Here is a 60,948-nt window from a genome sequence, read left to right as displayed (position 1 = left end):
CTTGGTGATCTATATGGCTTATATTAGAGAGCAGCACGGTATGTTTAGCTTGTCCTCTTTCTGAAAACGAACCTTGGAAATTAGGCGAATACATCAACCCACCACTAAACAAACAGTCATTTGACTGAGTCAAATACACAAGCAATCCCGGGTTAAGCCAATCCTAACTCATTCTTTCCAGAAAAAAACATGATCAAAGTCAAAACAAAAAAAGCATAGTGTCTCAGAACATAGTGATAATGAATCAAAAAGGGTCAATATTGTATTGCATATATATTTCTGAAAAAAATTAGCCTTGAGAAATATCTATGTAGCCCTATGTACAGCGGCGGACATATTATATATATACCTGGTATTTACACAATGCAGCCACTAGAGGGCTGCGCAGCATACATCATCAAACAGGAGGGCCTGGGTGTAGAGGAGCGCACCACCACCGCAACCAGGCCCTCAGACATTCTAGAAAATCCACTTCCCTGTCAGAAACGAAAGGGGTGTGATATCTGTGGAGGTCTGAAGCAGCTTCCCAAGCTCTCCGCCCACCGAGCTCACGGTATACTGAGGAGGAACAATTCATGGAATTGTTTTTAAAGGTGAAATGACGTAGAAAACAAAAAAAAAAGCATCCATTGCAATTACAACAGTATATATGCCAATTCCAAGTATGGTATGCAGCTATATATTAACAAGACAGGCCACTTGCTTTGGCCTTGATTTACTATTCCAGTTAGATTTGGCAAATTAGCCCTTTAAAATCTGTGATCATATAGATACTGTATATCAATACATAGGCTTGAGTAAAAGGTGGTATAACAGTGCTTAGGATACATGTGGTAGTAATTAACTATTTACAGGGAAAACAAAACAATTAAACAAAAAGAGAAGAATGAAAAAACAATTTCAAAAAGAGAGTAACAAGCCGTAATGCAGGCTTTGTTTGATTGACAGTTAGCAGTGTAAAAGTAGCTAACACATTTAGTGGCTAATTCTCACCTCAAAACCAGGCACCCCAAAGTCCTCATCAAAACCTCACTAAATTACAGACTATGTTCTGTACTCTGCAGTAAACCTAAATAACGACAGTTTCCTTCATAGGCTGCGAGGCTGCGTCACACAACTTGCTAGCATATCGAGCGGCTGCATGCGTGACACGAGCCATGGAGCAGCAGGGTTATTTTTAGGTGCTGGAAGCTTTTTGAGAAAGTAGTTGACCATACCTTTGGTGAAAAGGTGAAAGGCGTGTGTTTGAATTGTATACACAGTCATATACATACGCTGCCTTGTAGAGAAGCAGATGGAAAAAAAAAATAAAAAGGATTTTTTTTGAAACATCAAAAATTCAAAGTAATGTGCAGGCACTGCTTTTTGCACCGATAAACTGAAATGTCATCCGTACTGTATCTAAACTGTTCTGTGTAAAAGTTACTGTTTCACATAGGTGATGTAAATATAAAACAACCCCAGTAAAACCAAGAGGTAGCTCAACTGAATGGCTAAATGAATAACTGAGAATGCTTGTTGTGTTGGTGTGTGCACGACGTACACACACACCATGTCCAGACATTTGAAGCAGCTGTTTGTTGATTTAAATACAGACAAAACACTGTATATAGGCAGAAGTTGTATGTATAGTTTGTATTTGTATTATATGAAGTTTCCTTGTTTACTGTATCTCTTAACACCTGCTTGCTCTCCATATAACCTTGGCCTTTATGCCAATATAGACTTCTTCTCTTAGACAAGACACACACGAAACCACATACCCAACACACACACGCAGACACACACAGACACACACCACTTTCTTCATACTCCACACCTCCATTTAGTCTATCCAGCACATCCTCAGTTCTCTCCCTACATTTTAACCCCCAACGTGGGTCTGGTCTCCAGATTCCTCTCCACCACTGAGGCTCAGAGGCGGCCTCTAGGAGACCTCACTGCCGAACACCTCCAGCACCAGCGGGGTGAGCTGCATGCTGTGCTCCGGCTGGAAGGAGAGCGAGCGGTACTGTTTGGAGTGCTCCTCGTTGAGGCTGCGCAGGTCGGCCAGCTTCTGGATCATCTTGGCGTAAATCAGCCGTCCTCCTGGGTGGTGAAGCTGGATGTAGGCCTGCAGGGTCTCGGACAGTCTGTCTTGGAGGGCTTCGATGCGTGCGTGATCCTGCACACCTGGGCGGTCTGCAGGAGAGGAGAGGAGAGTATTAAGATATTTGTGGTTGTTACACAAGCTAAAAAGCAACAGAAACTAACTAGTAAAATTACAACTTTATTTATTCTGAAAAAATATTTATCCCACAAAACAATCTTAGAAGTCCATTAAGTAAATTAATATAAAATTGCGTGATCTTTGAGTTTGTATTTCTACCGTTCTGGTCAGGTGGCTTTCTAATTTTGGACCAGGGAGAGCACATCTATGCATTGTTAATGAGGTGCCTCATATACACAAAGGAATGCAAATATCCACTTAGTTACACATGCTTGCGTGCTTGCATAACTATACATGTATAATGCATGCACTGTATCTTCTACATACCATACACGCAAATCTGTGTTCAGATAAAGGCTAACGCTTATGAGAGAAACTCTTCAAGTAGCTCAGACCTGCTCCTCAGTGTGATTTATGTTGAGTGACAGATAGCAATACTTTAAATGATCTCAAAATGTTTAAGTTGATCATTTGCCACAATAAAAGCCATAATGAACATATTCTCTATTTAGAAAAAAGAGACATGTTCTGCCCTCCACACCGTCAGACCTACGGTACCTGGAGAAAGCAAGCAGATGGCCATCAGCAGCACATGTTCCTCCTCGTGCAGGTTGAGCTTCTTCAAGCCCACCTGGAACTTCACCAGCGGCTCCAGCAGCTCCAGAGTGTGGCCCGCTACAGAGGACGCATCACATCATTAGTGTCTGTGTAGCACATCGAACATACTACATCACTGAAGGAAAAGGTCCTCCGGGGGAACGTTACCATCCCTCTTACTCATTAATATTTCATTTTGCCTGTTGGAATCATCTCTGGAGAGGACTTTTTTCTTGCATGCTGTGCGTTGTCAGGTTTCTTTTCACTGAGAACTACTGGCTGAGAATTTATTTAATCTGCAAATTCATCATCATCATCATCAGTGTCTGCCCCAGACGGGTGTTGTTTTTATATAGATGCGTAGATGACAAACCATATTGATCAAAAGTTTTCATTGATTATCATGACTGTACCTCCATTTCCTCATTTTATGGCTGTGTATTGAACCTCAGTTGTGCCTGCAGCATGGAATATGTTAGCACCAAATGCTTTGTCAGATTAATTAATCTTTGTACATAATAAATGAATTGTAATTGAATAATTACTTACTTTTACACTGTATTTTATGTAGGTAATGGATTGTACAACTGCTTGTGCTGCGACAATATTAAACCCTGACGCATGGTTTGGTTTTTAAAAAGTTGGGTTTAAAAGAAATATTGAAAAGTAAATATTTGAGTGGTATAGGGACATTTCTAATGATACACAACTATAACTGCCATGTCATATACAAATCTTACTAATGAACTACCACTGTGAAACAAGGGACAGCGTGAAATTGAGTGAAATGTTTTCTTATCCATCTTGAACTAAAACTTCTGTACCATTACCGCATGAGAAAACACATCTGTATTCCAGTCATGTTCACGTCAACTATTCAGTGATATTTTAAGAAGAGCACAACAGAGCTGCTTCTCCTGCTCCAGACAGTGGTTGTTTTGTGTGGTGAGCAGGTCAGGAGTGACATTCTTAGGTTGATCCCAGAGAGAGGGGTCTTGTTTGAAAGGCAAATGAAAGCCATGCCCACAGGGGCTTCTGCGGATATGTTGGACTGGTTTTGCAGAAAAAAACATGCATTAGCATCCTTTTCCTATGGGTGTGTACGCGGGCCACTGCCAGTAACCTTATCTGTACTGCAACACTAATGATCCGGTCACCTTAACGGCAGGCTGCTTTTTCTTCGAGCTCTGAGCAGACGTGTTAATGTGTAACATGCGCGTCTTTTCTTCAGCTATCAGCTGAGAAAAATGAGGTGACAAGCATGCGTACACATAGTCCTAAACATTAGCTTGTCTTCACAGCAGTCAAACTGGACTCCTGGCAGCGTTTAGACTGACCTTTGGTGACATCACTGATCTGGTATTTAAAGTCAGGACCACCACAGCTCCAGGACATGTCTTCCAGGTTGAAGCTCTGATTTGAGCGCAGCATGATCACCTCAATGGCGCTGGACTTGAGCAGCGCAATCTGATCCTCTGCAGTCAGCTCCCTGCAGGGAAAGATGTCACCTGCTAAGTTAGTGAACCACAAACAGTAAACTATTAAACTAATAGTCTTCAAATAACCCTTAACCATGTAGTGTTGATTATGTTTCATTTTAGAGGAATCCGATACAGCAACAGGTAAACAAGTTAAGATTCATATCAATGGATTTAGCTTATCAATGGTTTACCGAGTCTGGGGTCAAGGCCAGTCAAAGTCTTCAAAGTTTACCGGATATGTGCTGTGCAGGAAGAACAAAACATTATTTTCTGATTCCTTCCTCCTGCTGTGATCAGTCCCAAGTGTATGGAAAATTCATTTGATAAACACAAGTCAAATTGATGCCGTGTTAAGCCTCATCACTGTCACAGTAAAACCCTGCATCTAGTAATGTTATGAAGTGCCTTTAAAATTAAACTACTGAACTAGCAGCAGACATGAGCTTAAGTTTGCAGATCTTTAGGGGAGGTCTGGGGAGGTTTTCAGGGCTTAGGGAGCAGATCATAAGTGGACAAACATTCCAAAGGTAATCCGACCACGTCCATCACTCGCTGCCAGTGGGAAGGACAACTTTCAGGAAATACAGGCCCCGACTCGTTTTAGCCTTGACTTTGGGGTGACCCCCCTAGACACTGAGCGTTTGTCCCTGTCAACACACTACCAGAAAAACATGCTGAAAGAGGCAAGAGTCGCCATGTGTGGAAGGAGGGGAAGAAACAATGAAAAGGCTTTGGCCAGCCTTGTGTCTTCCACAGATTCTATTCTATTCGATTCTTCTTTTCTATTTACTTTGTTTTCAAGGTTAAGATATTGTATTCTCCTTCATATCTCTTTAAGAATCTGTCTTCTACCATTCAAACTTTTCAACAAAAGTCTTTCCTCTAATAGGTCCATCACGTGCTCTTAAAAAATGTTGTGTGATGATCAGATAGACAACCTGAGGGTGCACATACAAGACAGGTGACTGCTCAGTACTAGAGGAGTGGCTTCCTCTAGGGTGAGGCAATCACCTTCTAACATACTTAAAGGGCTGAACTTTACACAAACAAAATGACAGTGGAAAACATACAACTTCGTCTAGTGAAGGAACAGCACAACATTTTCCACAATGGGTCAGCTATCTGTCATATTCAGTCTATCAGTAATCTATGGCCTTTAGACATCAGCCATCACTGTGGCACAGTATCGACTAATCGGGCAGAAAAACAAGTAGGTGTACAAAGTCTTCAGCGCACATTTAGGTAAAGAGTCACTCAGAGACATGTAAATAAAAAATACATGAGGAGGACTTCTGGAAATTGTACTGTCTCCTCTATCTCACAGTGGTATGCAAAAATAGAATGGGCCAAGACCGCAATGGCAACATGTCATTGTTAAAAGTAATTATTTCTGCTAACGAACATGTTTTCTTGCCATCTTATGTTTGGTCATTGTGAATTGTTTGGATGCCTATAGGCATAGGAGTCAAATTCTCCAGACAAGGAATGTTTGTTCTCTCGCTACCATCAATTGTTAACAACTAATACGGAGTGACAGAGTCAAAACTATGACAGACAGATGGAAAGATGAGCTCCACACATACATACCTGAACCCAGGGATCATCTTGGCAAAGCCAATAACCTTCTGGATGCTATAGGAGACCAGGTCAGCCAGGTGGGGCAGCATGGAGAAGCTGGAGCCCTCCTCCTCGCTGGAGTCCGGGCTGCTGCCCTGCTCGTGGTACATCATCAGCAGGTTGTTGAAGTTCATTTTGGTGTCTACTGACTCTGCAGTGAGCAAGACGAAGACAGCAGAGCAGAGAGGAGGCAAGAAGAGAAAAGAGAAGAAGAAAGTAGACAAGAAGGAAAGGTGGTCATACACAAAGCACAACAATGTCACACTATTCCCCCATGAATAGACACGCTCTGAGCTGAAAGAACCGAGAGAGATCATGGAATAGAGAGGGCTTGTTGATGGAAAGGATCATGCAAAAATACACCAATGTCAGGTCAGTAGGAGGGAGATGAAAGCTTAGATGACAGCTACGACAACACATGAAGCATGCAGCGCTAGCTGGGGTTGTTTTGAGTCATTTGTCTCTGCTGAGTGTTGGCGGTAAGCCACGTGACCGTGTCCCTTGCTGTGTTCACTCCATTAGTGACGGATGCATTAATGAACTGATGTTTACTAGGAGTAGTCGGGTGTGTGGGGGGGCAGGTTATTCACAGAATTTCCACTGGATTCTCAGTAAAGCAGCATAACAGATTATATAAGACAACATGCAAACAGCTGAACTGGAGAGAAAGCCGTCTTATGTCAAGTATTAACTCTTTTGATATTATTTTTCTAAAAACATGTCTGTGAGATAGTTTCACTTTCTAACAAGTCAGCTATAATTTTAATATAATCTTATTCTTCCTTTTTTCAATATAAGATTTGTTTCTAGATGAGTCTTCCAAAAGGCTAACTGGGGTTACAATTCAACAAGTAACTGTTCTCATTTGATTTTAAGTGAAGCCTTTAAATGTGTGCCTCTTACCTGGAGAGTGACTGAAGGAGTCAGAGGAGGCATCAGACAGCGAGTGGAGGGAGGCAGCTCTACTGGCGCTACGCGTCACCGGGCCTTCGCGCACCGGAGGCTAGACAGGAGAAAAGGGCACACATGAAGACCCCGTAGGATTCTTAAATAAGTCCAGTCACCAAAAATAAAAACCAGAATGAAATTACTGATCTGAGTCTTGGAATATTTTACATTTACGCAGTAAAAATGACTCTTCCTTCAGTATCTTCCTTAACATACATACCAATTAGTGTTCATAATAATTCAAAAATACAGAATATGCAGTCCTGTTGAATATCTGCTGAAAAATGGGATAGAATTACTGGACTTGAGTATGGCTGTGTGTGTATTTTGTGGGGAGGGAAATCTGTTACAGAATGGACAACAGCACATGTTAGATGTCTGAAAGGACAGAGGTGTTTGAGAGTAATTCAACACACAGTTTCCGAGGAGAAATGGACCATCGGCCATTTTGTGTGCGAATAATACAAAACATGTCAGCTGTTGACAGTAAAGCTGAAGCAGAAAATAATCACAATGCTGTGACTATGCTGGCTGCACTACAAATTAACATAAAGATCCCTGTGCTCATTTGAAAGTAATGTCAATATTGTTATTTCGTGGAACTATGGAAGTGACAAACTGCAAGTCTAAAGCAATATAATTGTTGAGCTGAAACTTCCATCAGTCTTGACAGTTTCGTAACAATCTCAGCTGTATTTATATTCTGTTGGAAGTCCCATGACATTTGTCTTATCTTTAAAAAGCAAATTGAAATCAATTTGGCAGCAATATGATGATTAGAATAATTGTCAATGAGAATTATTGTATTAGGACACAAACCCTGAAGCGGCAAAAGTCAGAGTAGGAGTCGTCGTATGTTTTGTGGTGCGCCTCCACCAGCGTGGCGATGACCTGACTCTGCTCGTCAGTGAGCCGGGGCCGCCGAGCCTCCCTCTCCGCTTCGCGCTGTGCCTCCTCATCCTTCCTCCGTTGTATCAGGTCCTTCTTCCTCTGCACTTCCTCATCTGTCAGAATGACTGAGGGTGCAAGTATAAAGAGACAAAGACGGAGAGTGTTAGAATTATATACACACACACATGGTCGGAAAAATAAACTTGAAACACTTGAAGCAAAAAACATGCATGGAGAATACAGTTTTTACACAAGCAGAAAACAGGTGGGGTAAAAGCAGGGCAAGAAGTGGGGAACAACGATTAGAATAAAAGAATACAGGTACACCATCAAGGTACACTGCTTTGAAAGCTTTTCAGTATGTACTTGTGTTTTACATTGTGATGACAAGCTATGTCAATGTGGCGTTGTTATTCTCTAGAGGAAGAGAATGGGAGGGGACGGGTCCATATGGAGACCCTGCTGCACTGAACAACTGAATGCATTGTCTTTGTTCTGTTCGCTCCTTGTTGTTCTAGCCACTGAATTAGCTCACCGAGAAAGAGAGAGGGGAGAGAGAGAGAGAGAGAGAGAGAGAGAGAGAGAGGGAGAGAGAGAGAGCTGGGTCTCAACAACATGCTGCTGTTTTTGCAACAGCATTGCCACTGGCTCCTGTTCGCATACAGTAAATCGTAGTGTCTGTGCCACCACTCTGGTATTCCCAGAAACACTGTGGGGAAAGAACATTCAGCTGGAAGTTGAGAGGCCTTTGCTTTAAAAGAGCCTGTGGACAATATCCGGATATCAGGAGAAAACAAGAAGAAAATGTACCTGCTATTTACAGACCAAGAAAATAAACAAGGCTGTGTGCAAAGAAGAGGCCTCGCTAGATTGTACATAACAGCAGGTGTTTAAACTTCAGATGGAGTATACTTACTGTATACAATGTGGGGAGGCTCCTCCAGTAGTTCAAATAGAACATGTAAACACTCTAATGGGGGCAAAGACCCAGAGATACTTGACCCCTGTCCAAATATTACATAATATATACAAGAGGGACAGTAGGCCCCCAAAACTGCAAACAGCAGTTGCGCTGTTACTGTCCATCAAAGAAGTAGATTTAATGTAACTTATATACAGTATGATACATTAATGTCGAATTTGTCTACATAGGATCGTGGTCTTGGGTGAGTTCAGCACATAGTTTTGATCCATATTCAACCTTTGGCCAAATTATCCAATCCTGGCAATTTTGGCAACTAATTGATAGAAATAATTTATTGTAAACTGGGTTGAACCTGCAAAACCTAAATAACCATATGTCTTCAGAGTATAAGACATATGGGTCACCTGTCATACTTACACTCTTTCATCATGCCAATGTCCACACAGCGTTTGAGCCTGCATGCCTGGCAGTGGCGCCTGTTGTCCTTGGTGATGGTGCAACTGCCGTTAAAGGGACACGTGAAGGCAGCCTTGCGCTTCATACTGCGCCTAAATAAATTGTACACATTTTACACCTTGATAAAACACACAGATATAATCACTTCATAAACACACAAAAGCAAAACGAAAAGAGCTCACTGACGTTAAGGATTTAGTTAAGGCTCTGTGTGTGTGCCTGAACATGTTTATAACTATGTTGATAATTGAGCTCTGTGCAAAGAACTGTGAAACCTTTGAAAGTGTTTTGCACAAATAACAAATATCATGGTACAACTGGACAAATATTTTTGCCCTTCAAGCCTGGGAGTGAAACAGCATAAATATGGATGAGTGCCAAGGAATCCAGGGGTAAAAGATGAGCCTTGCCAAAATGGTGACGTAGAGCATAATGATTTAGTCAGTGATGGACATGCATGTATGAACATTTATACACAGATGTGAGCAAAAAAAACACACAGATAAGCATGCTTGGTGAGAGTTCAAACAAGGGCCAGCTGAGAGACGCGGAAGGAGATTATTAAACATCCGTCTTTTTCATCCTCTCCCTTTAAATGTCAACACTGTCGAGAGGAACAGACGCAAACGGGCTGATACATCAAACACACACAAGCTCACAAAATCATGACTTGCTCTAGTTTTGTCTTCAGTTAAATTGGAAACTCATGTGTGTATCAATGAACAGGCAGCAGCCAAGGCATTAACTGTAGGAGCGAGCTCATTTGTATTCTCTACCTGCTGCTGGGCATTAGAGTGAACTCAATGTTGTCAATGGTTTTGTGTGTGTTCTTATGCAACTGTGGGTGGTAATTATATTTAATGTGTGTGCAAGCATGTGGGTGGCCAGTATATATGCAGGTTCAGACATGTGTTTGTATGTTAATGTGTTCATGTGTCAATAACTTACTCAATATACATCTTTTTGTTTTTATCAGGGTGATATGAGCTGTTGTTCTGTGACCCTATTGTGTGTGTGTGTGTGTGTGTGTGTGTGTGTGTGTGTGTGTGTGTGTGTGTGTGTGTGTGTGTGTGTGTGTGTGTGTGTGTACATATCTGTGGGCTTGTCTGCTTTACAGCGTATCTGTGACCTCGCATTTACGTACCTGAAAAAACCCTTGCAGCCCTCACAGGTCATGGCGTTGAAGTGAAAGCCGGTGGCTTTGTCACCACACACACCGCAGATCCGCGGCACATTCCTATCGAACTCATCAGGGGCCAGAGTGGACGTACTCACAACCGTGGACTCCATCACTTCACAAAGAGAGGGCAAATGGAGAAAGAAAAAGAAAAAATGAGCTCCTGGTTATACAAACTGTTCACTTGCTCAACAACTTTGCCACCAATCAGCGTGTAACAAGAAAAAAAGAGAAAAAACATGAATTAGACAGCCAACCTCTAACATCTGAAGTAAATTGAATTCAAGTTTTAGTCTGTTTGGCGTTGCACTTCACAAGATATGTGATAAGAAAATAATAAAAGTCATATAAAATGACTGTTATTTAATCATTCCCTCATTACATTTTTGATAAAGTGAAGTTTTTTCTAACAAAGCAGCTGTAAAAACCCTACACCAAGTGACACACATCTCTTTCCACCTGTCTCCATTCTAACCAAACAGTCAAGCCCCCAGTCTACCCTTTGGAGGTGAACTCAACTCCAGTGTTTTTGTCTTGGGGCGAGGAACTAGAGCCATACGAATCAAGTGGAAAAACCCTTGTTCCACTCCAAAATGCTGGATCTGGGTTACATTTGATTACATAGTGCTCCGAGTATCTGTTTCACTTAACAGCCTCGTGAGAGGGAGAAAAAAAGGCATGTCACCGCAAGGCTAGCATCCTGATAAACAAACAATCACTGTCCTTTTCACAAAGCTCCTTTCTTATTCCTTTCTTTGCCTCCACTGCAGAGTGAAAGGGAAGCAAATGATGGAAGGAGATGAAGGGCCGAGGGAGGGGAGGGTAACTAAACCCATACAAACCTCAACAAACTCACAAATCAACAGTCAATGAGGTAAGGGCCCGGCTGAATAATTTAAAATGTTTTGACAGATCACTTCATCACTCATGTCTAATTAAAAAACACTGGTCCTGCTAACAGTCTCACACACTCCTGTAAAAGCAACAACTGTATTCTCATGTCTGTTGTTTTTCTATTTAGTACAACTTTGAACAACATGCCCTTAAACCAAATTCTGATTCTGGACAATTTTATTAACAGGACATGTCGTACAAACGATCAAAGAAGAAAGGAAACAGAGGATCCAGTCATTGCCTTACTGCTGCAGGCATCATGAACAGCAGTGACTCCGGCTTCTACTGTATGTTGGCGTCATGTATCACAGCACGACACACTACCGGGAACATCTAGCACAACGACTGTTACAGTAGAGTGAAACAGTAATTATGCACACAACTGGAAGTAGCAGCAACTGACAGCAAATATTTGTGCAGGGAATTTAGCAGACAAGTCAAACTGAAACTCATGGGTCGATGTGAAAACACTTCAGACTGTTTAGCTTCATTACCAAGCTCTTGAAACAGTGAGCACTGGCCAGGTGATGTAAAGAAAACTAATTTTTCACATTACACAGGAGAAAAAACTGAGTGGGTTATATCTACATTCACAGTCCCTCTGCATAGAGACTGTAAAGGTTTCTATAAAATGTGTCACCATGCTGTTTTGTTTTGTTTTGTTTTGTTATGATGGCCAACTAGCCTCCAGTGAGGCTTGGGTGTATCCTAAACTCTCCTGTTTACACCAATTGTGATGAAAGCTACACTAATTATCAATCATTTCAAACAAATTTCATGTCATCTTCATGTGTCCGTGATGAATCCTATTTTAAAACTGTCATGAAAAGGCCTCCAGGTTATTTGCAATTCGATAGCACTTGCCATCCAGTTGATGTAATATGACTGGGCTTAGGTTTTACATTTAAAGAATTCACCCTCCATGTAGCCTAAATAATGTAAGGCTTTGGAGTTTGTATGAAAGCACCAAAAAACAGGATATTTCCAAATAGTCCCATAAATATACCGTTTTCAGCAATTGGGGTTAAACAAAGTTCCTGGGTAGAAGTGTCCTGGTTCTTTAATAAAACTGATTTCATGGCTAAATACAACTTCTATGTAAGGCCAGTCGCTCACTCTATGACATGATTGCCAATTTGTCGGTCAGAGAAGACTGTTGTGTTGTTGCAACCTGTGCTCCTAACCTCATCTGGGATTTGTGTTTTAAAATTATTACTTTGGTAGCTTTGTATCATGAGTAGTTGTAAGAGCTGGCCCATAAACACAGAAAGCGTGGTCTGGTAATGTGAGATATCCTCAGTATTAAAGTATTAAAGAGTCCTGCTGATGTTGGAAGAGGTGACACATTATCAGCACACAGAGTACTGTATATGACGCAACAGAAAAAGTGTCTATGTCTGGTTTAAATATGTAATTAGTCCTTTTGGCAGGTCTAACATAATAGCTATAAAACCTTAATTTGCTAACATGTAATGTAATGTAATGTTACACAACACTGACCAGTATAAATGGCACAGCCCTTTGAAAAACATAAAATCAGTTCTACTGCGTGTAGACAAACTAATCCCAGCAGGCATTCACAGTCATCACTCACTGGGAACCAACAGGAAAAACACCCCTTTACCTTACTATATCACCGACTGATCAGTCCTCTGTGATTGCATTCAGCCTTGACAGGCCATTACGCTAAATGCACAGTAGTATTGAGAGAGCGCTAAATAATGCATCAGGTTATTAGACCAGATCTGTACTCATTCCAGTCTCCAGCATGCAAAGCCAGGGAACAGGTTTTGAGCTGTAGGCTTCGACTGAATGTTTCGCTCTTGAATGATATACATAGTGTGTGTGTGTGTGTGTGTGTGTGTGTGTGTGTGTGTGTGTGTGTGTGTGTGTGTGTGTGTGTGTGTGTGTGGGAGGGGGGGGGCAACATTCGGCAGCATCAATCAAATCTGCCATTGCAGTCATAATGTGAAATATTACTCATGTGTTACACTGGCATAAAGCCTAAGGATAAAACAGTAACTTTGTGATTTCTGATTAGCTTACAGGGTTGAGTCCATTGCTCCATGACGGGCAACCAAGTATGGATTTTTCACCTGAAGGCTGGTTAATAGAAGCTGCTATGTATAAGTACAACATTTGATAAGAAGCATCTGAAACTATTGTGCTTGTAGATTGTAACTATTTTGCCAATTTGAGAATCACTGCCATGTGTTTTTAATAGTGCAGGTGGGGGGGGGGGGGTGCATTATGTATTGACTGTAGTAGTTTATCAACTTGGAGTCCAGACACTTTTGGAGCAAACAACTGTTGAACTCCAACCTGTTGGAACTAAAAACTTCTCAGGTGGTAAACAGATTTGTTGCTCTATGCAAACAGAAGCTATTCCGGGTCATCAGATTGACTTTTTACGCATTTTCTTCTCCAAACCAAACTTTTCAACCAACTGCTAACATGCGAACCATTCATTGGGACACGTCTCCTGTCCATTACCGCAGTCAAGCCAAATATAATATAGCAATCAAATCATTGTTCTAAAATACTGACTGAAATGTGCTAACAAGAAAGACAAATATTTCACAACTTGGTGAAGGCATGAGAAAACCTAAATGCTGGAAGTAAGACTAATTAATATATTTCAAAAGTGGCTTCAGGATCTCATCTATTTTCAGTGGTTTTACATAAAACAGAACGTTGGGCTGAGACTTCACGTTGGAAAAGAACAAACCTGGTTAATAATAAACCCACTGAAAGTAAGGAAACAAGGCAAAAGTCATTTTTGGTAATATGACCTTAAAGCTATAACTGTTTATGAGCAAGTTGCCTAAGATAAGGTTAATCAGGAGGATTAAACATGTCTCGTCTTTTAAATCACACCTTCAAAGTAAAATTAAGATAGTTTCTTTAACAATGACATTTAATAACTTTTATTAAATAAATTATTTGGTGACTTTTTGTTTTTAGATAGATGGATAGATGGATAGATAAGTCCCTGCCACTTTCCAATGGTCCAGAAACTATCTACGTGCAGTTTATAGTATTGAACATCGCTTTTATTCACACTGCAAACAAGCACTGGTTTTTACTGCTAACAATCTTAGGACATGTGATGGGAATTTCTTGAAATGTTATTAATGTTTCAACAATATGGCCAACTTTCCGACCGCTCAAGAGCCCACTCTCTCGCTCTCTTTATCTCACTCTTCTAACTCTATTTGCTTATTATTTCAATGTGATGCACTAAAAACAGAAAGTGAACCAGAAAACACAAACATAGATCTAATCCAACATCTACTCAAACATAACATGACTGCACAACACATTATTCAGACAGAACAACATGATGATCCTGTTGTTTTGGCACGTGCAAAAATTGATTCTCAAACAAAGCAGTCATTTTTTTCTAATGGGGTTAATGTTCATGCTTCCTCACATGCAGTGGGAATTAATACAGGAATATCAACAATGGACTTCTGACTTTGGTTTCTGGGATTACATTTCTAGACTACTTCTATCCTTGGATTTTTGCTCTTCATTACAGATATATTATTACTTTTTATTATCTTTTAGTAAGAATCCACTTATGTTTTACTTGTAGAGATTAGTCCAAGGCAATAGGTGGTTTCATGCTATGCTGTATATCATGACTTTAATCGTTTTTTTTAACTTTAACAGGGACTGACACATTAGGAGTTGCTATTGATTGTGACACATCTGTTTCAAAAAGCTATACGTATATAAAAAGGACAAGGAAGATAAAACATGGACAATCAGTCAGTAAAAAGTTGCATGTATACCATGTGAAGTGGAGAGCTAATTAAGGTAGCTCATGTCAGCCACATGACTAGTATCAGTAGGAATAAGCTTACAGCTGAAGGAGACAAATCTCTTGAACATGAACAACTTCTACCTGAGCGTTATGGCTGCTACATTGGGTTATGTAAAATACTTTGAATCTCTTACGTTTGCCTGGGGTGTCTATTGAATGTGCTCTCTCTCCCTCGTACATGAGTGATTTCATAGCCTTGTACTTAGTTGAACTGCTTCACACTTAGTAGTAAGTACAAAAATGCAGGTTTAACATTGAACTTTGTTTACACTGAACGCTCAACTGTTTTGCAGCAGCACCATTTCCTTAGGCTTCTCTAATCTTCTCATGATTTTATTGAGTTGGGTCACATGGTAGGCACGTTTTCCCTCTGCTTATGTGCCCATTACACCTCAATACTACACATTGAGTTCAGATGAGTTCTCATCTATTGCCCTCTGAATGGCCGTTTGCTGTTTGCAGTCAGGGAGAGGAAGTGCCGGGCCACAGGAGAGAGCAGTGACAGTCGTGTAGGAGGAGAGAGGGATGCACTATAGAAGCAGGCAGGCGAGGAGTAGGGTGGAGGGGACACTGGAGAGATGGAGTGAAAACAGTCAGGGATATATACATAGATACAGCGAGTAGGGGAGGGGTGACCTCTTTGTCACAGTGACTTTCTGTGTCACAAAGCATACCCTGCTGGCTGTTACGGATATGAGAGAGAAATAGTATGAGGAGCGGACGCACAGTAGTAGCCCAGAGAGAAGCAATCAACACAAACAGTCTGTTTTTGTGATTTAAAAAGATGGCTAAAAATACACAGTCATAAGCACTTCAATTACTGGCTAAATATAAATAAATGTCTCATCTTTGACAGCTTCTCATCTTGGGAAGTATCAGGGGGGAAAGGCAGTTTGCTATTCATGTTGGAATCACATTTATAGCATGATTTATTTCTGTTGATGCTGCTTCACTCCCATTTTCAAAATCAAGGAGCTGATGTTGGTGTTATGTGTTGTTTGTGTGCGTGTGTGTGTATGTACACTTGTCCATGTGACAAATCTGTTAGCTGTCCAACTACTTGTATGTATACTACTTGTTTGTATGAAAAAGACTGGTATTGATATATCGAATCTTAAAGGACGTCTCTTTTACCCTTAAAGACCTTTTGGTTCAAGGCATACGATGGATCGGATAACACCACACCTCCCTGCTCACCCAATGAGTAATAACACTAAAGGCCAGGACAGTTATTCTGTTTTGGGGGTTTGTAAGGGAGCATGTAATGACTAGGGCTGCAACTAATGATTTTTATAAATGGATGACTCTGATGATTACTTCCTCGGTTGAGCCTTAAAATGGCAGAAAATAGGGAAATGTTTTTTTCCTGAAGCTCAAATGTCTTGTTTTGTCCAACAAACAGTGCAAAAGCCAAAGATATTCAATTACAATGTCATAAAACAGAAAAAAGCAGCATATCCTGTGAGATGTGAGAAGCTGTGGGGATATTCATTCTATATGAATTCTATTCTATTCTAATTCAAATCATTTCAGCTCTGGTAAAAGTATTGACAATTCTTTATAGATAAAATTGAGAAAAGAATGGATCATTTAGAGTAAAATGTGTTTTGCACTGATCGGACCTTTTCCTCCACAACTAAATAACCCTTAAGTAAGAAATAATTGATGGACTCTATCGGAGCCTGGAGTTTGGGAGTCTGAGTGACACAGCGGCAGTGGCCGATGAGCAAGAGATGAGGCTTGCTGTAATTAGGCACAGTACCGCAAACTGACTATAGCTTGTCATTCTAACTGGGTGGTGAAAGCTGCAGAATAAAGACATTACCCCAAATTTGGTGGTGTAGCTGGAGGAGAGGCTAGGGAGTTTCCTCTTCTTTTGACCCAACAAACTAACTGAGGGAGAACAAGTGCTACTTAGCATGCAGTGGAGCGGTGACTCATCTTTTCCTCCTTTGATTTATTCACATCATGGCTGAAATGACACGTATGTGTCTCACAATCCAGGGACTGACGCTAGAACCGGTCCCAGGTCTGATTTAAAGACATGACACTGTCTGCAGAAGCCTTAATGCTCAACAGTTGATCAGTCATCAATTCTAAAGATAAATGGTTCAGGCTGAATTAAGATCAACACGTCTGAAAAAACACTAGTCTTGTCATATAACAGAAGAAGATATTTAATAACCTACACGACATAAAAAGTCCAGCGATTAAATATTCATTAATGAACACCTGGCAATTTTTTTGTCTGGTGGAGTTGAAGGAATATCCCACCAAATTGTGCATAATTTCCTCAGAAAATGACACAACCTGTGTCACATTTATCAGTGTAAATTGTTTATACCATCTGCATCCCAACGTCCCATACGAATACCTCTAATTTGCACCTTCTAATTAGTTGACACTAGACGTCAATCAATGAGAAATTAAGTCTCGACTACAGATGGTGTGAACCTGAGGAACAGAGAGTAGAGACTTGTTAAGTGCCAATACGACAAATTGTAACACTTCATTGCTGGTGATGTTGCACGATGAGCATAGTCCTTAGAATATAGTAATTCATGAATCTATGCATTACTGCTGCAGTTACTGTACCTACAGTGAGTCTGGGCTGCTGTGAAATATTCATACAGGGATAAGTGCCAAGGTGGACCATGGCATGAGTCCAATACCACTCATGAGGTAGCTTATTTCCTTCTGTTCTACTCGCCATTTCATTTCCAGTTGCACCATTGTCTAAATATGCGATTACCAAACAGGAAAGTGGCCATTGGTTTTCGTTGTCAGGTGCCCCGTTACTTACAGAAAAGACATAAGTGAGAACTCGGATGTGAAAAAGATTTGGACCGCGGCCCGGATGTTAGATTAACTTTCATCAAAGCCAATATCAAGTGATTATAAAACCCACCCTCCACCAACGCCCACCATCTAACAAACCTAATTAAGTGGTGCCATTAGTGTCTGGGCGTTGAAATGAAATGCGAGCGAGGACAGGGCGAGATATAACAAAGTGAAGAGGAAAGAGGTAAAGAGGAGTATCCAGACAGCATTTCAAGGAGGGATCGTTTTAACTGCACACAGACGTGCAGAAAAGAGAGGGGAAAGCGGGAAATAAAAAACCTCTGGCATCACGTCCAAAGAATGTCAGCAATGAACTTACAGACCACATCCCAACACATAAGAGTCAGAGTCGGAATCACATCCAGACCTATAACAGCACTGGAAGAAAGACGGATTGCTGTGGAACGCCTGAGTGGGAGAAGGAGGCCCTCTCCAACAGTCCAATGAGCATCCTCTGTCTACATCACATGACGCAATCCCACAAATGGTTCTGAAATTGTTCCATGCTGCCAAAAGGTTCTCTTAAAAGGGAAAAAAAAAGAAAGCGAGAGAAAGATTTAAAGGAGGAAAGAGAGGGAGAGAGAAAAGACAGGGAGAAGTTGTGGAGAGGGTTGGAGGGAGAAAACATAAGGCGATGTGTTTTACTACATACCTCGGGCTGGGTCACTACGAGTACAGAAGAGACATAAAACAAATCAGATCTGGAATGACCCGGGCTGCAGAGAGAGCTGGGATACAATGGAAATACATGGGCTTGTGATTCACACATAGAAGTACATCTGGGCCCACAACGATGGCAGAAAAGAGGGTGAAAAGGGAAAAATGTAAAGGCAGGACGAAGGTTGGGGTGAAGAAAACAAGTACCATTTAAACAACACATGATCTGAGATTTGTGATGGAAGAAGTTCAATTCAAATCTGCTGAAATTTCCTTAAGAAAAAAAAACATGGGGAGAACAGATAGACGAAAGAAAACAATGGACAAAAAGAGACAATGTGGACCTAACAACAACAAAGTAGACAAACTGAGTCTGTAATGCAGCTAAACAACTGGCTGAGCAGACTAGTCCAGTCCTGTCCCTTCCCTTCCCTTCGCTCTCTCTCTCTCTCTCTCCCACAGCCTCCACGGGTCTATCTCATGCTCTTTTCCTACAATCACAGGCAGCATGTTACAGCAGCAGTAATAGCACATGACAAGGTGACCTGTGCCCCACACAGGATGGGCTAAACTGGGGTGGAAGGGGTGGGGGGTCCCATGTCCCGTGTCCAAACCTATGGTCTCTGCACCACTCCCCCCGCCCCCCCCTGCCCAGGCCCCAGTGCTGGCCTGCAAGGGAAGAGAGAGGCAGTGACGGCAGGCTGCCCCCTTATGCTGGGCCCCTTGCTGGACTCTGGAGAGGGGAAAGAGACGAGGCAGGGAGAGGCCCACTCAAACACACACCAAAAGTCCTGTTTATGTCTATGTCGAATTTGACAGAGAATGCACATTCTCAAGCACACAGAGTCGCACACGCACAAAACCAACTGGACAGGACCGGACAGACAACAGACATGTGGGCGAGGTGGGTGCAAATGCACTTAAACCCACAAGTCAAAGTTATATAACCGCCATAAAATGCTGTCTCTTTTTCAGGAAACACGTCTCTTAAAAAATACAAAATCTGAGAAATTACTTGCATTTGTATTTCTAATAAAACAGTTAACTTTTGAAAGGTGGAAAAAAAAATACAATTATACTAAAAATGTTATCGGCAATCCAGTTATACACAGAAATTAATCTAAAAAGGTAATCTGGACATACATCCACTGACCTAGATGTCAAACAGTGACATATATTTTGCTTTCCAGGAAGATTTTTTTCTGCATGACTTTCCCTCCATATACAACAAATATTACCTGTGTAATGTGTTTGGCCTAGAAACCATCAACCACAGGAGGTAATTGAGGACCCAAAGACATTAGAGGGAACTTAACACTTCATTAGTCTCAAAGGCTACTGAACATATGTGGCAAACAGCACGCATGTACATACAAGTGGGTCTTTACAGTTAAGTACAACAGCCTCTTTCTATAGGGTTACATGTGAGAGGAAGCGACCAATTACTGTAGTCACGAAAGGGGGAAGGGGGTGGGGTATTTCACTGTACAGGAGACCAAATGGACTGTGCCATCACCAGGGCACACATGAACAACCTGCTACAGTTACAGTCGATAAAGAGACAAACTGAGCCCATCTTGTAGCTTCTCTGTAGGTCTGTGCTCAATTCTGACAAATTAATTGAAAATTGATTCAAAACCTGAAGCATACTGGGTCCTCATTTAGATGAAGTCTCCCGTTCTGTCCCAAATAATACAGGTTATCTCGTAAATTCCCACATCGTATAAATTCAGAACATATGTGACTGTTGATCTCAAGTGCGCTACGTTATTGAGAAGGGACACCTCATTCATTTCCCCCCCCTAAAAACAGGCAATGAAGCAGCTGATATAAAAACAATATCCTACCTGCTATTTTTCAGGTGTCAAACTGTTTCATAAACAGAAATGGATAGGTGTGAGAATTATAGCACTAAGCTCACTGGGAAAATAGATAGGAACATATACCCCTTGCTGTTAGCTGCATTGGGTCCCTTCAGAGTTTCTTTGAAGTGATGAGCAGCAGAAAGAGAGGAGCTGGAGGCTGTTTAAATTTCAGACGTAAGAAAGACAAGACGCTCATAGTAATTAATGATGTCATTATCAGCCAGTGGCTCAGTTCTCCATGATTATTAAGTGAGTGGTTAAGGTGAAAAGATATAAATACTTGCAGAAATATAAATAATTCTACCAAGCAACTGTGAGTGTGTTTGTGAAAGTGACAGAGTCCTACTCAGATAAACTGTTGTACATGGTCTCGTACAGGCAAATCGTAATGGTATGTTACATGACAAAAGAGCTGAATTCTGCATTGAGTAGTTGAGATCACTGCAGCTTATCACTATTTTATGTCTAGGGCTGCAACTAACGATTCTTTTCATTATCGATTAGTCTATAAAAGGTCAAAAAGTTGAGAAAAATGCTCATTGCCATTTACCAGAGCCCAAAGTGACGTCTTCAAAGTGCTTCTTTTGTCCAACCAACAGTTCAAAAGTCAAAGACTTTTTACTGTCATAAATTAAAAAGAAAAGCAGCAAATCCTCACATTTTAGAAGCTGGAAACTGCATATGTTTGACATTTCTGCTTGAAAAATGACTGACAAGATTAATTGATTATCAAAATAGTTGGCAATTAATTTTCTAATTGTTGCAGCGCTAATCGTGTGCTTGTTAAACAAATTTGAGTTGATAATACACTGTGTTATTAAAGGTGACTTAAGGGCTGGTAGTTAAAATCAATAACCTATGGGAGGATTTTCACTCTGTATTTGCCCTGTACAATACAATAATATTCTCATTTGGATGTAGAAACACACTATGCTTAAACAGACTATTAACAAATTCCTTTTTAGTTCTGCAGATTTCACTACACCGACGTTAAAGTCAGGCCTCAGGCCTTTGGTGCGAGTGTCACTGATTTAGATCACGTCTTGACAGACATTAAATTAACCAAAGTTTTAAAAAGTACTGATATTTGCAATTCAGAAAGTACAAATGTCATTGCTGCAACAAATTGATATTACAGCCTTATCAATTGTAATTTTTATAATACATTACGTACTACCTTATTCTTAGAGATTTACTTTCACATGTATGATGAGAGTGAATGTATTTCTAATAGTTGTGAAATCATGGGACTGCCAACAATAGCAAGAAATCTGTGCAAATATGGGTAACGTCAAAGCAACATTAAGTTAGGACGTAATTACATGGAAATAGACAATTTCACGGTGTATTTTTCTCAAAGACAGCAGACAATCAATACACACGTCGCCAGGTATGACTTAAAAGCAAAAGAAAAATGTCTCACCTGAGGTTTTAGCATGCCCGTGTACAATAGGTAACACTTGAAACCTTTCTTCTTCAGTTTATCCCAAAGTTGTTAATCCTGTTCAATACAAAAGCAAAATGGCATGTCGCAAGTCACTGAGTGGGCCTATACCCTAGTACCTGACCTGCAGTTGCTCTGTTTACGTAACGCTGAATTATTTTCAACAGCTATACACACACACACTCATATGGTAATCATCATACAGTAGTAAGTTAACATTAAGGTAAGTGCGGAGGCAAAACACTGATTAAACAACAGACTTGAACTGTGCTAAACCTGCTTCTTATGTGGTCTTGAGCTACAGAAATCACAAGAAACTCAAGTCTCCACTTTAGCATTCCTCCTGTGCATGCGAGTTCCATACCTCAGCTCAACTTTTCCCCATCAAGACCGAGCTGCTTTTAATCCTCTTTAGTCGCCGTCTTCATGCTCTTGCAAAGTGTGTCCCCTCCATGTTGACTGGCTGGGTTAGCTTTGAGGAGAGAGAGTGAGGACCGCGTTGTACTAAACTCAGAAATGTGAGGAGACTTGGGCAGAAAACGTCAAACTCGTACGCCCTTCCAGACGTTGGCTCACACAGCAGCGCTGGTAGTAGCTAACGTTAGCGTGGCTAGCTGGCTGCTTTAACCCTAAAACGCGGCACCAAGTTCGGCCAGCTTATTAACCGTTCTGCCACCGCGGCCAACGACCATCCACTGGAAAAACGGTTGAGGCGCAACTGGGTATCGCTGACGGGCAAACGCACGCGCTAACATGAAGAAAACTCAATTACACCTTCGGTAGTCCGACGAGAATTACCCCTCCTTCTTCAGGACCCAAATAGATGGCCATTACTTTTTGTTATGCACCGCCCCCTCTTCAGGACCTCTACGGGAAAGAGGGATTTCCCCCCAGCCCCTCCGGTAACCAATCACAGGTGGGCTCGGCTTGTCTCCTGTATTGTGGTTGGTGGCTTTTCGGTACAGCCCGGCTCTGTTTGGTCGGTGTCGGTGCCCATAACGCGCAGAGTCGCCCCCTCAAACAGGGGTGTGTCGTGACGTCAGAGGTAACGAAGAGGTAAACAACTTTGACCGCGTGAGGTTTAAAGCAACATCGTTTTGCCTCTGATCTCTGAATCAACTGACACCCGGTGCGGGGATTACCGTGCTAACATTAGGCACGGTGTGGTGTCTCAATAGGCGGAAATCGTCCCGTTGAGGTCGTGTTTCTCTCTTCCACCGGAGTGTCTTTGTTTTGCAGCTACAGACGTTGAGCCCTGCACTTGAAATTTAAATAAACCATAACACCATCATCATCGATATCGCGCAGTTGAAATAATAATGTGAGCTCTGTCTGATCCTAAATCTGCCATTTTATACATTTTGATCAATTATTTCTTTGACACTTTGCACAAATGTGTGCAGTGAGGCGTGTGTATCCGAGGGGTGTGTCTACTCTGCAGTACAGTGGTAGGCTGGGAAGCAATGTCGCTGCATGGCGATCTTGCCATACATTTGCAAAGCCTGAGAGATGGCCGAGTATGCTAAAAATAGACAGATTAAACAACTCTACCACACTGGGTAAATATTGCTGGTATTTTGCGCTCTTCACCAAGGTGAAATCTCTATTTAATTTGGACCCATTTATTTATTTAGATGGCATTTGTTCATTCACGGTTGTGTGCGCATATGGACTCCGGTACGTGGTGTTAATGGTGGTGGTGGTGTGTGTGTGTGTGTGTGTGTGTATGTATGCGTGTGTGTGTGGTGGGGCCAGTGGAGGGGGCCTGGGTGAAGGTCAGGGGTGTGTCTATAATGTAAACACAGTAAAGGCGACAGATACGAAGGGGAGAGGGAAAAAGAGAGGAAGGCCTCATCCGGTCCCATATATCCTCTTCCAATAATCGTGCTTTAGTCCTGCTGCAGCCTGAAAACAAGAGGTAGAACTGCGCAGATTGTAAAGAGAATACAGATCTCGGCTTTGCAAGTCATTGACAATTTCTAATGAAATAACAGAAGCTGCCTTTCAAGCAGTACAAATTAATTTCTGACATTTTACAGGCTTAGCCTTATGTTTTACTATTATAAAAGAATAGCTTTTGCAAGAACATATATCACTTTTAAAATACAAAGAGTTTTGCTACTATGCTATTTCTATCCCATCTCTTATCTAATCTGTTTATATTGTCTTGAAATTATCATCATTTTGGTCTTTAAGTTTGAAAATAATAGTTTAAAACCGGAGACAGCAATGCACCAAAGTGCTTAAACAGATAATGAGTCAATGTCAAAAACAGATAATAGCAACAATCAAAAAGATGTTGACTGAAACCATTGTTTATTTCACCTATCCCTCTCACAATTTACAAAATGTATGAACATAGTTTGTAGCATGTTCATCATCAACTCTGTTCTGTTTATCAGATATTTCTCTCAAGCCCTCCTTTTCTCCCCTGCATCGATCTAATGGTCAGCACAGTGCAAGAGCTGCTGTATGTTGTACACTGCTTGTTTGCTTTCTGGAACTCCTGCCAGCACCGTTTTGCCTCTAAAACAACAAAAATCACAACAAACATTATCTAAATCCTCACAATACCGCACAATAAAACTCAAGCACATATGCGTAAAGTTCAACATCAACTGCAGTCTTTGTTACGCCCAGTTTTGTATTCTGTGTTGACCTCAGAATTAGCATATCCTGAGCCCTCCAACACCGTCATAAGCTTGTTAACTGTTGATTCATGTGCAGTAACTAGTAGTGAAGTGTGTGGGTGTTAGGTTCATGCTCATGGAGAGTTGATCCTTGTCCTGTGGCTTTGGCGGTCTCCAAGTCTGGCACCAGCACTGGATCAAGCCGTTCTGCTAACGGGGATTTATTTGGCTCCACAACACCCATGTCAGACATGTATCCTGGCCCAGCCATTTTGTGTCCTCAGATGCTCCGGCCCTTCACAGTGAGCTGGCTTGCTGTCTGGAAACCAGGAGAGTGGAAATCATAAATCAGGAACACTTGACCCACTAAAACTAAGGGAATTAGTATTCGTGGCACTGGTGCAGAGACATAAATAACTTGCATAGTAACAGAGCGCATATTGGCATATGCTTTAAGAACAGACAGATTTGACTTTAGGCTTTTCTATAGTGCAAAGGGACAGTACGGGACATGTAAATATCAAGTGAACATGCATATCAGTATGCACATCCAAGTAGCAATGTGGCTGCAGATTTACAGGAGATGCATTTATTGTAAAGTGGAACATTAATCCTCCAATCAATCCTGTCAATCCTCCATCACTCAGGGACAGCTTTGGTGGTCTGACGACAATCACAGAGCCATAAGGGGGAGGCCAGCTGTGCATTACATGTATCTGCCTCCCTCCCAAGCAATCTGAACACATCCCACACATGTTTTGAGAATTACAGTGAGAACGACCCAGTATATGTCTAAGAGCACTCACTGTGGCCAGAGCTAATGTGAGCAGAGCCCTCAGGTGCACCAACCAACTTAAAGCACCTGACAGTATCTCTGGCCACATTTGGGAAAGCATGTGCTGATCAGTTGGCAGATGCTCTACTGGATACACTCAGTCTTTGCCTGCTCCAGTTTGCTATGTTCAAGTGGAAGACAGCATGTATCCATGTTGTGCCTATGAAACCCAGGATATCCTGCCTGAGGGACTACCACCCTGCTCCACTTACGGCTGTCATCATGGGATGCCACAGGCTGCTGGTCAAAACCCACATAGACTCACTTCCCCTGGGCAATCCAGACAGTCTGCATAGAGCAAATAGATCAATCGAGGATGCCATCACCTTAATCCCACATTGACCTCTCATGAAGAGCATGTATGTGAGAATACTGCTGACGACAGCACAACATTCAATATAATTCTCGTCATCCTAAGGGACCACGTCTGAGCGGTACCTGAATGTGCAACTGAATCCTCGACTTGCTGACAGGCAGACGGCTGGTGGTGAAGATTGGCACTTCCTCCACTCATTCTCAGCACTCAAGCCCATGCGAATACTCAGTACTCCCTGATCAGACATAACTGTGCACAGCACAGCCCCACTTTCATCAGTTTGAGGACGACACCACAGCCATCAGCTAAGTCACTTATCGACTTACCAAGTTTTTGTGAAAGAAGAAAGAAAATCAGATTATTTCTGGCTTTCATCAATAGCCTGATTTCTGAAACATCATCTACTAAACAGTAGGGTATTTGTTAAATGTCTTATATGCATACAAAGCAGACCCTTGAATATGGTGCCAGGACAACTAGGTGAAGGAGGCAATTGTGGATGAGGAGGTAACAAAGAAACACCCTCATTCTCCTCAGTATGCCTTTAGTGGAGGGAGTCAGCAGTTTCAAGTTCCTGTGGATCAGCAATACTGAGTACGGTAGACACGTAAATTCAGCATGGCTCCATGGAGCTTCACAACCTTCTACATGTGAGAGTATCTGTAGCAGCTGCATCACTGTGTGGTGTCCAAGCTGCAGCGGCCTGAAAAGCTGTTCAGCAGGTGATGTAAACAGCATAGCTTCTCACAGGCAATAAACGACCAACCCTCCGGGACATTTACAACGGGAGACACTTGAAGGAGGCCCACAGAATCATCCAAAACCACATTCATCCCTAACCAGTTTTTCACCTTCTGGAAAACATTACCCAAGTATTATTTCCAGAGCCAACAGGTTCCAACAACGCTGTCTTCAATGCCATCAGACCGTCACATCATGACTTTACTGCCTCCAGTGTACTATTCTGTACAACTTGTAATCTTTCTATGTTTCTATAGTGTAACATACTATTTTTATTTCATTTTATTTCATTTTGTTATATTTTATTTTATTTTGATGTTGTAGCCAACCTAGGAATGTAATATGCAATCTAATTAATTAAATTTAATCTGCAGCAGTTAAAAGTAGTGGAGATTATTAGCATCTGAAATGTAGTGGAGTAAAACTATTAAGCTTTACAAAATTGAAAATTAAAAACTTAAGTAAAGTACTTGAGTAAATCTACGGAATTGTCACCCTTTATAAGGCTTGATAATATACAATCAATAACCTAATCAGTTAAGTAATGAAGTGTATCATAACATGCTTTTCTTCTCAAAGCATCAATAATAAACTGATATAAATTGTTTTATTTTATAAAAGCAAGTAGGTGTATGAAAAGCTGTATTTACACATACATGCATAAGTTGTTTTAATGTGTGACTTACGGTTTAGTATTAGTCTTGTGTGAGCTCATGAGTTTTTACTCAAACAAACAGATATCGTTAAAGTTTAGTATTGCAGCAAATCTAGAGCATTGTTGGGATTCCTTTGTCTTCTTCAAATATTTACTTAAGAGACCAAAGGTTATTTTTCTTTTTATAATTCCTCAGAAGATAGCCAAGAGGGGGGTGGAGGCTTTTTCCTGGACTCCTACTGTTCTTAGATTTCATAAAGCACAAAAATAACAGGACTTATTGAAAACAGGTACAGTTGCTGCATGATCCAGTTCTCAAATCTAGTGATGCGGTGAGACTGGTTGTGATCTTTCATTCACAGACAGAAGAATTGGAACCTCATACCGTGGTCCTACTGTTTTCCTCCAGAGGCTTGCCGAGAGCTGCAATATGGAGCTCTGACTACTCAAGAGGCCTACCATGGTCTATTAAAGTCCCTCTAGTTCCCTCTTCTGGGAGGATGGAGGACAACGTGGCCACTCATCACCCATTACTGTACTGTACTACACATGGGCCCCTAGGCTATAACAACATGACAGTGCTAAATCTTGCAGTGTTGCATTTTTCAAAGGTGGCACAGAGGAAGTCAGCAATGAATGCCTGAGTGCCTGCCAATGAAATGTACGCTGTGCAACCGGTTGAGCTAGTCCCTAAGCAATAACACCAAAGTGGGTCCTTTATTGTTCCTCGGCAACAAAGGAAAAATAAGCAAGCTTGAAGATCTTACGCTATTATGGTATATTAAATAAGTCACTACCCCTAACTCATTATATCTCTCAACCCAGTCAACTGGACCAAGTGTTGAGAGTAGGGTTGGATTGAGAATCTGCCAAACAGCTGGGCAACACCTAGGTATCTGGTTAATTATTAGGTGGTTTGGAACACCTACAACCAATATTTTACCCATGGCCACTGAGTAGCTCCACTGGAGCTAAAAGCACCAAGTTAGAAATTGTTGAAGCCTTTTCCTTATCAGTACTTTATTCATAATTTCCTGTGACTCTTGTCATAAGCATGCAGCATAAGCATGTTTACAGTTGGAAGTTGCTTCCACGAAAACAAAAATAATCTGTTACAAAACTGTTGTTAAGATTCAGCTGCACAATATGTTAGTCTATAAGCTCATAAAAAAATAAGACTATAAATAATTTGACACCTTTTAGAAATGACCTACTCTATACGTTTATTTTGAAAACAAAGCTTTTATTTTGGGAACACGAAATCGGATAACGAGTAGCTAGCTAGCACACCACCTCATGACAGTAATTGACGTGACTGTTAGACCTTCAGTAATGTGTTTGATAACACATAGACAGGCTCGGTGAGACAAACGTGGTCGACTGTCTGCACTTGTAGATGGATGCGTATGTTAATAACAAGCTACCTCTAATTCCACACCTCGACGCTGCTGTCTCACCACACACAGCGAGTTTCGTTAGCTTATCATAGTTAGCTAGGTTAGCTTTACTTAGCTAACTAGCAATGCCAAAACACGGGATAGTTGTCAATCTGTCTAAGAGTTTAACCCCTTTAATAGCGTACTTTTTGGTAAGATATATAGCAGGAGAGTTAATGTTCCCAATCATAAACGACACAGATCAAAGAAGAGGTCAAAAGTCACTGAATCGTGGCGTTTAACTACAAATGCGGTTCTTCGGCCGAGGCTAGCGGAGCTGGTCCCATGGTGTAATGGTTAGCACTCTGGACTTTGAATCCAGCGATCCGAGTTCAAATCTCGGTGGGACCTCATCCTTTTAATCTGTCACTGTTAAGGGGTATGAATACCCTTTTGAGTGAATGGAAATGCAGTAGCACTAACCAATAAGGAAAAAGCCGAGTTAATGGTAAATAGTATTGCAGAACACAATTCCAATAATTTGTCTGAGGACGGAAGAAGGGAGCAAACTAAATCTGAAAACATGGAGGCACTTAGGAGAGAGAAGAGCATTGAGGATGAACAAAATATGTATGTAAGTATGGGGTGGAGTTGTTGCTACTATTTATTAAAATATGGGAAAAAGGAACAATCTCAATGAACTGGAGGGAAGCGATTATTATTCCAATAAGAAAACCTGGGAAAAATACTAATGAGCCGGCAAACTATAGGCCTATTTCCTGGAGATCACACATCTGTAAATTGATGGAACGGATGGTTAATGAGAGGCTAATGTAGTTCTTGGAGAAATGAGGTATGGTGGTGGATCGAGGAGAGGAAGGGACAGGCTGGACAATGAGATAAGTAAAGCTCAAGTGAATAAAGAGTGGCTTCAGGGTTTTTTATGATGTTGAAAAAGCATATGACATGTTACGGTAAAAGGGGTTGCTCTAGGATATGCAGTGGAGCATATCCTAGAGCAATATGCAGAAAATAAACAGAAGAAAGACAAGTGATGATCACACTGTCACAGAAAACAGTGTAAAAACAATCTAAGGGCAGAAAGTGGCTATTTGGTTTTATGAGAGCTGCTGGACTAATTGTATGACTTCAAAAATGCTTGTGTCACAAATCATGCTGTTTCAGGGTTATAGGGAAGTGCAAAAGCTGAGAATATGTGGGAAAGTGTTGCACTCATTTTAATCAGATCGGCCACAGTTACCAGCTCTTAGCATGTAATATCAAAAAGTAACAACTGTGATTAATCTGCAAATATAATATAAATAAAATGTCTCAAAATATATTTGACATGAAACATTTAAATGATGAAGCGCACACTTGCATTTGATTTGATTTTATTACTTAAATTTCCTGTCAAATATGACATGTACAATCCTTCTCACCACCTCAGAGGACTAAAATATATTACTTCTTTTACATAAAAATCCATTATGAAAAATAATGATTGTGCTGAAGTCATCTAAATACTGTATCCGTTTATAGAAAACACACAAATACCAAACAACAAAAATGTATTGATAAAAAAAGAAAATCAAATACCTTTACACAATAATGGAGTCTTTGGCTTAAAGTTAAACTCCCCTCTAAAACAGAAGTCACTTAATATGTGTTGCCGTGGATATTAGTTAGTTAAATGGGGACATAAACAGGACCAACACTAATCTGTGATATGGAGAGACTTTTCTGCTCTGGCTCTTTTTGTACTGACATTACCAACGTGTCAGATATTGTAGATTTTCTCACATGAGAACGTCCTTTGATTCCATGACATTTCTAACTTCACAAAGTAAGGCTTTTTATTATTCATAGCTGTAGAAAAGTTGCAAATATTCATGTTCTGTCCATGACCTTTTAAATTACATTTGATAATTCTGTTTTAAGGCTGAACTCACTTGCTCATGTAGTTAGTATCTGTATAACATTTAGTTAAATCATCTATCTGTCTGTGTTTTAAATCATAAGTAGGTTTAGCATAATACACTACTACATCTGGGGTTATCATTTACAAAACAAACAAACAAAAATACACTTATAATGATAATAATAATTGCAATTATGGTACTTTACACCTTAAACCATGACTTTCACATTGTTGAAGACCTTCTTAACCATTTCCTTCAGCTTTAAATGTTGATGAAGAGAACGTTTATTACAAATGTGTGTGTGGTACATGGATTGTCGGTCACGTAGCTTCATCAACAGCAAAAAACCCCCCACAAAACAAAACAGAAAACCCTCCCAAAACTCTTATTTCAATCTCATTTGGCAAAGGTTACTAAAGTTAGGCCAGACTTTGGCTTAACGAACTATTTCCTCTTACTGTGTGCTCTGTAAACTGACATATAAACAATACTTTGCCCTACAGAACAGTGATCTGTCAGAACTGGATTCTGTTATAAAAACAGTCATACAGCCGAGCACAGTGGTGCCACCAGTACAAATGCAAGCAAAAATGTAGTTACACACACACTTCATTAAAAAATATGTCAAAATCATATCAATATCTCCCTCAGATCCCCAATAGTCCAGAGTTTTCAAATCCTCCTGCTCTCTCATCTGTGTAGCTGTGGTCCCAGCATGACTTTGTTGATAAAGTTGACGATGGCCACAGCTGGCTGCTCGGGGTCCATCTCCGCAAACAGGTGACACACGTTCTCTGTAGCACTGCCTGTCCGCCTCGCCACAAAGCCAAACATCCTGCGGCAAAAAGGAGACATGAGAGGTCAAAAGATGGAGGAGCAAATGATATCTGACACTGACAGAAATACAAAGAAATCAGAGTAACAAATCTGATTGTGAAAAAAAATGATTGTGATTAACTGAAAGGCAAAATAGCACATTGTACTGGTCGGTAATATCACTTGCAAAGAAAAACACACAGTGACGCAAGCACTTACTTGCTTAACGTGCTATCAGAATTAGTCCACCTGAAGCACGGGTACACAGATAGAGACACAGAGACAAAACGTAGGAAAAACATGAATAACAAAGACATGGAGACTGTTTTTACAAAGACTAGGCACTCACTAGCAATCTACATTCACCCCTCAGAGTAAACAAGCAGACACGCAAGTCACAGAGCACTTATATTTATAAAATATAAGTCAATACAGAGAGTATTTGTGCATCAGCAGCAAGCACACATATAATAGTGCCTTTACTAAAAACAATCAGCAGAAACACGTACAAGCACGTATAGTTTCTATTAAAATCATACTGTCAGTGTATTTTTTTCTGTATGTCTCAGTGACCCACCTCTGGTCTTGGGGGTCCAGACTGCTGAAAGTCACACTGCTGATTGGGTAGTGTCTCCTGAAAAATAGCCTGTGAAAACACAAACAATATTATGACTCAGTTGTCTTTGGTTAAGAATAATATCTGGAAAGTTTTCTATCAAACTGGTGTACATACTGTGTCATGCAGAAAGAAAGTTAACGTAATAACAAATGCCACTTTTTAAAAAATGAGTATTTACATAATTGAAAATGCGTTAATGTTGTGAAGAAGTAAGATTGTTGTGTCTAAGGTGTACCTTCTTTTGCTGTCTGTTAGGGTGATGCCCTGAGCAGACACTTTGAAGTGGACCATTGTTGCCACAGGACGTGGACTCAGAGCCAAGGTACACTTGGTCGCCTTGGAAACTGCCTCAGGCCCCGTCAACGACTCTGTTTCCACAGAGTTCAGGTAGAGCACGTTGCAAGCTTGTTTAAGAGAGAGATGAGAAAACACCGATTAACATAAACGTGTCATGTTACTGCTCAGTGTTATGAAAACATGAGGCTTGAGCAGTCTCTGCTGGTCAAAGGGAAGAACTGCAACCACTGCACTGCACGTGGGAGGTCCTCTAAGGAAGTTCACATAACAGCAGAATCACCAAAAAACAAAACCAGCTCGTGTACTACCTGCTCCTTGTTTGAGGAGGTCAGCCGCTGTGCTGGTGTTTGTAGCACTCTGCATCTCCTGAAGTTCTCCGACCAGGTCTGGAACATCAAAGTCTTCAGTTACATAACAATACTGTCTAAATTATTGAGGATCTAGCTTGTAACTATTCTTTGAAGTGTTTAATTATTAATCGTAATAAACATATCTTATTTGAAAAGAGGGACCTTTTTCTGGGATTCGAAGGGCACATGGCAGAGAGATGGGAGTAATTGAATGCTGGTACACCAGGGCAGATAAACTTCCTGAGACAAAGAGACAAATATGTAAAACAAATATAAATATGACAGATTAGAAGGCATATAAAGAAAGAAAAAAGGGGACTGGGAAGGAAGTAAATAAAAACGCTTTCTCTTGGTTTACAGGTGAAAATGATCAGTTTCAGTATCTCGTACATAAAGGAAATATGAGAACATATTGCGACAGTTGTGTACATAACTGACCAAAGTAGGACTCGTTCTGACAGCCCTTGATCTTCACTCCCCGTGGCCCCGTCTCGATGAGGAAGTGTCTCACCAGCTGTTCCAGAGGATCCCCTGGGAGAGAGGAGAGGAGAGGAGGGTGAGAAGAGATGAAAAATAAGGCAGACTGTCTAGTTGCAGAGCATATTCTATCAGGATGAATGAACAAAAATATAGAAAATATAAGATTCTGATTACTACAGACTTGTCTAAACCATAAAGTCACTGCCTTTTCTGATCACGGCTGAGCCTCATTTGTGTTTTTCATTTCATGCATGAACAGAATGCATCAGAAATACATAAAAACGTATGGTCTATCATCAACATTTGTTGTTCTTGGATACACAGGAATGCATGAGAATAATATATTGGGCTGGCAGATACTGAACTACAGCTAAAACATACATCATTTGAACTCAAGTATGAAATGTTTATTTTTCTTCATAATAATAATATCATAATAACAGCATAAATACAAATCAACATGGTAAAGGAAATCACACATTGGTTAGATCACAAGCTACTTAATGAATATTTAAACTACTTGAAAACCTGGAATGGTTGTTTTATACACTTATTAGCTAGTATCTTCCTGGCAAACCAATCAGCAGTCAAGTAGGAAAAGCACAGGTACTTAATGATGGCTCCGTTCTATTCAGGTGTCCCAGTAAGTCATGATTGTGTGACAGTGAGCCAGCATGCACAATACCAGGACCCTGAAACTGAAGCAGCTAAATGGAATTCAGCCATCATTCATTTTATTATTTTTACACACCTGTGCTTTTCCTACTGTGACATGTCAACAAATGGCTAAGTGCCAGCTCATTGACATTAACAACGCATTCATAGCGGCTACCTTTGCTGCCAATGATGTTGGCATTAGGAGGTGGGGTGGCCACCTTGAGGGCCAGACCGTAGGCCCCCTGGAAGGAGTTACTGTCTCTGATGAGGAAAGTTCCTGGCTCCTTGTCCTTCAAAACAGCTATGGCTATGGTAGAGAAGACACATTAGAGTTGGGGTGTTGTAGTGAAAAAAGAGATGCAACAATGACTATATATAGGTTACATGTCTAAGGTCACGCTGCTGTTTCTGGTTACACTCTATTGTATCACTTAATCATTAAAGATCAAGGCGATTGGATTGTTTGGTCATGAGAAATACAATCATCTGTCTTTATAACCCTCACCTTGGTCTCTGGAGATGCCTGGTTTATACCAGTACTTGGAGCTGTCCTGGACAAACTTAGCATTGACCCTGATGTCCGCCTCCTCCCTACAGCTGTGTTGTGCAGACCCCCATCTCTGATCTCCCACAGAGGGGGAGAAAGTAACGTGGTGCGTGGGGGAAGGAGCTGAGGAGGCCCGGAGTAGAGAGTTGTGTCCGTTCAGGGACCCTGGTGTGGATGAAAGCCGTTTCTTCTCGGGAAGCGGCGGCTGGATGGCGGGGATGGTGACCGCAGTGTATCCAGTGTATGGTACATGAGGGACGTTTAGCAAGGGGTAGTAATAGGACGCTAGGGGGAAGGTTGGTGTGTGATATCCGTCGGGCACTGGCGATGGTGGTTTGGTGTCAGCTGAGCTGTCTATATCCGGAGTCAGCCCTTTTCCTGGTGCCTCTGCTGCTGATGTGGAGAGCTGGGGAGAAGACTGGAGGTCTGGGGAGCCAATTGGAGAACTTGGAGAAGTGGTGGAAGGGCTTGAACTGAGACTGGCTGAAGGGTTCATGGATACACCTCTGCTGCTGTCAGATGGGGTATCGCTAGGAAGGGCAGAGCCGTTCAGTTGCACTTGGACTGGGGTGATGATGACAGTGGCATAGCTTGAGGTCTGTAATTGGTTAGATCCCTCCGCACTTCCTGGAATTTTGGCTGCCCTGAGCTTACCATCAGAGGTCAAACTCCGCTCACTTGATGGTTGTGTGGAGTTTATGGATATGTTGGAACTTTGGGTTTGAGTTTCTCTTGGTACTGGTGTGATAGTTTTGCTGCTACTTGTGTTAGACACCAGATGTGGGCAGGTTTCTTGGCTTTTAGGAGGGCAATCAGCAGTTACACTAAGGAAAAAAGATTGACAATTATTCACAAATCTGGATAAATGTAATTTTACTTTCAGGACTAATAGATAGATAAGTTTCACCCACCTGTCTTCTGTGTGTGTGGGGCTGCTGCTACCAATGATTGTGTAGTCATTATCAGAGTCCAGTCCAGGGGTACTTGACTGGCCATTAGAGTCCGATTTACCCTCTGAACCCTGGGATATGTCATCCTCTACATCTGCCTTGGCCTTTTCTACTTTGAGAAGAAAGATAAAACTAGATGAGATGAATGTATAAGTAAGTATAATAAAAATTAGTGATGAAGTAACAAACATGTAACACTGTATCCATCATTCACCTTGGTGATGCTCAGCGTTTCTAGATCTAGAGGGGGTCTCAGGCAGCCTGCCTCTCCCAGGAGAGGGGCTACTAGCAGGCAGAGGCGAGGCTGATCCTGAGTGATACCCCGAGGCGTAACCCCGGCTCTCATGGCTCTCGGCTGGGGATGACTGATAAGGAGAGCAGGGACAGGAGTGGCGAGGCTGCGAAGGGGTGTGATACCCACTGCTGGCTCCATCCCGCACATCCATCAGAGACTGGGGGCTGGGGTAGCCCTGGTGAGGTCCGATGGCAAATCTAGGTTGCTCTGGGTTTGAACCCTGATCCAAAGTGGAGTGGCAGACGCGAAATGCCGGCATGGCTGATTTGCTCTGCCAGAACTCTGCCTCTCTCGCCACCTCCCATGGATTCTCACTTTCCCATAGTGGAGGCGCCTCTCTTGTGCGTTGGACCCCTGCTCCTTGGGACCAGTGTGGGTTTTCTGATTGGTCAGGGTGCAATGAGTGGAATGTTCTGACTGAGGCCGACTGGTGCTCTCGCCTGCCGGAGCAGTCCCGACAGAGGCAACCAGAGGATGGTGTTGGAGCGCTGAAGAACATTTCCCTATAAGGGCTGGAGGGCAGTGATTGATGGGAGAGATGAGAGGCTGGATTGTGGCTGGAATAATGGAAGATGTGACACTCTTCCCCAGTGCAGAGTCTGTTTGCGGCTGGGAGGGTGTGGCTGTGTGGGTGGGTGTGTTCGGGGCTGGAATAAGGGTAGCAAGGCCTGTGGAGACAGGGCAGGGGCGGGGGCGGAGGTGGGGGTGGTCGTTCCCATGGTAACTCTGGTAGAGGATGGGCGCTATGTCGATGGCAGAGTTCCATATGAGTTGAATGAGGAGGTGGTGATACAGATTTGGATGGTAAGGCCGGCAGAGTTTGGCTTTTTGGATGGTTTTTAATGCTGTTGCAGCGGCCGAGACAATGACCATTAGAAAGGCAGGGCCCTCGTTCCCTCTCCCATCCGACATCGCCACACTTTGTGCCTGCTCGACTGCAACAGGAGTGCTCTCGCCTCAAACCCCCAGGACTTGACGGGTCTCCGTCATCTAAAATCGCTGTCTCTCTGTCCCGTTCTTTCCCTCTTGTTTTGTCCTTTGCTCCGTTTTCCCCATCTCCTCTCCTCAGTGGACAGTCAGTGTTTTCTCTTTCTGGGCGATTTATGGACGGAGAGGTGTCTTCCAGGTGATCAGAGGGGACTGAGGAGCGGTTGGAGTCGGAGGTGTAGGTGAGAGGCTGAGGCTGGCTGGGAATTTGAGGCTTGACTGTTGGGCTGCTAGTGAGGCATCCGTTGGGTGATGCTGCTGAGGCAGTTGAGCCCGGCCCGCGACGCTTCTTCACCTGGGCATACAAACTGCCGTCCAGAGGACCCCTTGTGTGACAGATATCTGATAGAAACAAGAGTGTGATGTGATTGATTTTACCCTCTTAGTGTAAAACTGTTTTTACCTGTGTGTGTGTGTGTGTGTGTGTGTGTACATTTCTTACTTTCCATGCTGTCTTGGTGGTGCAGGTTGAAGTTCTCATAAGAATCCCATCTGACCACAGGGTCTGAGGTGTTGTAGTCCACGTTGATGGAAGTGTCGTTCTTGCGGTATTCTCGACCTTGGAAAGCAAGTAAAAAGAAAGAGGTTGGGTGCACAAAATGCTCCAAAGGATGCAGTGACAGACAGACAGTTGATTATATTCACCTTTCATTTTTTCTGGCCCACTGGAGAAGATAAACTCGACTGTAGCGTCTGGAGGGAACCTGTCATCTACAGAAAGACCAGCATGAAGGCAAAGACTAAATATATCCAGACTGTAACTACAGAGACTAATAAAAACATTCACAAGAAAGTGTGATATGTGAAGTGGAAATACCAAAGTTAATAAAGAAAGATACTTGCTTTCACTCTTACAATCGAAATAGAGCGTAACACTTCAAAGAAATGTATCTGAAATGAGTTTTCTTTTTTGCTTTCATGCATGAGTGTGGGTAATATTATTTATACATTGTATGCCTGCGTCAGCTTGTAGCACTTAGAGTAACTGTCATGAGACGGCTGCTTACTGAGCCATGTACAAGCTTTTCTGTTTCATCTAAACTGACACAGTCATTTGATGTTTGTCTCAAAATACACTCAGACACCACAATGGGCTGAAAAATAAGTGGGTCTTGAATTATGCAACCATGTAAATCATTGTAAGGAAGTGATAGAAATAAACAGCAGGAGGTTTATAATATATATGGAATATATATGTGTAGTTAAGCACTAGTATAGTCTAAACAGCCTCTCAGCAGTGATGTAGTGCTATAGTTTTCCTTATTCACATGTAGCATAAACACCCTTCCCTCTACTCTCTTCTGTAATGCCTTCTTGACGGTCCAAAAATGTAAAATCGCTGCTACTTTTTATTCCATGGATTTCCTAAGAAACTACTGAGCCTCTGTTTTTCATACCTGTGCAGGCCAGGTCCAGTTCAGTCTTTCCAAACCACAGCTGGGCTCCGTGAACAGTGCAGGTGTGGAACTGGACTCTGAACACCACCTCCCTCTCTGCTGCTCGACTCCGCCGGTGGTAGCACTTCACCTGCGGAGAAGGATGCAGGTATGAGAGCGATGTACAAATACTGAAGCTCATTTGAAATGAAATGTCTCAAAGTGTTGGCTGTGGATGTTGGGTCATTTGTGTTCAGATTGCCCTCTGAGATAAATAAAGTACCTACAGCACGTGTCTTTCTAGGTCGCTAAGGGCTTTGAATGTTTTTACTCTCTCGAAGAGACATGCAGGAGAGCGTAAGAAAACAATTAGGCATGCATGATCATAGTCTACTGAGGATTTGTAGCTTAAGTGGTTTAAAAATAATCAAGCACTTCTCAGAGTTAGAAAAGTGCATCAAAGTCAGGAGAGAAAAAAAGTGTTATTTTGCAGCAGTTCAGTGAGTGGGAATGGAAGCCTTTAAATACAGGACTTAGGTATAAAAACAACAAGGTATTGCAGTTATTCCAATGATGCACTTTATGTGTGGATATGGAAAGGATTTAAATCAAAGTAAGGTTTCCAATTAGTGACATACAGTTAACAACAAGCTATTTCTCACCATAATGTCCCCCTTTAATAATAGCGCTGGCTCCATGGTCACACACAGCTTCCTTGCCCTGGAGCTCTGGGGATCACTGGACAAACACACACACACACACACACACACACACACACACACACACACACACACACATACAAAGAGTAAAAAAACAGCCACATAAAACCAGTCAAAACATGTCTCAGTTGGGTAAAACAGTGGTAAACAACATCAACTTTAACATAAGCACAGAGCAGCCTACACCTAAACACAGACAGCGGCCTGTATAGACAACATATGTCAGCTGGACAGGGGAAGGAAAGGCGTCCGCCTGCACACACGCGTGCACACACACACACACACACACACACACACACACAGACACACACACACACACACAGTGTTACAACTGGACAACTGGCCATGTACTTACTAGACGCCCGAGGTGTAGACCAGCTGTAGAGACTGGTAGATTTTCAGGAAAGGGTAGAAACCTGCAGATACAGATGTTGTTAAATACTTTCTGTTCACCATTCAAAGCTATGAATTAGCATAACAACACCGCAAGCTATTATACAAGATTTGTTTTTTGTGTGAAACTGACCGCCTCCTGCCTGGAAGTTGGGTAGTGATGGAATGAGGATCTGGTGGAGGAACAGAGGACTGCTGTTCATTTTGATGGTGCCTGACAGCAAACCGCCAAAGTAGTAGATGTACCTGGAGAAGAGAGGTGAGGAAATGATGTGATGCCAGCAGGGAGCGACTGAGGTGATGACAGCAGCACAAGAAGTGATATATGGCAGAGGAGCACCTGCAAAGATATATATGAGAGCGTCATACCTGTTCTGAGAGGGCTGTAGGGAAGAGGAGACTTTGTCTTCACAGAACTTTCTCATTGCGAGGGTGGTGAGAGCCTGGTCCGCTCTGTGGACACAGCCAGAAGTGTAATAGATGCTTTAGTATAGATCTGTGCAAGCAAACATTAGGAAGTAATAGTGTGTCTTCTGGAGGTAATGAGGTGTATTCCTAGAGTAAATCATGGCTGTTGTTGGCGACTTGGCCAACCAATTTAATCTATTCTACAAATATTGCTTTATTGAGCTAGAGGTGAAACGATTAGTCAATTATTATTAGATTGCTAGAGAATTAACTGTCAACAAATGTAAGAATTAAATGTTTTTATATTTTTTAAGGAATAATGCCAAAAATTAATTGGTCTTAGCTTCTCAAATTGAATATTTGCAAGTGTTCTTAGTCTTTGTGATAGTAAACGTAATATCTTTGGGTTTGGAACTGCCGTTTGGACAAAACAAGCAATTTAGTGCCATTTTCACTATTTTCGGACATAATATAGTAAAGTATATAGTATAAATGATTATTCGATAATAAAAATAATCATCAGTTGCAGCCTTACAGTGATCACATTGACCAAACTATCACTGAAGGTGATCAAAGATGGTTTTTGCCTTTCATGGCAACAAAGTATAACTATGAATAAAAAAATTATTGAGACACAAATGTATAAATTCAATACGGATCATTGATCTGTACACATGTTGGTATATATTGAGTGCCTTGTGAGATTAATAATGACGCAGATTACCCAGCTGATATCTTGCTGTAGTGCATGTAGGCTGCCACGATGACCCCCGTCTTCCCTTTGTTTCCCTGTCAGAACACAGATCAAAGAGACTATGAAATAGCTTTTCCCCACTGTTTTACCTTTTTCACAGCAAAGCGCGCAGATGTGGATTCAGGCCGCACTGACCTTGCAGTGGAGAACCACCACATTGTGGGGGTCAGAGATCAGCCAGGTCTCCATGGCTTTACAAACAGCACAAATCCTGTCCAGGGGCGGGGCGTGAAGATCAGGCCAGCCGTAGTCCTGCACCTGAACCACAGAGGGGGAAAGACGTTTCAAATTTGTTCATTAACCTTGAAAATACAAAGTGATCACGCTCCTAGTTTATGTATCTCAGTTGTGTCTCTGTAACCTAAGCAGTTTGGTCTTTTAAGATGTAAATACTTGTACCTTTGGGTTAAGTCTGGTGATGTCATGCCTCTTCTCTGATAAATTCAGTAGCTAGAAAAGGCAGAGACACATAATAAGATATCCCAAATATATTTTAACATATCAACCACAAACTGAGAAGAAAATACATTTAAAGGAAACAGTGGAAAGAAGAATGTGGTAGTAAATAGTCCCTATCAATCATAGACAAGGACTTAAAGCCATAACCTTTATGGATAGTACAAATACGCAAATAAAACCTGTTTAATGTGTTTTAATAAAACTTTTAATAGCAGCCATGACCTTGATTTTACTGTCTCACAATTACACAGTCCTTTTAGGAGACAGTTTTTATGTTTTCAGTTTCATGACTAACCAAGAACTTGTCTTGGTGCTTAGATTTAAGCATGGAGGCCACTTCCTGCAGGTTTCTGCGGTACCGCTGCTCCTCCAGGTCGGGCGGGAAGAAGACAGAGATGATCCTCTCTGTGATATAGGTGAGGTCAAAGTCATAGTGTCGCTCCATCACTTGCTCCATCACTTGTTCCACACTTTTGCTCCTGGACATTGTGACAATTCATTGTTTTAGTGCAGCCAAGACAGCCATCAGGCCATAAAGACAGTCAGAATGTTATTTCTGTGTATCCATTTTACATGTCAAATATCATGTTGTGTTGACTGATGTGTGATTCAGGCTTCTTGGTACCTTGGTATAGAGCCTCTCTTCTTCTGTGGTGTAGATTTAGTGGAGCCGTGCTGAGAACCAATCAGAAAAGAGTAACTCCACTGCAATGACTGATTGCATTACATAATATGAAACTCCTGTAAACACACTCACCAGGTCTGGTGTTGAGGTGCAGGTGGGAGTCACCTGAAAGAAAATGAGCACATGGTTGGTTTTTGCAGCAGTCACATAACCATATGCACACATACACACACGTACACAAACACACTGGGAGCGAACAGCAGATGCCAAGTCGTGTTTGGTTTAATGCTCTTGGTGCTTGCCCAGCAGTGCAGATGAAGGGATGGAAGGATGAGAGGATGAGGAGGGAGGATGAAGAGCTGATGGAGAGGATGGTAAGATTCATTCTCACTTTTCTCTTCTGACATCTGCAGCAGCTGGTTTGAAGAAGAGGCTGTCAGCACAGATTTGGCTATTCCACATGATGAATTAATGACAACACACACACACACACACACACACACACACACACACACACACACACACACACACACACACACACACAGCCTGATACACACTCACAGACACATACACATAAGGACAAACTTTGACAAGCACCTACACACACGTCTACAGAAATGTTAAGTCAAGAACATTGTATTGCCTTCTTACACTGTATAACTATAAACTGGTGTTTATTGTGCTGACCAGGCAGTTGAATACGCAAAAGTGCTCAGTATAATAAGAGGTACTCAATAGAAATGATTGATTGTGTTTCTTTGCCTCATAAAGAAGGACGAAAGGAGAGAGGCGGTTGAAGTTTACTGGAGGAAGACTCTACATGTGGCGTGCAGTCCTTGTACCCTGCTGGTGAGCCAACAACAGAAACTTGCCAAAACCACAAACACACGTATACACAGAGGAAGAGAGAGAGAGAGAGAGAGAGAGAGAGAGAGAGAGAGAGAGGCTGAGGTCATGCAAACAGGCTACAGCCACTACTACACAAATAGACTGGGTTGTTTATTATGAGGATAACGGTCGACCCTGAAGTGACAAACTAGTAGAAACTGGTATGTGTAACTTTTCTGGCAGATTTGACTCTCTCTATAAATCAAATGATTCAAAACAACAAGGTGAAAAATAAATAAGAAATGCTTTAATAACACAACCTAACAAACTGCAAATGAAGGAAATGAGCTGAGAAATATAAACAAACATTCAGTGTTACAGCACAACTATGCACAACTTTGATTGTAAACCTTGACAGGTGACACCCTGTCAGCTTTTGACCTGTGAACTAGCCCATGAGATTGACAGACTGCCAAGCTGCCCTCTGTGGCTGAGAGCTGGCCAGTGCTGACAGGTGTCAGGCAACAGGTTAACAAGTCAAATGCCTGACAATCACAATGATCTACGACTGAAACAACCTCAGGAAAAACAACAGCGCAGGTGCAGAAATACACTCACTAGAGGTTTTGTGTTGACAGAATCAAGCCAAGATTCGATCAGTGCTGTAGGACATTTCCCAATACTACGTTTGTGGTCAGTTCCAGTTTTGTTTTTAATGTTTTTGTCTCTTTTCAGTAGATGCTGAATAGCTGCTTGTCTTGTAGGCATATCATGTCATCATGTCCGCAAAACCAACATGACATTGTCGAAATGACATCAAAACTGAAGCAACAATTGATAAATTCATTTTACCATTGTGACGGGCTGCTGCAGCTCATGATTTTTTATTAACTGAGACCAATTTAATTTTTTGCTAACTGGATAAATCTGGCAAAACAGCCGTTACAGTCATTTACTTCTTTGCCTGAGTCGACCAGTTCTTTTCACATTCCACCACAGCAGAAGCATAATCTGTACTTTCCAGAGTATAAATGTACAAAGACGGATCACAAACATGTTATAAAACCTACAGTAGGAAATGAAAGAACACGGAGATTCAGCCATAGGGGAGAACTCCTCTGTTAATAGGTTTAATAATGGTAGTTAAGTGGATAAAGTTGCCCGGCTCCAGGAAGGAACAGTAGGAGACAGACACAACATACACATATGTACCCATGCATAAACACAAACATGCACACACACACATGCACGTAAAACAAGACATTTGGGTTGAATCTAGAGGCAGAGATCATCGACTTGCAGCATGAAGGCAGAGGAGGAAGACACCAGAGTCAACAGGAAGCAATTTGCAACAGGATGTCAGCGCTGGTCAACGTAGGTTCACACAAACTTACACACACACACACACACACACGCAGAGTGCATACACATGTAGCTCGGCCAGCCTCGGGGTCTTCATTAATGCATGTGGACTGTACGCTGGAGCCAGTGGGAACGGAGCCATCTGGTTCAGTTTGTCCTGTTCATCAGCTACCATTTACTGAGGTGCCAATGACAGCACTCGAGCCCGCCCTCAGGGACTGACTGACTGCTAGTGGACTGGATGCCTGGTCTGTTCAGTGGTTCAGTTTGTTCATCGAGTTAACATTATTCATTCATTTATCAAGCAAAAGTAGCAAACATTCCCTAGTTTCAGCTTCTCAAACGTGAGAATGTGCTGCTTGTCTCTGTTACCTTTGGCTTTTGGGGAATTTTTTGGGGGATACACTTATTCACTTTCTTGCTTGGAGTTAGATGTTGAAGATACCACTCTCATGTCTGTAGGATAAATACGAGGCTACCACGAGTAAACAGTTAGCTTAGCGTAAAGACTGTAAGCAAGGGGACACAGCTAGCTTGGCTTTTTTACACAAGTAAAAAAAAAGGATGATGATGTATTCCAACAACAATGTATGAAATGACAACGTGAAAACAATTTAACAATGTGAATAGCAAGATAATTATCATTTGAATCTGCAGCTCACCTCAGCTTCATAGTTTCTGCTCATTGTTTAGCTGTCCACCCACAACTTTACTGTTTCGGTTCACTCTCACAGCTCTCATAGATAGCGTCGTTTTCAGTGAAAAAGCTCTAGTGTAACCGCTGGATCTGTTAGAGGTGCTGCAAACTTCACATACAATAAGCTGGAACTAGCAAGAAAAGGCAAACTGTACCAATACACAGACCAGCCAAATAACAGTCAGTTCCTATAAGCTATTGTGAGCAGCCAGTTGGCTTAGCTTAGCACAAAGACTGGAAATGAGAAAACAACTAGCTTTTGTTTAAGTTTAAGGAATCCTCCTTCCAGCACCTCTAAAACTCACTTATTAACAGGCTTTTAAAGGTGCTGGGAGGTGGATGTTGTCGCCTTTGGGCAGAGCCAGGCTAGCTAGTTTCTGTTTCCAGTATTCATGCCGAGCTAAGTTGAGCTAACCAGCTGCTGGCTCCAGCGTCATATTTAACTGAGAGATATGAGAGTGGTGTCGATTTTCTAATCTAACTCTCGGCATGAAAGCAAATACATTATTAGTATTTCCTAAAATGTCAAACTATTTTAAGACATCATCTTGCGCTCTAGGAAATTGTGCATTTTTCACTTCTTTCTGACATTTACATCCTGTCTGATCAACCAAAGATTTGACAGATTAATCAATATTAATCTACATTCAAAGAGTGTAACAGTGGATCTTCCTTAAGGGTTTCCTGGCTGCTAATCCTCCACAACAGAGTGACTGTGGCACGAATCTTAAAAGTTGTCACTGCCACATCTCAAATCATCACTCCTTTTCCAAGGAGAGGAAATCCAACACAAGAGAACTGCCGGAGCAGCTGAGTCAGTCACAGGGAAGCGGGAGATAAATGTGAGTGTTGGAGACACAGGCGTCGGTATGCCATCCAGGAGGAGCGAGTTTCATTCTGACAGTCGGCTCAGGGCTGACATCACACTCTGGAGAGGGAGAAGTGAGTAAGCCTTCCCATTTGAAACTGGAAAAGCAAAACAACCATGGCTTATTCCAAGTTCCATAGTCTCACAAAAAAGACACACAAAAAGTCCACTGAAAGCTAAATAAATCTCTGAGGCTTTTTTATTTTTTTGTTAACATTTCACCCAGGGTGCCAGAGGGCAAATTGAGGAGAGGCTGTGATTTAAGAGGCTTCACATGAAAGTATGGCATCCCCTCTCTTTCTTCTCTCATTATCTGCCTTTCTTCCGTTTTCTCTCATCTTTGATCCTTCATTTCTCCATTTCCTAACCCCCTACAGTCTTGACACTCCCCTCTCTGCTTACCCTTCTCCTGCTACCTCACACTCTGTCTCTCTCCCTACTTTCATTGCCTGGGGCAACAGGATAACCGCAATCATCCCTGCCGTGAGATGCAAGTATGCGCTCCCACTGAATAAACAACATCAGATGACAAAGGACACCTCGATAAGCATCACGCATGGCCGGGGCAAGTCACTGTGTAACTGGCTCGGAGAAGAAGGGAGCAAGCGGAAGCACGAATGAGGGCTCAAAGCAGAAAAATAAACAGTCCAGGGAGCAGAGACATGGACAGAGCTTAGAGGGGAGGGAAAAAAGGGAATCAGTAAGACGATGAGGAGGCAAACACAGACACAAAGTGAGAGCGAGCGCTGGATGGGAGAGAGATGTCAACAGCTGAACATGCTGACCACTGACAGAGCAGAGAGATTTCACAGAGCTATTTTGATAGAGCTCCTTATTTTAGACCAAACGTCCCTCAGAACACTTAAAGGCTCATTTTGTCTATTTGTCCATCAGTCATCTCACAAATCCACTTGCCTTTCTGGCAGCGGCAGCAGTGACATTTCCAAGAGATCTGGCAGTGGATCTGTGCTACAACTCTATGTCTCATCACGGCAACATACTTTTGTATTTAGTCCTTGGCGCTTTGCCCAACAACATTTAACACCCAATAATTGAACAATAACACATACATCTATCACAACCTACTGTCTATATCCATGCAACACATGACTATCAAACGAAATGTATTAGAAACGACGCCCTCTAAGCTCAAATAGTTAGACATTGTTATGATCCCGTCAAAAAATAGGACATTTATAATTCCTGGAATATTAAACAAGGCTTGCTGTGCACCTATCACTTGGCTTAGGCTCACAGGAAATGAAAAGCAATGGGTATATATAAACACTCTGCATGCATCCGTGTGTGTGCGCATTTTCCCGTGTAATACTTTATTGTTGATAAGACGGGTGAAGCAGTAAAATTAAATTAACCATGATAAGTATTTGTACACAGTGCATCGTGCCAGTGATGGTTATAAATAGCAACAATGTGACATCAATAAGTCACCACCTTAATCAAGTTACACAGATGTCCACTTCGACCAGCGTCCTGCTGAGTTCTCTATCTCTATCGACTTCGCTGTTTCCTCCTTCCCATCGATGTCCAATGACACGTAGAGCTACCACAGGACAGCATGTCCACCCCGCTCTCCCGCCGTGAGACAGGAACAACAGGAAAGGTTGAGAAACGTGACACTTGTTGCCATGTTGCTCAAGACAAAGTCAAGCTAGACCAATAAATCAGCCAATATTAGAATATTGCGGATATATCGGCCGATAAATAACAAGAAATTGCAGTAAAGAAATGCTAAAGTCTGTGGTATTTGAGAAACAGCGTCACCTTTACTTATTATTCAAGATTGTTTGCGTTGTGAGTTTATGTAAATGAAAAAGGACAATTTCACAGGCAACTTTGTTGGTCTGTTCCAACTGCTGCATCAGGAACAATGGACAACACTATTATGTGTAACGCTTGCACAAGCACATAGTCCATATAGCTTCATAATTGCTATATCAATTCATAAATCAGCATGAGACATTAGCAGAGCAGCTGGTGAGTATGAGCAGACTCTGTAACCATCTGTATTTCACTACGCAACATTAGGATCCATCAGATGATGTTAGGACAGCTGACTGGGCCAGGGATACAGCCATTTGTCTCTTGTCAGGTGCCCTTTGGTCTCAGATGATTGTCTATACACAATATACAACACAGACGTGTATTCACAGTGTAGTATACATTGTATAAGTATATAGATACAGAGATACTGTGGGAAATGGAATTGTTACAGCAGCATACTGTTCAAGTTAAATCTTGATTAAATGAAAAGTAAGAAAGGTTGTGCATACAGATAGATGCACGCTGGTGTTTGCAAACACAATGCACACACACACACACACACACACACACACACACACACACACACACACAGTGACAAGCAGACAGACACATGCCCACAAACAGACACACATCTAATCTATCCCCAAAACAGTCAAGTTTAACTAAATTTTACATTTACAGGCACATATAGTAGCATGCAACATACAGTTTTTGTACCTAAATCTGCACATATAGTGACAGCTACCTCATTAAAAATGAAGTCTTATGAATTCACTCTCTAGTATTAAAAATTAAAATCTGTGTATTTTTTGTAGGTCACAGCAGGAGTCTCCACTTCATTTTCTGCACTTGCCTTAATCACAGTAAATGAAATCCTCTTTCTGGGCAAAGCAAGAGCTCTCTGGCTACAGCTTTAATGGAATAATATGCACAATCACATGCGGCATTATCAGAGCAAACACTGTGAAGATGCTTTAAGGATGCTAGATTATTACTCAATAGAAGAGAAAAATACACAAAGTAGATGAAAAGTCAAAACCGATGTGCTGAGAATATGCGAGTAAACTAAACCCAAAGCTTTTCTCAGTAAATACAGGGCCGAGCGTGTTTTTACCTCTCAACAAGCAGCTTCAGTCTTTCCCTCTGCCTCCGAGCAGTCCTGTCTGTAGAGTGGGATACACTACCTCCCTCTCTCTGCTTACTCTCTCTCTCACCAACTGCCTTTACCTCCCTCCCTCTCTCACCATAACACACACACTACCACTGTGCCAGCAGCACATGCAACATAGCTCTCCCCTCCTGCTCTGCCTGTGTCGTATGCACAGAGACAGTAAAGCACGTCAACTGTGCAAGTACTTTCCCCTGCATGTGCACTCTCACACACACACACACACACACACACACACACACACACACACACACACACACACACATCGATACACTACATGCAGCCCCGCAAAGTGACAGAGTGCTGATGTGCAGCGACCTCTCCATGTGGCCTGAGGCTGCGAGACAGACGACAAGAGGCAGAATAAAGTGGCAGCAGCACAAAGAGACCGAATGAGATGGACACACAGTTGATGAGGCAAACAAAGAGAAAGAAGATGCACAAAGGCTGTGAGAAAAGAACTGGAACGTTAGTGGTGACTGTTGTGGAGATGGTACTAAGGTGGCATAACACACTGATGAAAGCATTTAAGACCTGAAGAAAGAAGCGAGGGAAAAATGTAACAGAGAAGGTGGGAGAAGCTTTGACTGCGAGTATAAATCATCAGGAAAAGGAGAGATCTAACGGAGATTAAAGGTAAAAAAAAAGATGATGACAGTGAGACGCAAGAGATGAAAGAAATAAAAAAAGAAAGGAAGCAATATGTTGACATATGAGAGGCACATAGAAACTCATAGAGTAAACATACAGTAAGAGCATAGCGTGACAGGAAGCAGACAGCAATTTGCAGCCTTGACCCAATGTTCCCCTTTATTTATGAATGCCCCCAAATGGGACTGACTACACACACACACACACACACACACACACACACACACACACTCTCAGCCTGCCTCCCAGCTGCCTCTCACGTATTTGTACCCCCCCCCCCCCCCCCCCCCCCAACTCCACACACACATCACTCACTGGCAGGCATCTACGGCACTCTTGTTATTTTCTAAATTTACCCGCTCAGACGTCTCCCATCCGGATTGATCATCGTCCTGTGTGACGATGTCCACTCTCTCCTGCCTGCCCTGCAGCCACCAAGAGTTGTTTTTGGCTATCACCGTGGTGACCAGTGGGACGAGTATGACAAAAATAATAATCCTCTTTTAATACATGCTGCTCAGGCACAACAGCTGGTAGTGCCCAGTCGTACACCATTCTAGTGTGTGTGTGTGTGTGTGTGTGTGTGTGTGTGTGTGGAGGAGGAGGAGGGGTCAGGAAGGCAAACTTTCACCCCCCCCCACCCCCTTTGTCATAAATCCCACAGGATTTGAGCTGACCTGAAGAGCTGGGTCCCTCTGTGTTTGCTGGACAGTGAGGCACAACAGCACAGTTACAGCAAGGTCATGAGCTCTCTCGTGGTGTGTGACACTGAGCTGCTGTGAGCGAGGTCACAGGAGAGCACAGGCGGACACTGCCGATGGTTTGACATAAACTGTGGATGGAGAGGGCGCCTCTCTCTTACACAGCGCAAACATGTCCCCTTATAATGAATGAATCCACTCCTGGTCCCAAAACAACAAAGATTAGGCAGCCTTACTCAAAGCATGGTGTCCCTGCCTCCTCTATGATCTCTATGATGAACTCGATCCTCAGCTACTGATCTATCACAGCCTGACTGAATTTGAGACAGTTTTTCTCTCCAAGGTGCCATCTCCCTGAGCCGTGCTGCTTCTTGTGCTTTCTCCTCCTCTGACCCCCACCGAGACAGCTGACAGCTCGCTACTGCCCCCCTCTGATCAGCCTGGGAGCACTTCTCACAGACAATGTTAATGAGCATCAGAATATTGCGTAAAATATTATTCTTTAATAAGCACAAACGCTTCATATCAAGCTGTATTAGAGAGTCGCTTTGAACTACCACTGAGACTCCCCGGATGCTTGAGGACTCTCCTGCTATGCCACGCTACCACATGACTGAATTACTCATGGCAACCTGGCTGGTTGGCAGTTCAGGGGGGGGCTGCTTTAACCACACATCTAGGTCAGTGCACATGGCTTACTCCACTTAAGACTCACACCATGTTCACATCGGAACCTCTGACACCGGAGCACCATTTTGGCCAGGACATTAGGAAGGTGAGGTGTGTAATCTGGAATGCAGTCAGTGAGGAAACGTCTGGCTTACCTTGGCTTCACATGTCTTGTGGACTGCGGCCTTGCACTCTGCACACAGTAAGGAGAGCACAGGGGTGAGGAACATATTTTAATCTGACAGTCAGCTTTGAGAGAGACAGAGAGAGGAACGTCGGGGTGAGGGCTCATCTCATGTCAGGTGTAGGTGTGTATCCATGCTGGTCAGTTGTGTCCCTTGGTCCTGCTGCCTGACCTCACTGAGACATGGACTCACCCTTGCAGAAAGCCCCGGGGTTGTCGATGTTCTGCTTGCACACATCGCACACTCGTTTCCTCTTGAAGCTCTTCTCTGTGAAGGCGTGGCTCCCTGCTTTGGCGAGCTGCGGACACACAGGGGAGTCAAATCTGATCATTGTCACGCACAAATAAATAGAAATTGGTCAAGAGATGAAAACAATAAATGCACGAAGGAAGTCATTCATTTAATTATGCAACAACTGTGTGCTTTTGAAAAGACTGAAACCATATGTGATAATATGCACTTTATACTGAGTCTAAAGCCAATCATATGAGTCTTTCCACGTGTCTCAAAGCATTTAATCGTTGCGTTGTTCAATCTGAAGCACTGGACGGTCACTGTCTCCTGTGTGGCTGCTGTCAGTACAGATGTGCGCCGGTTCACTGACACACCAGCATGAGCACCGATGCCCTAACTGCTGTACATTCAGCTTCCTCAACTAAAAGCACCTGTCATGTCACGCTGTGTTTTAAGGCATCCTGTTGTCTCGTATTTTAACTTGTCCTCATTCTGTCTCAGCCTGTGGGCCAGCTAAGATGATGAAAAACAAACAGCTTTCTGTGCTGCCACCCTCTCTAATGTGCTAATGTGCAGCATGGTCACAGGTAAGCTGAATGTAATTGAACAGATAGACTTGGTGTTCATTGTTTTAGAGGTGTGTCTGTCCAGACTGAAATATCTCAACTATCAGATGGTTTATCATGAAATTTGGTACAGACATTCATGTCCCCCAGAGGATGGGTCAACATATTCATTTGTCCAATTCTTGCGAAACAAATGGCATTCCTTAGCCTTAGCTGTATTTTGTGTTTAATGCTAATTAGCAAATGTTAGCATGCTAACACTCTAAACTAAGACGGTAAACATGGTAAACATTATACCTGATAAACATCTGCATGTTAGCATTGTCATTGTGAGCATGTTGCCATGCTGGAGTTAACAATTAGCTGTACAGTCTATAATTAGCATAATTGTGCTTTCTGTCCATCATTCCATAATAGCCAATCAAAAGGCATTCGTCTCTCTTCATGCCAATGAAAGAAATATAGAAAATTGTTTAAAGAAAATTCATATAATAATTCACTAAAATATGCACCAACAATCTGGCAATAATATATATAAATTGGCCAACAGTTTTAAGACACATCTTTTACCAAATACTCACAGAGAAACTGAACATTCAAGCAAACCCAAAGCAGGTTTGTAACCAAAACTATGAGGCAAATACTGTGGCTGTCGAATATTAAACATTTATTAATTTTTGGTGTCATTCTGGACTCTCTTTAAGTCTGGTTGAAGTAGCTGGGGTCTCTCCTTTTTGATGACATGCTTACTATAAGTTTCCTTTCAACATTGCAAGGTGGTACCATGGTGGACCATCATGGCAGCTGTGTAAACAGGAGACATGAACTTCTGTGGGCAAAGCAAAGAAAGAGAAAACACAGATCTGACACAGGCAGATGTGCTGTAACTGTTCGCTCTCTTTCTCAAAATATTGAACTCAAATCTCTACTGATACTATATTATTGGCTGAAAGGTTTAATATACTAAGAATACCCCAAATTAATTGAATGATACTTGATAACAGTATATGATAGAGATATGAAAATTAAGCTTTAAGAAAAACCTGAAACATGCATCTTTTTGCACACACACACACACACACACACACACACACACACACACACACACACACACACACACACACACAGTGCCAATGAGGGTATGTGCTCTAAAGGAAAATAAATGTAGCGCCCTGAGTCATAATCCATGGATTTGTCTTTTTATAAACCAATACTCAACTGTCCCAGTGAAAAGAAGTGGGACAATGTTTATATAAAGTTATGGTAATGCCCTCCCAAAGCAATGCCTTCTGACAGAATGTGAAGCACATTAAACCATTAAATCTTTCCTTGAGCAGAGGAGGAGGAGGAGGAGGGGCCTGGAAACAGGAGTGATGTTTGTGTGCGTATGAGGCAATGGGAGGTGGTCAGAAACAGCATACCTGCACACACTGGTGTTTCTTTTCTTATTAAATGGCTCGATGCATTTCTCTGCTCTTGAAAAAACATTTCTCCACTCTGGCTTTTTTTTTTACTCTTTCCGATGCCTGGGTTTTTCCAAACAGGAGGGGCATTGAATTCACCTCGGGATGGTGGACTCACACTCTCATAAACACTTACGTATTGACTCTCCGAGACCAGAGTCTCACTTCTTACTACTTGAATTTAGAGTGGAAGGAAACTAATTCTATTAACCGCAATGTATTATAAAACAGCCATGTCTCTAAAGTGGAGTGTACGCAGTCTAAATCCATTATGACTAGAAATGTATAATTAATGTTTTACATAGCCCTACCTTGAGGTTTGTGTGGTTACATAATGTGAACATAAATGCAGCTAATTAACTTTGATTACACTTCACAACACTCAACAAAACAAATCCACAGAATCTGTGACTTTGATGCTTATTTTCAATAACATTCGGTTTCTACAAAATTCAAGTGTTTTTAATCTGCTTGCAGGTTTATCAAGCAGTAACAATTAAATAATCAAATGATAATTTAATAATCAAAGCACCTCTTTAGTCATACATGCAAACCACAACTTCATTAACTATACAGTCAGCAAGTCAGAGCTTTAAAGGAATAGTTTGAAATGTATTTGCTTTCTTGCAGAGAGTTAGATGAGAGGATCGATGCCACTCTCATGTCTCTACGCTAAATATGAAGCTACAGCCAGAAGATGGTTAACATAGAGACCAGCATGGCATAAAGAAGGAACACAAATGAGATACAACAGTTTATAGTAATAGTAAGCTTAAACCTGCAATAACTGCTATTTTTGGTCACTTAGGGGCAGCGGAAACAAAACTGTAAACATAACATTGACATGAAGAACTTGTTAGCTTATTTACTCATCCAGCAGTTACAGGGCAACATTATCATTCATTTGGAGTCGTGTTTGTGGCCTCCTGGCAAATGTAAGTCCAATATTCACTCTCTTTTAGCTCTCTTTTGGCTTTTTAGTCTCAACCAATGCTCCACTATGTTCACCAGCTACTCTCTAACTGTGTCTGTGTGCTGTTGGGTGCTGAGCAGATAGTGTATAGCGGGTTTTTACAGCTTTTTTGCTAAAAGCAGCTGCCTGCTGCGACCGAAAACAACGTTATGAGAGCTGTGAGAGTGAACCAAAGCATTAAAGATTCCCTCCAGACATATATTAAAACCTTTTTACACATAGTCTGCTTGGAACAATACTCTATTTCTGATGGGTTTTTTTTTATCATTTACCCATTAAAATCCTTAAAAAGGCATCTACTCTGCATTATGGTAGCAGTGAGAGTGAACCAAAACATTAAAGTTGTAGTAGTCACATTGTCATTTGATAGATTTTTATAAAAATATTTATTGATTGTAGTGGATTTAAGTATTAGTAAGGTTGATAGGCTGATTTTGTGATGTTTGAACAGAGCCAGGCTAGCAGTTTCCTCTTGTTTTTAAACTAAGCTACGCTAACCTGCTGCTGACAGTAGCTTCATATTTAGCGTACAGATGCAAGAGTGATATCGATCTTCTCATCTAACTCTCAACTAATTCTAACACTTCCCAAAATGTTGAATTATTTCGTTAAATATACAGTCAACAAATCAGAGCTTTCCAGCATTGGTGACTAAACAAATACGTAATCTGGCTTATTAAAACAGTTTGATTCTGTTAGCCAGCGTAGAGAGAGTTACATTAGATGGTTATATGACTAACAATGCCAGGAGAACAATTTGATAAACCAACCAACTTGTGTATGCTGTAATCCTACAGTCATGAAGACTGCACCATGCTTTTATTTTAATGAGGGTCTGACAGTCGGGCCATTACCATATATTGATTGTATTATCAATCACAGCAGCAGAGTAACATTGGACTATTGACATATGTCCGCTGCTGTTATGATGAATGAAGCTGCTATAAACTGTGGCATCCACTGAATGTGTTGAATCTGGGTCTCTGCGTGTGAGCACTAGTGTGAGTACTCGTGTGAGTTTGTGTGTGTGTGTGTGTGAGGGTATTTAAGAAGAGGGATGATGGGCCGATTAACCTGACAAAAAGAGGGCATATGAGGGGAGAAGAGGACCATCATCCCCTCCAGCCATTTACATTTTTAATGTTGTTACATAACTCATGGTTTTTGGAGCTTTAATCGATTGGACTTATGTAACGGCGCACTGAGTTGATGTACATGTAACTGTGTCCCCTCACAAACCTGACCTGAGATCACCTGCAGGATAAAAAGTTTTCAGTGATGGCACTGAGGAGTTAGTTGGACCACACTCTCAGCAAGCAATAATGAATACACAAAAATCTGAATCTGAAATTAAGTTTAATAATGCTATAATATTTCTTAAAAGCTACATATAATATTGATATATATATACATATATCAATATATCAATGTCAAGATATTAAATATCAGCATTAAACTTTAAATCTTAATGTTAAGTATTTTATTAAGTATTATGAGTAACATGGTGATATTACAGGAGTTAAAAATACCAAAATAACATCAATATATAAAGTCACAGTTGAGTGGCATATGACTAATAGACATTGCATTGATTTTTCCTTTGACATTTGCTTTGAGTCAACTAAATTACAAATGTTTTCCAATGTTTATTTTGGTTTTGTGGCTGCACATCTGAGCCAAGTTGTAGTGCAGTCACATAACAATCACTAAAAATGTAGCTTTTATAGAGACACAACATCCAAGCAACTCACTAATATTAATTCACGCCAATACAACAGTAAACTGACGTAAGTGTATTGGTGCATTGCAGAATGAGTGGAATGAGGTTCACCAAAGTTGATACTGGCCGTGTTAATCACTTGGAGTACAGCGTCTTTGTGAATTCTTTCAAGAGACAAACACCTCAGACAACCAACTTTAACATTTCATTTTGGATGAACACCATTTCATCAGTTCCATGTCGAAACCTCACCGCAATTACTCATCTTTTGACGCCAGTCAAACTAAAAACGCAGGACAAGTCGAGGGCACCACCTGGTGGATAAACAATAGTAATACAGTTGAGTGTCAAACAAAGGACAGACATTTCTACTATTAGAGATAATGTTAAAAACTGTAGACCGAGAAAGGAAAGCAAACTTGCTGTTCTTTCTTTTTAATGACCTAATCAATGCAGACCTAATGACCTAATGATATTATCTGTGTTGCAACTGTCAGAAGATCACAAGAGGACACATGTCCCTTAAAATAACTGAATCATATCTTAATCTACCAACACACACCCTCCTATTTAAATCCCTTTCTTTTAATCCCTTACTTTGGAAGCTTAGGGGACAGACTGCTTAATTTATATACCTCAAATTAAGTCGTTAAACCCCTGACTAATGCAACTAATGACATTTAGGATTTCAGTGAATTATTTCTGGTTAAAGATACTCATCGATGCACAGTTTACCTGAAATTAAATATTAATGTTTGAAAAGGTTTTCAGGTACAAAAGTTGGCAATCAACCTTTTTTTCTGTTCTACAAATAAAGAAAACTCCTTAAAAAACAACTTGAGCTTTATCACGGCATGTTACAGTATGTTGGTGGTAAATTGCAGCAACTTGGTGGTAGTCATCCATCAAATCATGCATCAAATAATGACAAATGGGATCAAAGAACAAAAAGTCATTCAATTTAAAACTGACACAGATGAAATGTCTCATGAATCTCACAGTGTGGGGGTGTCTTTTTACATAATGGCGCTGCCCCCTTTTTTCCCAGTTGTTTTTCTTTCCCTCCATTTCTCCCCATCAGTACATTAGCAAACAGCAGAGGAGTAGAAGGAGAAAGCAACAGTAAGGGTGGACACAACATTAAGAACATAATACAAGCCAATAAAACAACTACTATCACTGTGAAACTATAATGATAGCATTAGTATTTTGAATTTGGACTGAAAATGGACCGCATTAGACTGTACAGGTGTTTGTGATATCATGTCCACCCCCTTATGTACTTTTGACACCAGTTTAAAAGGACACACTTGCTCTCCAAAGGATCCCATGACTATCAACAGTGTTGCAGCATTGCATTGCAGTATTAAAGAACCCCACCCCATCTGGAGTTCTGCAGCCAAAAGTCTGTGTCATTCTACAAGCATTTCTGACCACTGCAGAGAGCCCCGAGCACTTCCACTGCTAGCATGGAGATGAGGAGAGGGTCAGGCACCGACAGCAGCATAATGGATTTCTTTATGACTGCAGCTGCATGAGGTTTTCATTACTTTGAGGATGGCAGCAGTGGCGTTTTAAGGGTGTTATTCCAAATTAACTTTGTCATCTAGAAAATGTAGGGAAGTCATCTAAAGATAAATCTGGAAGAGTGCAAATTACAATTATGTGACTCTCTGATATCATGTAATTGCAATGGTGATTCCCAGCTTTTCTGTCGTGTCTAAAAACATTTTAACATGTTTTATGAAATACACACTGTGCTAATTCATACAAATGGTATGAATATACAGCTGCAACACACACATACACACACACACATACTGTAAATTAATACAGACTACAGTGACACACACCCTCTGCACTAAATACCTCAGCCTATGTGAGTGTTTTTTTCAGTGACACCTCGCTGGTGATGACATACTGGAGAGCAGGAGCCACAACCTCATCTTTGGGTAACACACACACACACACACGCACACAAACACACACACACACGATCCACTCAGGAAGGGACGGGAGCAGGTGGCGAGCCAGGGGTATGCTCTAGTTCTGGCAGGTTATTTATAACCTGTGTGAGTAGGGGGTGTCACCTCTAAACAGCCATGAAAACGCTGAAAATAGGTGCGGGAATGAGTGTGCGTGTGTATGTTTGTGTGTGCGAGAGAGACAGAGAAAAAACAAACAGACACTACAAACAACATAAAGAACTCCTGGACTTTTTGCATGTGTGACACATTTCATTCCTCTCCACTGCAGAGTCCGCCCATTCAGTTGGGACTATGCTATCATAATTTGGCATGGTCACAGACACACACACACACACACACACACACACATAAAGAAATTCAGACAGACACAGGGCTTTAGGGGATTTGAAGCCACATGTGATCTGAGTAATCTTTTTGTTCCAGCGAGACTGTGAGACTGTACACACATCACACAAATATACAGTTAGGTACATTATTGTGCAACTGTGCTTAGATTACGGGACAAACTTAAGTGACATTACTTTGTGCTTCTTTGTCCTATTACTCCGACATACAGCATGCCAGAGCGTGATTTACTCTGACATATGAGGACGCACACATTCTGGTGTGTAGCCTCACTGCTAAACCAACACACACTTTTTATTTTAGTCTCTATAAAGGTCCTCCAGAGGCTTTACGTGTGCAGCAACATGGCTCGCTCCTAAGTCCATACATGTTCCTAAATAGAGCCAGCAGACAGGCAGACGACGGGTCGGAACCGGACAGTAATTCACACCACTTCCTCTTGACCCTTGACCCCCGAGGGACATTATTAACAGCGATCAAGTGGATCGTCCACGGCTGTCTGTGTCTTTTACTCACTCGTTCGTTGCCACTGATAAGGCCATTAAACACTTTGGACAATCTACAAACATTACAAGTGCATGCAATTCATGCTGAATGGGGATTTGCAAAACACACGTTTATCCTTTGGTGTGCAAGCATGTGCGGCATGAGATGCTTCTGTCCTATTTAATGCTGGCAAAAACACAGAGGAGGAATATTTCGTAAGAGGGAAGCTTCGGCTTCATCTAATTTGGAAACGTAGCGGCAATTCTTTGGATTCCTTTGGTTGATATCTATGACCAGTAAGTGATGAATATAGTGTATAACAATTAAAGTTCAGCTTCTTCCTCTGAGTCACATGACAAGCACTAAGTATCTGCGGCTGTTTGAAACAACTGCAACAACAACATCCAGGACCATGACGTTTTACTTGATGGACTCAACACACGGTATGATCGAGACATTTCTGCCGTGCACAACCAGAATGTTTGCAGCTCCCTAAAGAGCAGTTTATTCACTTACCTGAGCGAGTTGAAGGATTTCAGGATGTACTTCAGGGTCTGCCTTTATGGGGATTCCTCCTGTGTCAGTATCAGGTCCATGTTTCTTCATCCTGCCGGTGCTCGTGCTGTGAATGCAGCCCATGCTTCCAGCAGACACCTCTTTTTCCTTGTATCTTTAATTTCCTGGAATCTTATCTAAGTGCTTCAGGTCTTCCCTCTTTGTTTTCCTCTTCTCAGCGCTTCATGTTTTGAAGAGCCTCCTTATGTTTCTACGACAGCCAACGTCTTCCTCTCTCCAACATGTTCCTTCTTCCCCAGTGACTCCTCACACCTCTGCCCTTCTCCCTGACAGCTTGTCCTGCCTTGAAATCCACCCCAGATCACTTTTTTTTCACCTCCTTTGCCCTCTCCTCTTACAACCCCTCTTTCTCCCCTCCAAGAAGTGTCACCAAGCACAGACCTCCACCACCCCCCCTTCTCTCTCTCTCCTCTTACACTCTTCCCTGTCCCCTCTCTGCTCTCTGGCTATCCTCACTCTGAAAGCATGCAAGCATACACTCACCACCTCTCTCTTCCCTTCCCCCTTTCCACTTGCCAATACCTCCTTCTCTCCTCTTTCGCCTCTACAGACCCTCAAATGTCTTGTACGCCGCTCTCTCCTGCTCCACACTTTACAGACCCTCCAGTCTTCCCCTCTCTCTCTCCCTCTCTCGCTCCATCAGGCTCCTCTTTGCCGTCTCTCCACGGGGGAGAAGGGGGCAGCTGTTTTGGCTTGTTGATGTCAGGCCCTTCCCCTTTCCTTTGGCTTCCCTTCAGCCCCTCTCACTCTCCTCTTCCTCATGGGGGAGTGATTAGATAGAGCTCCTTTCACACACGTCATCCCTCTAGACTCTGTAACTTTGCACATGAGAACATACCGTAGTCTTGATCCCACTTCTCCCTTCTCTCAGCTTGTTGTGAGGAAGTGAGAACTTTTTAACCATCTGCTTGCCTGGAGATAACGGACACAAGGTTGAGACTTAATATTTCTGCATTTCCCTTGAATGTGAAAATGCTAGATGTAATGAACTCCACCCTGCTTGATAGGATGCATGACACCAACATTAATGTCCTCTCTCCACTGAAATGAAAACAACGATAGGCTCTGTGCTTATATCTTACATCTGCTTCTCCCCTTGTTAAATTCCTTCAGACTACAGCTCTCTGTGTGTCTCTCTCTCTCCCTGTAACACATAACGGTATTTCCTCAAACTGGGCTCTCCAGACAAAATACTGCTTTAAGCAGGAGGTTTTTAGGGTTGTGAGGGGGAAAATCTCCAACAATAAGCTCTTTCTAAAACCATGTTTTTAGCCCCCGGTTAGAGCGTACAAAGAGGCCCTTGGTTTAAAGTGAGACAAATCCGGGGCTGCGCGCTAAATTAGGCGACAGGCCATCAACGTGCATTAAGTGAAACTTTCAGCAGCTTCAGAGATGCCACTGTGTTGCAGTTGCAATGACAACATCAGCAGCAGACACATAAACAATGATAGATTATATATATATATATATATATATATATATATATATATATAATTGGTATGCATGATCATGGGCAATTTCACTTGATACATCATCTAGGGACCTGAATGACACAGAGCCCAGTCATGTTGTGGCTTGAAGTGGAGGAAGGACCCTCCTGTGTGGACCAGCTGCTGATTCACATGGTAACAGGGGTGGGGGCTGTTGGTGAGTGGGTGGGGTGCACACACGTTTGAACTCTAAGATGCAGTCCTCTTTTCACTGACACACACAGGGGTGGAAGAAGTATTCAGATCTTTACTTCAGCAAATGTAGCAATACTACATTATAAAAATACTCCTTTCCATGTGTAAAAGTCCTGCATTCAAAATCTTAAGAGCACAGAAGAGCTCTCAAAAGTGCTCATTGTGCAGCAGAATGGCCCCTCTCAGTGATTAATATTATTACTGATGTATTGATGTGTAAGCAGCGTTGTCATGTTGTGGCTGGCAGAGGTGAAGCTATTAACTATATATACACTTTAAACACTGTTGGGTAGTTTAATTTATAACAATGTATTATAATAAATAAATGACAAAACTCAAGAACCAGTACTTCAAAGCACTTTTGTAGCTTTCAGAGAATTGTAATGTGGACTTAATATCAGACAACTGATACTAAATTAAAAACTAATTCAAAGATTAAGGATCTAAATGTTAAATGACTTTATGCATCTTTCTGTCTTACACCGACACTTTAAGCTCCCCGAGTGGCCACTTTAATATAAACTATATACTCTAAAACAAATGTGCATGGGACACAGGAGCAGTTTGTTCGTTCCAGGTATTGAACTCTCATGTGCGATCACTGTGCTTCAACATACACAAACTCCTTCATGAGTGCAATTATTTCATGACACATGAAACACCTAAAATGAATCTATATTAGCTACCAGGAACCATTCCCACACAGTATGCTGATGTCCATTGAAAAGAGTGGCCTGAGGGGTCTAGAGGAGTCCTATCTTACAGCAAAGTGTGTGCCCTGTGTGTGTGTGTGTGTGTGTGTGTGCCCTGTGTGTGTGTGTGTGTGTGTGATGTGAAGCTCAGCAGGATCCTAACCAGCTGCCACCAGGAGTCCGGCCCTCAGCAGGGGGTTGAGACTGAAGAAATACTGTGGAAATCGTCTGCCTCACAGACCACACCAGGAGAACAGTAAGCAGAGGAAAA

At 41.9% G+C, this 60,948-nt stretch overlaps 2 protein-coding genes and 1 non-coding gene across 3 annotated transcripts; 1 reads left to right on the top strand and 2 right to left on the bottom strand.

Moving 5' to 3' along the window:
• Window positions 1–1,731: 1,731 nt before the first annotated feature.
• LOC139282505 (vitamin D3 receptor B) lies at window positions 1,732–10,414 on the bottom strand. Its single transcript, XM_070902258.1, has 8 exons — window positions 10,269–10,414; window positions 9,086–9,216; window positions 7,672–7,868; window positions 6,808–6,907; window positions 5,875–6,055; window positions 4,144–4,295; window positions 2,768–2,884; window positions 1,732–2,181 (listed from the first exon to the last, which is right to left on the bottom strand). The coding sequence occupies exons 1-8, from the start codon at window positions 10,412–10,414 to the stop codon at window positions 1,928–1,930; spliced, it is 1,278 nt and encodes a 425-aa protein (XP_070758359.1). The 3' UTR covers window positions 1,732–1,927.
• An 18,309-nt stretch (window positions 10,415–28,723) lies between these two features.
• On the top strand, window positions 28,724–28,795 carry trnaq-uug (transfer RNA glutamine (anticodon UUG)). The gene has a single exon. It is a non-coding gene; the product is annotated as a tRNA-Gln (tRNA).
• Window positions 28,796–29,768: 973 nt separating this feature from the next.
• Window positions 29,769–40,873, bottom strand: LOC139283453 (tensin-2-like). Its single transcript, XM_070903462.1, has 22 exons — window positions 40,709–40,873; window positions 40,354–40,404; window positions 40,090–40,212; window positions 39,925–39,989; window positions 39,162–39,245; window positions 38,926–39,038; window positions 38,755–38,815; window positions 38,343–38,418; window positions 37,702–37,831; window positions 36,950–37,015; window positions 36,747–36,863; window positions 35,237–36,646; window positions 34,984–35,134; window positions 34,031–34,896; window positions 33,701–33,832; window positions 32,827–32,919; window positions 32,551–32,628; window positions 32,347–32,424; window positions 31,977–32,145; window positions 31,700–31,768; window positions 31,342–31,371; window positions 29,769–31,141 (listed from the first exon to the last, which is right to left on the bottom strand). Exons 1-22 carry the CDS (start codon window positions 40,868–40,870, stop codon window positions 30,997–30,999), a joined length of 4,269 nt encoding a protein of 1,422 aa, XP_070759563.1. The 5' UTR covers window positions 40,871–40,873; the 3' UTR covers window positions 29,769–30,996.
• Between the last annotated feature and the right edge of the window lie 20,075 nt (window positions 40,874–60,948).

This window comes from Enoplosus armatus, chromosome 3 (assembly GCF_043641665.1).
Source record: "Enoplosus armatus isolate fEnoArm2 chromosome 3, fEnoArm2.hap1, whole genome shotgun sequence".
Taxonomy (NCBI): Eukaryota; Metazoa; Chordata; class Actinopteri; order Centrarchiformes; family Enoplosidae; genus Enoplosus; species Enoplosus armatus.
This window is presented reverse-complemented; position numbering and strand designations above follow the sequence as displayed.

Bases quoted from the DNA above. Each gene is read 5' to 3' on its own strand.
- LOC139282505 (XM_070902258.1), bottom strand. From the start codon at position 10,414: ATGGAGTCCACGGTTGTGAGTACGTCCACTCTGGCCCCTGATGAGTTC. The intron at 9,217-10,268 runs GTACGTAAATGC...CAATTTATTTAG, and splicing joins GGCTGCAAGGGTTTTTTCAG to GCGCAGTATGAAGCGCAAGG. The intron at 7,869-9,085 runs GTAAGTATGACA...TTGCACCCTCAG, and splicing joins CATTGGCATGATGAAAGAGT to TCATTCTGACAGATGAGGAA.
- LOC139283453 (XM_070903462.1), bottom strand. From the start codon at position 40,870: ATGGAGCAAGTGATGGAGCGACACTATGACTTTGACCTCACCTATATC. The intron at 37,016-37,701 runs GTATGAAAAACA...GTCTTTCTGTAG, and splicing joins ACTGGACCTGGCCTGCACAG to ATGACAGGTTCCCTCCAGAC. The intron at 32,920-33,700 runs GTAGCCGCTATG...CCTCTCTCCCAG, and splicing joins CAACATCATTGGCAGCAAAG to GGGATCCTCTGGAACAGCTG.